The following is a 72,089-nucleotide window of genomic DNA, read 5'->3' as shown; positions in this document are numbered from 1 at the left end:
TAGTCTTCCCTCCACTTGGAAGTAAATTAGTAGAGTTCCCAGAGTCTGAACTAAAACTTAACTTGGTCTTTGTTTTTCCATTAAAAATGTGTGACTGAAAAAGTTGCTTAGTATTTCTGGGCTTCTGTTGTTCATGCACAACATGAAGGATGGAGATGGGAGAGCATCAGATTCCTTGCTAGCTCTGAGGCTCCAGATGTATTACCAACTGACTTGACTGCCTCCTAAGAACAGAAGGAAGACTTAAGACTCTTGAACAATGGAAAGCACTGAGGATGTTATAGACTCTATAAGGAGAAAGGTCTGAAATAATAGATGACAAACGTGAAAATGAGGTAGACTAAATACGTTTTGAAAGGTGTAATTGTTAGGCTTGAGTGAAAACCTGTAGTCTTTAGACAGAGAGGAAATACTTGCATATCAGTCAGGTCAGGACTATGGTTGGTTTTCCTTCTTATAAGCAATTCCCATGTTCTCCTTATCATTATACCCACCCTTAGGTTTCCCTGTCCTAGATTTTCCCTGTCCTAGCTCCTTGAGGAAGGTAACTATGTCTTATTCATTTTTGCTTCCCTAACCTTACACATCATCTGGCATATTGTAGGAATTCAGATAAATATTTGTTGGATTAAACTGATGAACTGTACTTTGATCTCTTAATATGTAAATGCAATGTACTAGGTGCTACAAATTATTAATTCCAATTCTTAAAAATGCTTAATATTCCTTCTGTTTCATTTTGGCATTCCTTTTAAAAATGTGCATGATTTAATAACAAGTATAAAACACCACTAGGTAATAAAAATGTACTAAAAAAGTAATGGAAAATAATAGAAAATGTATTAACCCTATGTTCCCTGTATAATGTAGACATAATATTCATGGCTTAGCATATGGTTTGTAGGTTTTGGAATGCCCATAATACAAACAATTAACATAGAAGTGTCTTCAAAACAAGTCAACTTATTAGTTGTTCCAAGAGTCATAATTCAAAATTCATGTCTGTTTTCAAGGACATCAATTTTACAAAGAGAGAGGGAGCAGAGAGTGCAAAAGTACTGAGTCCAAGACAGAAAGCCGATTTATCACTGTGGCTTCATTCTCTGTAGATTTTCTTCTCTCCTGTATGACAGTGTGAGCATTAAATTCAGAATGAATTCCTTAATCGATAGGGATCATCTTTAAGAGCGTCAATCTAGGTAGATAGAGCAGGGTTGCCCAGTGTAATCTCAGAAGCACTATACTGGAGGAATACCTGCTCACTTTTACTCTGACCTTTGGCCCTGAATTTCTTTGAGGTGGAAAGCATTCGTTCGCTGTCTTTCTCATGTCTCCAGCTCTTACTTATTGTGCGTGTAATCTGCTGTTTTGGTAAATATGTGAACCTTATTGGGATATACTTTTAGGAAGGCAAAATCTACTTAATTCAATGAGCCTTTTAAGTTCCTATATCCCAGCCTTACCATATAGTACACTCTGTATTAAAATAATAAATTATACTTTTTCTTCTGGTTTATAGTAAACATTACAATTTATCATTTATTAAAGTTTACAGTACTCTTCATCAGTCTCCGATACTTCTCCTTGCCAGGCATTCTTATTCTTCATTCCCCCACAGATGGCCCCATTGACACTACTTGACACCAGTTCTTTAACTTAAGGGATTGCCCTGTTGTATCTTCTGCGAACGAGGGATTCCAACTGTGGCTCCGACTCCCCATGCTGTCAGCTGGTCCCTCTGTTCAGCCCTATTTAGTTGCTGCCGCTGTATAATCAGGAGGGTCTTCCTGCCAGCCACGTGCACAGTGCTGGTTTTTAGCGTGACTCAGGGCAGTAATTTTCATCTAAACAGGGCTCTACGTAGCTTATTTTGGAGGAGTGAACCTGCTCCGTTCCTTAGCATGTTAGCTTCCGCGCCAGTGAAGGGATGGATACTTTTGGAGATTTAAATTCCCTGTATATAATAAATTTAAAAAGAAGACTGGTAGATAAAATACATTATATATCTACGTAGTATACATTTACATATATATGTTTTACATTTATATATATTTACATTTATATCTATATTTACATTTATATGTGTACATATTCTTGTTAATTTATGTTGAATTTGTGAACAGACTACTTTTTTTCTTAAGTCGTCATGAATAGCAGGAACACATAAATCAAGTTTACAGATATAATCAAACAGAGAACCTTTGTATGTTTTAAATATTTAAGTATACTTTTATTCTATGAGAGCTTCCATTGAAATGGGGTTTAGTGGATATTAATGAGGAAAATAATTCTAGTATTAGCATGAATTACAGATATAGGAAATCTATTGATATGAAAGGCAAAGCTAATTAAGATGAAGTTTGCATATGTAAAAATAATATTAATTAAGATTATTTATGTGATTAAATTTACCTGCACACATGTACATATATACACATTACATAATGTGTATGTAATGTGTATAATTGTACTAAACTCTCTGAAAGTATTTGTACCCACTTGTCATCTATGGAAATTGTAATTATAAAGGATTTTCACTGTCTACTATGCAGTCCTTCATTTTTAAATGTTTGGTAAAGAACATGCACAATTTTTAAAAATTAAGAGCAAAAGCTATGAATCTACCTATTTCACTAAGTAATCTTGGAACATTTATATCAAAGATCTAGAATGTGTTTTAAAATGTCAAAGAACTATTTCCTAGAAAATCAATTTAATTTGGCTTGTGATGACTAAAATATTCCTTAAAACTATACATTCAAACACACTATTCTTTCCTAGTCTTCATTCAATAGGTTGTCTAAACTGGACAGACGGAACTAAGGTCTATTAACATTTACTGTGACGATAGGGATAGAATATCAGTTTTATAATCTAATAAATATAAATCAACCTTAGACCTTAGAACTGAAACCCCAAAAGAGCTTCTTCCATCATAGCCCTTGAACTGGAGATAGTTGTTGGTACCTACCTGACTCACCCACTGAATCCCAAATTGAGAATATGCAGGAATATTCAAGAGACTAAAAGAAAAAAAAATAATACAACCTGTTTTGCATTTGAAACATTCAGTAGTTACATGGTCCAACTGGATTAGCCACTTTCACTTCAGTGGGAAACATTGGCTTAAAAAAAAAGAATATTTCTAGTATTTAGGTCCAAAAGTATCTTGAAGATGCATAATAATATATTTGCATATAGGCTGTGAAAAATCCTGCAGAGATAAACCAACCAAAAGGAAGTAGAACTCTATTCAAGTGTTCTCCTCACTTGTTTGCTTAGAGAAATCCTATTGTTTTGTATCTTTCATTAACTTTTGTACTGTAGAGATATTTAGTAAAATTAAGTTTAAAAAATATTTAAAACATCTTTAATGAATCCCCTACTCTGCAAAAAAACAGTATTCTTTATGAGGTGTATGATATCCATGGGGTTGAATATAAATTTTAGGGAGTCAATGTTATTGAAAAGAGTAAAAACATTTTAACTGTTTTCAAAATAAACTCCAAGAATTCCCTGCATTTTGGGGAAAGGGCTACTCTTTTTTTGCTCACCTATGAATGTCTCTTTAATTCCTTACACATTAAATTCTCATTACCCACAAATAAAAAAAGGAGAGGAACAACATCTTTGCTAAGGAGCTGTAGAGCCAAGGTGTGGACATATATATGCAGGCACACAAATACAATCCCTTCTGCCAACTGTGAATCTAAATAGCTACCGAACCTACTTAAGACTTTTGTCAAGAGAAGCTTGAGTCAGACCTTCTACATGTGAATTATTACTTAGAAAATAAAAATAACAAAACATGTTAAGTACTGGTCTATTTCCTCTATGGCTATGGTAATAATTTTAAAATAACTAAATTAATAATTTAATAATTAAAAGTGCTATTTCCATAAGCAAACAATAGCTGCATTGTTTAACAGTAAACTCTTGAACTTTTTCAGATTTTGTTTTGGTTAAAGTACCAGACAGAAACTATCCTATGCTTAGTTGAAACTGGTGATTTAAAAATACACTCCAAGGTCCCCTAAGTTCCCTCCCTGGCCTGCTATTATTTCCCTGTGTTTTGTTTGAGGCATTATCTCTAGAAAGCTGCTATTAAAATGTATAACCTCTAGTTGAGGTTATGCATTATATGTAATTAGGGCTTTTGTAAGTATGGAGAAATCTATACCTGTGGTTCTTGATCCTTACTGTACATTTGAATCATCCACGGAACTTAAAAAAATGCTGCATCCCGTGCAGGACCAACTGAATCTGAATCTTTGGGTTTGGATTTAGACGTCCCTTAAAAAAATATCTTCTCGTGATTTTGATTCATATTGAAGGTTGTGAGCCACTGAAATAAACAAATTCCATGTGTTTCTATAATATCAATATTACTCTTTATTCAGAGCCAGCTACATAATTTGTGGTACCTACTGCAGAATAAAAACACAGGGCCCCTCTTCAAAGAGTAGAAAAAAATGCCATTAAAGATACTAAAATATATAGCTTTTATTCTGTCTTTTGACTTGTCATATTGTTTTGTATTTGCTATTTAATGTTGTTCTAAGTAAAAATAAAAATTAATTATTGGCATGAATTTTGCCATTTATCTTAATATTTTGCAATGTCTCTTTTAAATGTAAATATAAGAGCATACAGAATCACCAAAATTGCACAATTTATATTTTGTATCTCATACATGCGTATGTTATTCTGTCTTACCAGACCTATAGAATCAATATACAAAACTAGCTCAAATAATTTTATTTCTCTTCTTGATATGCTTACACTATACCAATACAGTCTACTTTCATCTTCCCAGTGAGTAAGGGAGGAGTTTTCTTTCCTTCTATGTCCTTACCTTCAGTGTAAGTGGTTAGCTAATATAGAGAGGTAGCATAAGTAAGAAAAAATATGATAGGTTTTCTTGGTCATTCATGCTTCTTAGAGAGCCAATCATTGCCTTCTCTTTGTGTTCAAAACAAATTTTGATTTGAACAGCGAGCATGGCATCTCGGGGTTGTCTGTGCCCCTGCGTGTGCAGTCACAGATGTGACACTATTTGCTTTGAGTCTTGCCGTACTACCATTTATCATGGGTCCACTGTGCTCACGAGGCAGCATGAGTGCTATATGCAAATGTGTCAGCAAGAAATGGTAGTAGGTACACGTGCTGTGCATGTCATTTCTGCCTGTGCATGCACCACTGTCCTATCAGACTTTACTTCCAAAACAAGGATTCAAAGATAAAACTATAAAGTATTACAAGATGGCAACAGCAGAGCATTAAACCAAGGATGGGACCCTTTTGATCATGGGTCTTTGTATAACTGCATATGTCTAACATCCATTAAACCAACCCTGCCCTTACTGTCTGAAGTGGATTTCCTACAGATCAAAGGTCTGCTGTAGTAGAAGGTTTGAAGTAGCCTTGAGTTGCTGCTCTAACATTAACAAGTTTGTTTAAGTAAGAAATTCCCTGAGCCTTGGTTTTTAACAAAAGATGATAATATCATTCCACGAATCGGTGGAGAGGAATAAATCAATTTTGCTTTTTTTTTTTTTTTTGCTTACTTGCTCTTCCTAACTACCTGGGCTATCGAGACTGGCAGTCCCTTTGTTTAGACTGAATTTAAAGGCCCTAATAGCCTCAAGTTTTTGACCAAATGTCTTTTTCTGCCTTGATCCGTAGTGCCTGGATCTATGTCATTTCTCTCATCTCATACTACTAAGGGACAAAGCGAAGCTTCTGAGCAAAGGGCCACTCTGAAGACTCTATGCAAGCCTTTCTTTTCATTTAGAAACTTCCCCCATTATCAATACAAAGAATACACACACACAACACATATATATACACACACACACACATATATATGCACACATACAAATGCATATATATTCATTTATACTAACCATGTGCTTGTCTTCAGAATCATTTTTCACCCTTCCCCTGGTCTGTTCTAAATCACAGGGACTGACTTTTGCCAATTCTGTTCCCTAGGCTTCCTTGCTAGGTTCCGCCAATGGGAGAAGGCAGGATATTTTCCATGCTGTTTTTCTGCTTTGAGTAGTGTCATCAGCAGTAGTTGCACCTCCTCTGTAGTCAGTTTCGGCTCCCACCAGGCAGGCCCATGGAGCTTTCTGCTCCTGCCTGGTGGTCCTGGCTTCTAGGCTCCAATAACTCTGCTTGTGTCTTTTGTCCCTCTAGATCTGAGGGCAGAGATGACTGCCTAAAACCGATGTTGCCTTACTTTCTCCTTTTTTTTTTCAGTTATTCCAAATACATTTGTAACTAAGCCCCCAGAAAAAATGTCCTCAATTGAATTATCTAGTGTAGGTTTTGTTTTCCTGGCCAAAATAGGATATTTGTACACACACATATATATAACATACATAGACATAGACATAGACACATACACGTGTGTGTGTGTGTGAAACTATAGTGAACGAGCTATTTTGTATCCCCCAAATTACTGTGGCAAGTAAGTTCGGCAATTAAAATAGATTTATGAATATTAGTGTGTTACTCAGAGTTCCCCAGAAGAAGAGAATCAATAAAATCTATCTAGAGAAATTTATTATAAGGAATTATAATAAATGTATAACTTATAAATTTATATGTATACATGATGATAGAGACCAAAGAGTTCCAAGTTTCACCTCCTGAAGGCCTGAGAAACAGGAGAGCCCATGGTGTAAGTTCCAGTCAGAGTCTGAAAGGCAGGAAAGGACCGATGACCCAACTCGAAGACCCTCAGGCAGAGAGTGAAGTGTCTTTTGCTCAGCCTTTTTTTCTATTCAGGCCTTCAAGGGATTGAATGAGGCCCTCTCACACTGGGGAAGGCAATCTGCTTTGCTCAGTCTACCCATTCAACTGTTAATCTCTTCCACAAACACGGTCACAGACACACCCAGAATTATGTTTAACCAAATATACCTGTGCACCTGTAGCCCAGTCAAGTCGACTCATTAAATTAACCATCACAACTAGCACTGAGTTCAAGCACCCTCTGTCTCACCTAGTGGAAGCCAAAGGTGAAAAATGCCAAGGGAGGAACTGATTTGGCTGCCGAAAACAACTGTTGTTTGTAGTTCGTTATGAAAACATGAAACTTAGAATTCAATAGCAATCCTTTGTCACATCTGCGACAGCAACAAAGTGCAGCACCTTAAATAAAATATTTGTCTGTTCTTCTAGGCAGATTTTGAATTGTTTCAGTCTCTCTTTTCTTCCCCTACCACACCCTCCCTGACCCCAGCCAATCTAAATTTGGCTTTAGTGTTCCTTGGTTTGCTTAGCAAGTTTAAGAGAGAGAACAATCTTGGGATAGTCTTCATGCTCGAAACAATGCCAGGTATTTCAGCATCTTACTGAGACAAGTTGACCACTGAGATTGGTTTTCTCTTGTTCTAATAAATTGCTAATGACAAACCTATATCTTGCTGTCACTGCTTGTTCTTTGATTTTAGAAGCAGGGAATGATTCTAATTTTAATTCTTTGCTCTGTCTTTTGTACCATGTAGATTTAGGTGTCTTCAAATAAAACTAATCTCATACTAGAAATATATTTAATAACTAGACTGGATTTAATCAAATTTAGCAATTCAGTCTTATTAAGATTCTCAAATTTGAGGGCACTGTAAGAAATATGATTGTCTGATAATAACTTGAAACTCCCATTCATTTAAAATAAAATTTGCAAATTATCAGATTTAGAACATACTATCATTGTATACATACCTAATGAATTGTTATATAAAACTATAAAATAACACTATAGTAACAGCAATTTCTTAAGCCACCAAACCCTTTCCACACATGCATACACACAAACTAACAGAGAAGTCATGGCCTTATAGAGTATCACATTTTCCCCAACTTCATAATTTTTTTAACATTATGTCTACTCATTTTAGAAATCAACTATACAGTATCATAAATCAATCAGTAATGTCATTTGCCTTGACCCCAATACATTACTTAGTATCTATGTTCTTTTCTTATTAATCATAACAAGTTTAACTACGAATTCCCAAACAACGCTGTGCATATATGTAAATTAAGGGAATGAAGCACATGGTAGTATCTGATTTTAACATGTTCAACGGAAAATCCAGATTAACTCATATTACTTGGTAGGTCATCGCCTTAATAAAAATCCAAAATTCCCTTTATGGTGTTTTTCTAGTGTGGGTTTACTTTGACCTGCGGGGTATCCATTAATTTTCTATGACAAACTAGCTGCTGTAGTATTTGGAAAAATTTATGTTCTACCCGTATCATTACCAGGAGCTTTTGCATCCTCTCCCTGGTGGCACATTAATGACCAGTTACAAATAGGACTTCTTGGTTCTGGCTGTCTTTCCTGAGCAGGCCAATACTCAATTTTCTGAGGAAGGGAATATGCGTTGTTGTTATAGAAACCTGAAAAAAAACCTTTGTTTTTTGCTTTACATCTAAAACAGAATATTTGTCTCCTGAAAAGAAATAACAGAATAACATGAAAGACCAAGCAACTGAGCACTCATTTCTGACACATGCTGCTTCCTGGGATGAAGAATCAATTGGTTTCCCTACTGAAACTTCCCTGGCCACAGTTTCAAGGCAGAGACAAGACATTTTACATCAAAGGCATTAAGTGCCCCTAGCGGTGAACTGCAGCAATAGAGACCTAAAGAAATGCTGCCTTGGGGCATTGAATTCTATTTGTCCACCAGTTCTTAAGTGTGTCCTTGTACATAGGTCAAGGTCCTCACCCTGAATGTGAGGCTTTACGAGGAACACCATACTTCAGAGCATAAACCTTACTACTCTCCCAGTACCTAGGTTCTCAGCCTGGGGGCTACTCCTTCAAACACACCTGTCTGTTAACATGCTATCGTTCTTAAAACTGCGGTAAGCATTAAAATTCAGTATGATTTGGAGCACTGAATTTTAGCCCATGCAACTATGAACTACTTTCATTCTTTTAAGTTTCTTAAGTTTAATTTAAAACTTAAATTTTTCAATTGTAATTTCTTTAAATTCCTAAAGAATGGTAGCACAATTATTGAATAATTATCCACTATATGCCAGACATTGGGTTAATTGCTTTCCACAATGCATCTCACTGGTTTTCCTGACAGCCTTATTAGCTCATTGTATAGAAGAGAAAAATAGAGGATCAGAAAGGTCCTGACTTACAAGGAAGGTAAGCAGAGTACAGAATTCATGATTGCCAGTTTTACAATCAAAATGCTAAAATTCAAAATCAGCTCAGCAAATAAAGACCATGTGTATTTGGAAAAGTTTACAGTCTGTGGTAAAGTGATAAAGTGGTATGAAAATAATAATACCTACTTCACTGATTTGGAATTAAATGAGTAAACACGTGTGAAGGACTTAAGAGTTCCAGGCATTTATTAAACACTCAAGAAATGTTAGCCGTTATTATTACCTAAGATCACGTAGCTAGATGGTGACAGAGTAGGGAATTCAACCTCAGTCTTACTGAGAACAAGGAAGAGGGCAGGTGTCATGCTACCCAGGGATATGTAAATAGCACGTGTCTGCTCTAACTCCCCAATCAGCAGAAGGAAGTGTCAAAATATTGTAAATTGTAAAGTCCTATGAACATACAATATGATATTCTTAAATACATGTGTAAAAATGTGATACATCATCTTTATAATTAAATGTTGCTATTTAGTTATTTATTATTATCTTTAAACCTTCTCTAACTGCTTTTAATGGGCCTGTGATGGGATGTAAGCTGTCACCTGTTTTGACATGAATAATTCAACTGGTTTGTGTTTTCTTTTGCTCATTTTGTGAGTGAGAGACTTTCCCCAGCATGTAGTTCAAGTATCATCATCACTTTTGGGACACTGGGCTTCATAAGCTACTCTTTGGGGAATGTCTGGATTTCAGCCATGGTGGTTTGGACTCTGTCATGTTAAGTTCCATGTGGTACTTTGTGAAAGGGCCAAGAAGATTACTGGGAGGTGAAGAATGATAGGACTATCATGAGGAAGAATAAAGGAAGTACAGAAAAAAACCTGAGAAAACTGGGACGCAAAGAAGGCAGAGGGTAGCCCAGATGCCAGAAGCCCTCATACCTCATAGAACCAAATGCATTTTCATAAAATCTACTCTGTGTGGGAGGCTGTCTTCTCTCTGTCTCTTTCTCTTCCCTGGGAGAGCCCTTACCAGTTAAATACTTGAGGGAACAGGAGAAGCGATGGCCCATGGCTGAGTCCTCCCCTCCCATGTCCAGTTTCCATCAATGTACTCATCACCAGGCAACAAAGGGGACCCTGCAGGGAGGAATCCCACTCTTGCTCTTAGGAGTTAAACTGATTTAGAGAATAAGTCAACAAAATTATTCAATTTCAGGAAACTGACAAAAATGTGCATTTAATTGACTTTTTCTCATTTCTGATAAATTAATCTTAATTCTTCATCTGCAGAATCAGAAATTATATTAAGAACTAAAAAAAAAAAAGAAAAATCCTGTATTATGTTATTTATTGCCTTTAATTTATACACTCTTGTTCATTTTCTTCACCAGAACTAAAATCTAATACCAAACTTCTCTTTTAAGTTCTTATTTTCTTCATTATTAATAATGATTTACAATAGGGTCCTCTACTGAACATTTGTAAGGTTAGGTCATATACTGGGAGGGTTGTATATTTTATCTTTTTTGTTAGTTTTCTTTGCAAAGTTTATACTTATTTGCCCATTTTTAAAATAATGTCTTCCAATTCAGCATTCTCCTCGATCTAGGTCATCTTTGAAATGAATAGATTTTGAATGAGTATTTTTGTCTCTTTTCAAATTCTATGTAATTGTATGTACCTTCCCAAAAGGAATATTCTTTCTTTTCTACTTTGCTCATCATTAACTACATTTTTTCCTTTATGAAAGGATCTTGATATCATTTTTTTCTTACAAATATTTTATTTGTGTCTTTATGCTATTGAACATAGCTGTTTTGTGTGTATTATATACCATTATTCAGTGTATCATATTTATTGCTACACCCATAACTCTACACTTTTCTGCTGGTGGTTATTATTGTATAATGAGTTTGAACACAGAACAAGTATGTAATTTATCTTTATTTCCTTTCAAACTTTCAGTCTGCTTTTATTTTCCAAAATACTGGAAATTATTGACCTCTAAACCTCTTTCTTCATTGTGTTCATATGTTGCTCATATATCCCTTAATGCTTCATATTATTCTTCATGTTAGAAATCTCTCAGAAATTTTTCCCTTTCAGCAGTCTTTTTATAATATCATCCTTATAAATAGTCCCAGTTTGTTTATCCTGCCTTCCCCTTTTTTCAAGGAAACCTGGTTTTTAGTCAACTTTATTTTGTGTTGGCCTTCAGTCTCATTGTATTTATTTAAAATGCTGTTTATTTTGTCTTTCTGTCATAACTGTATTATATTATTAACATTTGTTTGTATATATACAGATATTTCTGAACTTACAGTAGGGTTACATCCCAATAAGCCCATTGTGAGTTGAAAATATCATAAGTCAAAAGTGCATTTAAAACACCTAACCCACCAATCATAACTTAGCCTCAGCTACCTTAAAGGTAGTCAGAACACTTACATTAGCCTACAGTTGGGCAAAATCATCTAACACAAAGCCTATTCTATAATACAGAATGGGGGTGTGGGTACAAAATGGTTTTAAGTGTGTCACTTCTTTGCCCTCATGATCGCATGGCTGACTAGGAGCTGTGGCTGTTACCACTGCCCAGCATCAGAGAGTAGCCTAAGACATTTCGCTAGGCTGGGAAAAAATCAAAATTAAAAATTCAAAGTATGGTTTCTACTGAATGCTGTCACTTTCACACCATCATAAAGTCAAAAAATCGTGAGTGGAACAATAGCAAATAGTAAGTCAGGATTGTAGTAGTACTTTCATTGATATAATGATATTTTAAATCTCGGCATTCAACTTTGTTAAATTTTGAAGTGTGTATGTGTATATATATATATATATATATATATATATATATATATATATATATATATATATATATAAATTGGAGATATGTGAATGTAAAATCATGCAAGATTTAAAGTCTAATTAGGATACACATACATATATTTATATTTATTTACATATATATGATTTCTATCTGGGAAACATCTCTTTGAAAAGATTCTTCTGTTTAGCTACCTTTGGGGACAGCCCGATACACTGCCATGAGCAGTCACTATTGTATCCAAATTTCACATATTAAAATAAATTCAGTGACAAATATTTATTACAGAAGACATCTGGCTAGCCATTTATCATGATAAAAGATGCATAAAACATATCCACTACTCATAAAGGATCTTTAAATACAGTTGAAATCTTCAGATATGTATGACGGATTAACTTACATCACCAATCATTGAACGGGGACCCCCAGGTGAGTGTTACTGTGATATCCATTCTTTCACAGTCACAGTCACAGAAAAGACAGAACTCTCTGCTCAGAAGGTAGTCAAGACAAATTTCCCTGAGACTCTGAAAAATTAAAAGATGTGGAAAGACTGGAGCAAAGTTCATAAGCTCAAAGACTTTTAGAAACCAGGAAGGTAATGTAAATGTATAGGACACACAAGGTATAATAAAACTGTTGAACTGTTTGCATTTGCACCTAGCCAAAAGCATGCCTTGCTGCCTTATTGTTCTTTCTTTCTTTTTTTTTTTTTTGTAAAATAAAACCCAGGTCCAGAAAACCAGAGACTGTAGTTTAAGGAAATGTTAATCACAACCATGTCAGTACATTCCAGAATCATCTTGTATCAATACATCTCCTAACACAGACATGGAATTGGTCATTTCTCAAAGAAGCCCTAGGTTTACCTTTCCTTCCTTCCTTCCTTCTTTCCTTCCTTCCTTCCTTCCTTCCTTCCTTCCTTCCTTCCTTCTTTCCTTCTTTCCTCCTAGTGGAAAATAGCACTTGAAGATGCCAATCTGAGAATAGAATACTAGGGAAACTCACTGCCATGGGATTAATCATTGTTTCTTGGCCTTTTTAATGATAGAGTTGGGGAATCTATAGTTTATTCTGATATTTTCAATTCAAATTCAAGACGAAAACTTTTTAATTAACCTCTTTTGTATTATATCTCTGTCTTCTCTGGCTTATATTAACAAACTCATATTAAATGGTCTCAACTAATAAGGATCACTAAAAACAGTTGATTTGGTTGTTTGAATATACTGTCTCCATTTTCCCCACTTTATATGTCTCCATACAAATATTATATACATACTCTTTCCCCTTGAACTCTCATTGAATGTTAAGTTCTACATGTACTATATATTCTTATTATCAGGGCTCATGTTGAATCTTTCTTGTTATTTTGTTGTCTGCAGCTCATTATTTAGTAGATTTTTCGACAGGGGCCCATAGGAAAAAAAAAAATTCTCTGAGATCTTGCATGTTTGTACCTTTTATGCTTAAAGGTCAATTTTGCTGGATATAAAATCATTATCATATTTTCTTTCTATTTTAAATATTTTACTCCATTTTATTTTCTGGCATAAACCATTTCTGTCGAAAAATCTGATGAGACTGTACTGTCCTCCTGCACACCTTTTAAGTCATGTGTTCTTTTTGTGAGGTAATCAAGGGATATTTTTCCTTCTTTCTTTAAAGTACAATAATTTTACTAGAATATGTCTTGGTCCTGGTCATTTGGGAATGATATTCTCAGATTTGTGTAGTGTTATTTTATTTAATACATAGTTTGAATATTAATTATAATTATTATTATTTAAAGAAAGTTTTCTTGAATTATAGACTTTATTATTTGTTCTAATCCCTTGTTTGGGTTTTCTATTTTAGGTATCCCTGTTATCTGTGTGTTGCATGTTCATTGCTTTGTCATTTGTCACTCTCTTTTGAATCTTCTTCCTTTAATCTGTCCTTATATTTTATTTTGAGTTTTAAAAATTCCCTTTGTCTCACTTTTTATTTATTTTGAGGCATTACCTATTATGACTAGTTAATCCTGGGTTCTAATTTCATCTTTATTTCTGAAATGATTTTTGCTTTTATTTCCAGTTCTTTCTTGAGTTCTGCCACCTCATTTCTGTGTTTTATTTTTAGAAAAACTTTTCAGGCTTTGATCATATCTTTCTTTCATGCTCTCTTTGTGTGTGGACATGTTGTTCTGCTTGGTTTTTTTTTTTTCTTATAATAACTTTTTAAGGGATTTGACTGTGGTAATTCTTTGTAACTTTTTACATGAATTTACATGAATCTAATTTTCTGGAATTTTTAGGAGGAAACCTCAACTAGCTTTTTTTTTTTTTAGTTTATAATCTTTCTTTTAAATTGAAGTACAGTTGATTTACAATATTATGTTAGTTACATTTGAAGAGTCTGTCAAGTCACTTTTCTAATTTTACAAAACTCCTTCTTATGTTATTTTACATAATACTTAAAATGTATTGTAACCCTCATTCTATTCTCTTTCCTCTTTTTTTTTCTTTATTGCCTGACAATTTAGTTCAAAAGTCTTTAAGTGAGGGCTTCCCTGGTGGCACCGTGGTTAGGAACCTACCTGCCAAAGCAGGGGACATGGGTTTGAGCCCTGGTCCAGGAAGATCCCACATGCCGTGGAGCAACTAAGCCTGTGCACCACAACTACTGAGCCTGCGCCCTAGAGCCCACATGCCACAACTACTGAAGCCCATGCACCTAGAGCCCGTGCTCCACAACAAGAGAAGCCACCACAATGAGAAGCCCATGCACCGCAACAAAGAGTAGCCCCTGCTCACCGCAACTAGAGAAAGCCCACACACAACAACGAAGACCAAACACAGCCAAAAATTAATTAATTAAATTTTTTAAAAAAAGTCTTTAGGTGAGGCCAATAATATTATGTGTCAGTGGGAAAGTTAGCCCTCCTCTCATATTTTACCCTCAACAGCTTAAAATATTTATACAGTTGTTCATAACTATACAACTCCCAGTTGCTTCTGGTTCGGTCATTGCTCTACAGTAGTTACATATTTATTTTAAATTCTGATAACTTTAGACTAAGAGGAACATTTGTTCTCACAGCTAGTATTCATTACAGTTAACTTTGTCCACAGCAAAATAATTTTTGCATTAAATTTTTTCTAGATTATGTACTTTGCATTATATTTTATAAGAGTATTCCTATATTAGTTATATAAAGAGAGATTGGAAATTGCATAAAAGTTGATGTATTTAAAAATGAGTAATTATAATGATAACTCACTGAACAACTTATGCATATCAATAGACCTGAGATTTTAGGATGTAATTCCATTTTCACTTCCTGCCTATCTCCTTTTTCTTTGTAGGCATCTATTAATTAGACACTAATAGAGCAAAATTTCATGAAGTCTCACATAAGGCTTTTAAAATATAGTAGATAATGAACTCAGTCATAATGTTTGAAAATTGCAGAGGAATTCTTCAAGTAAACACTGTCTTTATCAACTCTTAGGTTGTAACGCATAATATGAAATTGTAACTGGTGAACATGTTTCTGTGGGGAGATGATGTAGTATAGTTTAAGCACTTTTCATTTTATTTCTCCAACTTAATATGGGAAAATAAGATGGAGATCATAGGAGAATGAAATATTAATGTGTAACTCAGTCCCTCAGATACCAGATGTTTGAAGAAAACCTTGGCAAAAGCAACATCCATTAATAATAGAACTCATGTGTACTTTTGTTGCAGGTCTTTTACTTTAGTGTTTGGCTAAAGTGAAACCTCTACAACAGTTATTCTTTGTGATTCCAGGTACAGTCATCCTTCTGATGGAGTTATTTCCAGTCCTCAGTATCAGAAAAGTCAAGCTTGTATAATGTTTTTTAAAGTTAATTCAACTGCCTAATGAGTTATCCCCTTTATGTTAATCTAAAAGTTAGTAAAACTATATTTTTATGGTATTGGAAAAGATCCTCCCATTCCTAGCTTGCACTGTACCTAATATGTCTCAAATAATGGTGATAAAAGAAATACTATTACAATCACCATTATCACTGTAATTTTGCAGATCCTCTTTCCTTGTTATTTTGAAGTATGTGCTCTAACTTGAGATATCTACCATTTATATTAAATACAGTAAGCTGCTAGGTATGTGCCCATTTAGTAATTTAGTAGTCTATTTCATTACAACAAGCTAATGCAATGAGGATATAGAATACTTGTTGTAATTAGGTCTCTTTTGATTACTACACCTAGAGCATAAGTGTACACCATGGCTGTGATATCCCTGAAGTCAGCTATATACTAAAGTGCAGAAGAGAATCATAATGGAAGGTGATGACCTTCCCATAGAAAATTATTACAGAAGAATTGTCCTAATTAAATCTAAACGTCAGCTAATACAAGTCAGAATCATGCTAAAATCATTGGCATTATCAGATAATGGATGTTGGTAACTGCATCTACCTTCCAGTAACCTGATCACCGTCAAGTACTGACTATACATATTGACCATATATATCTTTGTATTGTAATTATAATATGTAATGTACTACAGGGTGCATAATATCTACAATCTTTCTACATTTTAGGTTAATATAATACAGACTGTTTAGTTTCCAATGAAATGGATACTTGGCAACTAATATACCCAATATAATAACCAAGACTGCTTTCATCTTAGGTACTTTATGCTTCTTGTTCCCTTTGCTGGGAATATCTTTCACCGCATATCCACATAGCTCTTTCCCTCATTTCCTTCACATCTCATTAAATTGTCACATTAACAAAGAAGTCTGTTCTGATTATCCTTTAGAAAATATCATGGCCCTCATCCCCAGTCATCCCTCAATTATCTTTTTCACAAAACTTATATAAGACATACATTTTTCTTTATTAATATCTTTCCCCATTAAATGTAACATCCTCTTTGCCCCAATTGCCTGGAACAGTCAACAAATATTTACTGAATGAATGAATAAATAGAAGTTTGAATGGATGACCTTTTCACTAATACATGTAAACCTCATCAATATCATTTAAATAAGTTTCTGATTACAAAAACTGGACATTTCCTACTTAATTTATAATGATAGACCAATATTAGTTTAAAATAGAGATTCTTTGTTTCTATTTCTATATTTTTATTACATAATATACACATACTTGATTCACAGAAAGATAGACAAGATGAAAAGGCAGAGGGCTATGTACCAGATGAAGGAACAAGATAAAATCCCAGAAAACCAACTAAATGAAGTGGAGATAGGCAACCTTCAGAAAAAGAATTCAGAATAATGATAGTGAAGATGATCCAGGACGTTGGAAAAAGAATGGAGGCAAAGATCGAGAAGATGCAAGAAATGTTTAACAAATACCTAGAGGAATTAAAGAACAAACAAACAGAGATGAACAATAAAATAACTGAAATGAAAAATACACTAGAAGGAATCAATAGCAGAATAACTGAGGCAGAAGAATGGAGAGGCGACCTGGAAGACAGAATGGTGGAATTCACTGCTGTGAAACAGAATAAAGAAAAAAGAATGAAAAGAAATGAACACAGCCTAAGAGACTTCTGGGACAACATTAAACACAACAACATTCGCATTATAGGGGTCCCAGAAGGAGAAGAGACAGAGAAAGGACCTGAGAAAATATTTGAAGAGATTCCAAGTCCAGGAAGTGCAGAGAGTCCCATACAGGATAAACCCAAGGAGAAACACACCAAGACACATAGTAATCAAACTGGCAAAAATTAAAGACAAAGAAGAATTATTGAAAGCAGCAAGGGAAAAACGACAAATAACATACAAGGGAACTCCCATAAGGTTGACAGCTGATTTCTCACCAGAAATTCTACAAGCCAGAAGGGAGTGGCATGATATACTGAAAGTGATGAAAGGGAAGACCCTACAACCAAGATTACTCTACCCAGCAAGAATCTCATTCAGATTCGATGGAGAAATCAAAAGCTTTACAGACAAGCAAAAGCTAAGAGAATTCAGCACCAACAAACCAACTCTACAACAAATGCTAAAGAAACTTCTCTAAGTGGGAAACACAAGAGAAGAAAATGACCTACAAAAACAAACCCAAAACAATTAAGAAGATAGTAATAGGAACATACATATCGATAATTACCTTAAATGTGAATGGATTAAATGCTGTAACCAAAAGACACAGGCTTGCTGAATGGCTACAAAAACAAGACCCATATATATGCTGTCTACAAGAGACCCACTTCAGACCTAGGGACACATACAGACTGAAAGTGAGGGGATGGAAAAAGATATTCCATGCAAATGGAAATCAAAAGAAAGCTGGAGTAGCAATATTCATATCAGATAAAATAGACTTTAAAATAAAGAATGTTACAAGAGACAAGGAAGGACACTACATAATGATCAAGGGATCAATCCAAGAGGAAGATATAACAATTATAAATATATATGCACCCAACATAGGATCACCTCAATAAATAAGGCAACTGCTAACATCTCTAAAAGAAGAAATCGACAGTAACACAATAATAGTGGGGGACTTTAACATCTCACTTACACCAATGGACAGATCATCCAAATGGAAAATTAATAAGGAAACACATGTTTTAAATGACACAATAGACCAGATAGATTTCATTCATATTTATAGGACATTCCATCCAAAAACAGCAGATTACACTTTCTTCTCAAGTGCGCATGGAACATTCTCCAGGATAGAACACATCTTGGGTCACAAATCAAGCCTCAGTAAATTTAAGAAAATTGACATCATATCAAGCATCTTTTCTGACCACAATGCTATGAGATTAGAAATCAATTACAGGGGAAAATATGTAAAAAACACAAACACATGGAGGCTAAACAATATGTTACTAAATAACCAAGAGATCACTGAAGAAATCAAAGAGGGTATACGACAAACCCACAGCAAACATCATTCTCAATGGTGAAAAACTGAAAGCATTTCCTCTAAGATCAGGAATGAGACAAGGATGTCCACTCTCACCACTATTATTCAACATAGTTTTGGAAGTCCTAGCCACAGCAATCAGAGAAGAAAAGGAAATAAAAAGAATACAAATTGGAAAAGAAGAAGTAAAACTGTCACTGTTTGCAGATGACATGATACTATACAAAGAGAATCATAACAATGCTACCAGAAAACTACTAGAGCTAATCAGTGAATTTAGTAAAGTTGTAGGATACAAAATTAATGCACAGAAATCTCTTGCATTCTTATACACTAATGATGAAAAATCTGAAAGAGAAATTAAGGAAACACTCCCATTTACCATTGCAACAAAAAGAATAAAATACCTAGAAATAAACCTACCTAGGGAGACAAAAGACCTGTATGCAGAAACCTTAAGACACTGTTGAAAGAAAGTAAAGATGATACCAAGAGATGGAAAGATACACCATGTTCTTGGATTGAAAGAATCAATATTGTGAAAATGAGTATACTACCCAAAGCAATCTACAGATTCAATGCCTATCAAATTACCAATGGCATTTTTTACAAAACTAGAACAAAAAAAGTCTTAAAATATGTATGGAGACACAAAAGACCCTGAATAGCCAAAGCAGTCTTGAGGGAAAAAAGTGGAGCTGGAGGAATCAGACTCCCTGACTTCAGACTATACTACAAAGCTACAGTAATCAAGACAATATGGTACTCACACAAAAACAGAAATATAGACCAATGGAACAAGATAGAAAGCCCAGAGATAAACCCACGCACCTATGGTCAACTAATCTATGACAAAGGAGGCAAGGATATACAATGGAGAAAAGACAGTCTCTTCAATAAGTGGTGCTGGGAAAACTGGACAGCTACATGTAAAAGAATGAAATTAGAACACTCCCTAATACCATACACAAAAATAAACTCAAAATGGATTAGAGACCTAAGTGTAAGATGGGACACTATAAAACTCTTTGAGGAAAACATAGGAAGAACACTCTTTGACATAAATCACAGCAAGATCTTTTTTGATACACCTCCTAGAGTAATGGAAATAAAAACAAAAGTAAACAAATGGGACCTAAGGAAACTTCAAAGCTTTTGCACAGCAAAGTAAACCATAAACAAGACTAAAAGACAACCCTCAGAATGGGAGAAAATATTTGCTAATGAATCAACAGACAAAGGATTAATCTCCAAAATATATAAACAGCTCATGTAGCTCAATATTAAAGAAACAAACACCCCAATCCAAAAATGGGCAGAAGACTTAAATAGACATTTCTCCAAAGAAGACATACAGATGGCCAAGAAGCACATGAAAAGCTGCTCAACATCACTAATTATTAGAGAAATGCAAATCAAAACTACAATGAGGTATCACCTCACACCAGTTAGAATGGGCATCATCAGACAATCTACAAACAACAAATGCTGGAGAGGGTGTGGAGAAAAGGGAACCCTCTTGCACTGTTGGTGGGAATGTAAATTGATACAGCCACTATGGAGAACAGTATGGAGGTTCCTTAAAAAACCAAAAATAGAATTACCATATGACCCAGCAATCCCACCACTGGGCATATACCCAGAGAAAACCATAGTTCAAAAAGACAAGTGCACCCCAGTGTTCATTGCAGCACTATTTACAATAACCAGGTTTTGGAAGCAACCTAAATGCCCATCGAAAGATGAATGGATAAAGAATTTGTGGTACATATATACAATGGAATATTACTCAGCTATAAAGAGGAACGAAATTGGGTCATTTGTAGAGACGTGGATGGATCTAGAGACTGTCATACAGACTGAAGTAAGTCAGAAAGAGAAAAACAAATATTGTCTATTAATGCATATATGTGGAACCTAGAAAAATGGTACAGGTGAACTGGTTTGCAGGGCAGAAATTGAGACACAGATGTAGAGAACAAATGTGTGGACACCAAGGGGGGAAGCGGCGGGGAGTGGGGTGGTAGTGTGATGAATTGGGAGATTGGGTTTGACATGTATACGCTGATGTGTATAAAATGGATAACTAATAAGAACCTGCTGTATAAAAAAAATAAATAAAATAAAATTCAAAAAAATATATACACATACTTGCCTATATACAAGATGGTTTTCAAAATTCAGTAAGAGAAGAATCTGAGAAGGTTTTGACCTGAAAAAGACTCTCTACCCTCTCCTTACTTTTCCTGCTCTTATCTTTCTGTCTCCCCTGAGTAAAACAGCCACTGAGGCTTATAGAGGCCTATTGGCAGGTAAGGTAAGTGCAGGTAAGTCTTTGGTGTCAGTTTGAGTCTTGGCAAAGGATACTAGTGCAGTTCTTTCTCCCTGTTGAGTTTTTGGGTGAGAAACATAAGGTGCCTGGTGATACGTAAATGTGTAAAACACATGTGTATGTGTATGTGTGTGATTTTATATAAGAATATTATATGTTTGTGCACATGGGGTCTGACAAAATAGTGTTTGATGTTTAGAACACTCTCTTTAAATCTAGGTGCTAGCTCTTAGAACCCAGCTCTACTGATTACTATCTGCAAGTTATCTACCAATTCAGTTCTTAGTTTCTGTAGTCATTTCCTATTGCTATTATAACAAATCACCACAGACTTAGTGGCCTCAAACAGCACAAAGTTGCCATGTTACAATTCTGAGGTCAGCTGTCCTAAAGCCAGGGTGTTGGAGGGCTGTGATTCTTCTGGAGGCTTTAAGGGAGAAACCATTTCCTTACGGTTTCCAGTTTCCTGTTTCAAGAGGCGACCTGCATTGCTGGCTTCCTCCATCTTCAAGGCCAGCTGCATAGCCTCTTCAAATCTCTCTCTGACCTCTGCTCCTGACTTCACATCCCTTCTCGGACTCTGACCCTCCTGCTTCCTTCTTTTAAGGATTCTTGAGATTACATAGGGCCGACCTGGATAATCCAAGATAATCTCCCCATATCAAGATCCTTAACTTAATCACATCCACAAAGTACCTTTTGCCACATTCATAGGGATGTCATGGTGATCTTCTGATAACAGTAATTTTGATGAGATTTTGCTTTTACAGGTTTGGGTGGATAACAAGTTATTTAAGGTATTTAAATTCAAGTGTGAAAGTATGTTACATGCCCCATTAATTATGGCATGTAATAGGAATAAGGTAAAATAATGCATCTCAAAAGGAGTTGAGGTTAAATTGTCCTTTTTGCAATCATTAAACTCTTTCATAATTAGGGTAGCAAAACTCTGGAAATACTGTTAACCTGGAACAGGTCACACCCCAGAGAAGAGATCTACTCCGTTTCTTAGAGTCAATTAGGCTGCAATGCAAGTTAACATTCAATAAATCCCTAAACAGTAAGGTTGTCAGTTTCCATATACTAAATAGCATCCCAGGTGTGATTCGTTTGGATTCTACTACTATTAACGTTATAAAAATTCAGGAAGCTTATGCTGAAATTTTTCATTGCTCTTGCCACAGAAATTCCACCTTTCTCTTGAGCAAACACATAAACATGGTGGCATATAGAGATGTTTAACCCACTAAAAGTAAAACAAAAACTGTGCAAACACCTTTCTAAAAGACCATTTTCTACAGAATTTTCTAAACCATACTTTATTAGCTTAGTTCACATTTCTGAGTGTATTTAAAAGAAAAAAGATTGATTTATATTGTTATTTAACTCATGCTTTTCATGTTTTCAGGCTGGTTTACCTCCAATAATCATAAGTTTATATTTATAAATTATCAGGGATCTCTGTGTTTAGTATAGCTGAAAAAATATTATGTTTAGGAAACCAGTTTAAAATATATAAAAATGCATTGTTTATCACAAAACATTTTTATGCAGAAATTATTTTCAAACTACAGTATTTTTGTTTGTCACTTCTGAAATAATTTTTATATTTTATTTAGTAATAACATTTTGCTTAGTTTCCTCTCAGAATTCTTTAAAAAAATAACCATTCAATTAGAATATTTTGGTCGATGATACAAGAAAGCTTTTTGACTGTTATATATGAAATGGTTACCTTAAAAAAGAAACCTTTAACTAGTGTATCACCCAGGTTAGATTTTATTTTTAATTATCTGCCCTTCTGAGTCTCAGTTTTCTTCATGGTACTGAGAGACAGGTTTGTTTTAAGGATCAAAAGAGATAGTGTGTGTGAAAACTCTCCATGCAAGTGATTATAGAAGCAGTCTAATGTTTCATGTTCTGTACGAATTTTGTGATTAGTAGACGTTGCCTAACAGTAACGAAGCTAAATTAAGGAAAGAAATTGATTTAATGCTGGAGGTCTTTTAAAACCACATGTTGAAAATTCTACCAAATTGTTCTGGAATGCAGGATTTTTGCCTGGTGATTGCTTTGTCATGACAACTGCAATCAAGGGCAACTAGATCACTGGTACAACAAACACTGCAGTAACAGTAGAGCTGATTCAAAATTCAAGGTATGACGATTCTAGATCTGAATGACCAACTCAAGAAGGAAACCAAGTTTTAATTATGATGGAATGGTCCTCACATGTTGAGAGAGATGAAGGTGCCCTCCAGCCTCCATAGTCAAGCTTAACGGTGTTCTATTATTTTCCCTTAAATTCTTATGATTAAGTGTGTTGAATTCCCCAAAATACCAACAATGTGGTAATAAGACAAAAGAATAGTTATTCCTACTCATTGCGGTGAAACAGAATACTAGTTTTAGAGAGTGCCACAATGTCTTCAAAGAGGGAGATCAGGAGTGGGCTAGTGGGACTTTGGCATCTGGGTTATTAATGGATATATTAAACTTAAATTGTTGTTCAGTTGTTTGGATTATAGATACCTAATTTTGGAGGTTTAAAAATACAGGTATGGTTGAATTCAACTTGTATATAATTTGATTTTTTCATGTTTTCTTTGTCCATTAGAATTTTTAATTCTAACTTTTAAATTTACCTCCCCATCTTAAATTGCTTATTTAATTGAATTTTACACATATTATCATAGAATTCTATATTCTAATTCCTAATGTAAGATTTATAAAAGCTTATTTGTGTCTAGACCCCTTTGAAATTTTATTAATTTTTATTAAAGCTAAGAATTCTCTCCCCAGGCAAATGCATATACATGCAAAATATTACAAATAATTCCAGGGGTTCAAGGAGCTCTTAAAGTCCATTCATGAACTTTTGGGGGAGGATTTTAATTAAGGATTAAACACTAGAAAAAGAATTATCAAAAATAGGGAATAAGAGAAGAATGTCACCTAACACTACTATATACTTTTTTCAAAAGTTTCCAACAGTAAGAAATTAAACAAATACAAAAGATATAATAATTGGAGAGAGACAAAATTATTATTTTTCCAGACATCATGATTATGTACTCAATCCCAAGAGAAACTTAAATTCTGAAAATAAATATTACAATTAATGAGTTCAGTTAAGCATCTAGATCCAAGAAATATAGAAAATATTAATAGACTATTATATCCTAGCAGTAACCAGGTTGAAGATATAATAAAAAAAGAGAGAGTATTCCATTCAAAATATTAATGAAAAATGTGAATGCCCAGGAGTATGCAACAAGAAATGTGCAGGAACTATATATAAGGAAAACTACAAAGTTTACGGTGAGATGTAAAAGTAGATTTTAATAAATGGAGTGGCATAGTATACTCCTGTAAAGGAAAACAAAATATAAAGATAACAATTCTTCAAAGTTTAATTAAAGCTTAATACAATTTCAATTAAAATTCTGATGACATCTTGCTGGAACTCAAAAACATGTTTCTTAAATTAATATGAAATTAAAAATAAACTGGAAAAGCTCTGAACAAATTTAAAATATCATATTAATGATTACAGACATCCTGTCTGAGATAATACAATATTTTATGCAACTGTAACAATTAAAACAGAGTGAACAGAGTGGTACTGACAAAAGAATCCATAGAGAGATCAATGAAACTGAATACTTAGCTCTGAAATAAAACCTCATACAACATGACCAACTATATTCTTTGAGATTTTATTGAGCAGGCTTTTTTATATTTTGGAGGGGGTTTTGGAGTAGGAAAAAAGTCTAAATCCAAGTGATTTTGGAAAACTCTGGATAAGCATAATTTAAACACTTTCCTATATGTAGAACAATAGAAATATATGATGTAAATCTTCAACAGAGGAATACAGTTAACAATGTTTAGCAAATGGAGATACTATGTATAAGGAATCTTTCACAACTGGGAACATACTACAGAATACCCTGTCTTGGAATATATGTACATGTAATAAAATACTATAACCCAACTAGTTTAGAGCCAGATCATGATTTTAGAAATACTGGCAAATTATTTATATGAGAAAGGCTGAAAGTAGATGTTTAACAGATTTGAAGCTGGATAAGAAATTTCTAAAGATAATAATAATAATGGAACACATGACTAAGGGAAAATGCCCATTTTAACACTTAAAAGTAATAAACTTCTGGACACCCATACAAACCATGAACAGCATTAAAAAATACTAAAGGATAAAATCATAATAAATATGAAAAACAAAGAGTTAACATCTATAATCTAAAAGTCTAACTTTAATAATAATGGCAATAAATGCCATTCTTATTATGTTACTTATTTTAATTAAGACAGTAATCCCAAATGGGAAATTTTTTAGCTTTATTTAACCATTTATAAACCAGATTAAAAATAATTCAGCAGTAATTTAGAGATTGCTCTAACTATAATCATTGTTGCTCCTGTTATTAAAATATTATCATTTCAGTCAAAATAGGTTACAGAAAGAGGTAATGTTTGGATTTTTCTTCTTAAGTTTCAACATGTAATCAGGATTTCTTTGTTGTCAACATTATTATCTTTATCATCAACATTGCTGTCTTCATCATTATCAACATGATTTCTGCATATTGGCTTTCCAAATAAGACAGATAATTCCTAAGCATATTGCATATTTTTATTAAACTTCTTATTAAATTTTATAATGTTTAGAGGTGACTTTCACAACAGATACATTCAGGGTTATTTTTTTAAATAATGGCATAGATTTTACTTGTACGATGCCAAGTTTGTCTTATTTCAATGGGGGCTCTTTGTATAATGGAGTTTAGTCTTCCTGTACTAGTAATTTTACAGTGATTACCTAGAAGGGGAACAAAAAGAATCTATCAAATGGATAGTACGTTTTAGTCTATGTTTGTATCTTAATTTTATTTGGGCTGAATATCATGATGTTTAGGAAAAGCTGGTGAGGTGTCATCATGATCATAAGGATACAAAAAAAGTGAGTAGTAATGCATCTCTATAGCTAGGATACCTGAATTTGACTCAAATGCTGAAGAAACAATATGTAATTTCAGATGAGCAAATAAGCAATTAGATCTCAAATTTAGAGGATAGAAGATAATCTTATGAACCAAAATATTTTGAAAATTGATTTTTTAGTAGGCTCAGTCTATCAGACTGATCGATAATGATTTGTACCACAAAGTTACCGCAGTGTTTTCAGTGAATTGAACATACTGCCCCAATGGTTTCTGATAATTTTTTGAGCATCACTTAGTGCTAAGAACTGTGGTAGGCGTTTGTAGTACAATAATGAGTAAATATTACTTCTTTTCTAACAACGACACTTTTCCCTGGAGAACAAAACCATTCCACAAGAATAATACTATGAATAGTAAGGGTAAAAGTAAATAGAATCATAACTAACATTCTTTAGTGCTTTGTGACAGCATTTTCCCACATGCTTTGCTTATACACTGTATAACCCAGTTTATCCTCACAATATCTTATGAAACAGGTATTCTTATTTCTTCATTTTGTGTATAAGAAACCTGAGTAAACAAAGTGGTTAAATAAAATATCGCCAAAGTAAGTGGCAGAAGTAATATTCAGATCTGAGCACTATAGTTCCAGGGCCTTCCCTGAAACTACTATACTGCATCTCAGTTGAAATCATAGTGTTTTATACAGTTTATATTGAGGAACATTTAAGAGCTGAGGAGAACTGATCTCAGGTATATTTCACAGGAGAAATACAAGTTAAAACGTACCTTACCACATGTGTTTGACAGGTAGATACAAGGCAGATAAGAGTATTGTATAAAACAACATTATGGGGAAAAGCATCAACCTAGGAAAATGTACTACCTCAAAGCTCCATGAAGACAGAGATCATGTCTGATTGATGCATTGCTAGATCTCCAGTGCCTAGAATAGATGCTGGGTTGTTGCTAAATAGCATTAGGGGCAAAAAGCACTAAATTTTATATTCTACACCATAAACAAAACTGTTGGTAGTCCTGTATGCACATTAAAATTCTCACTGCAAGGATAGTAAGCTGAATGATTTTAATATTATATTCTGTCTTCATTAAGAACTATTTGAAAATATTTTTTTCAAAGCCCTCTCTCCCCACCCATAAACAACAATAAAATTTTTTTTTTTAATTAATGGAAATATCAACCACATGTAAACATGGCCTTTATGATGTTAAAGTTCTCACTATGCTTTTATAGTCTTCATAGTGCATGTTCTTGTGCAATTTACTGGAGTTTTTGAGGTTCTGTCTCACACATTCTCCCTATTTTTTAGTATCTGGGAAAAATCTCCTTTGGAAAGCTAATAAAATTTTGGAGGTAATAGCTCAAAGGCAAAGTTAAAATGTAAATAACCTAAGTCATCAAACTTTTAGTGACAATTAAGGAAAGTAAACAATCTTGTTAAGAATTAACCTGAGTACAGCAACTGAACTTGTGTAAATATACAAATGGATCCCAGATAAATGTCGCAAAACTATTATCAAGATTAAGTGGCATGGCAATGGTAATTTTTTTAAGAGCCCACATTTTTATTGAACTATAATCACCGTGATTAAAAATAAAGTAATTGTCAGACCAAAAAAAGCCCAGGTAATTGAACAGAAAACTGATCATCATGAATTGGTGGGGTCCTGTGTGCTAGTGTCATGGTATTATGGGGCCAAATGTTACTACTGGAAATGCCACACTAACATCTAGCTTTGGTACATGTCCTTCCCAACGAAGAGTTATAGTTTCTTGGAGTTCTGAATTTTCAGAGCACTGAGAATACCTAACATGTACGTAACTTTTGGAAAGTCAGTCTTAAAGCTCTCCTTGCCAAACAGTTGCCATAGTGGGGAGTTGCCTTTTCATTCCTCTCTGAGAAGGGCTTTTCAGCCCTACACATATTGTTCTTTATGGATGCTCTCAGCTGTTGATTTGTGTAGAAAAATGTCAGTGCTTCAATGATTTCATAACGATTAATGAAAATAAAACTAGGAATAGATGGAACATGAGATGAATTTTATATTCCAAGTCATTAGTAGCCATATAGGGGGTTCTGAAAGACCCAGTAAAATTGATTATTATAACAAGGCAAATTAATGGTTTCTTCAGAGTTTAGAAAATAAACTTGATGAGTTATATGAGAAATTCATTACCAAAAATCGTTTTTCATATCTGAATAATGAATTACAGTCTATATACAACTAATTTAGATCCATTTTTGTGATGACATATTTGACCTGCCTTTGTTTATGGGATAAATGCAGCTGCTAAATGTGATTATATAATAACTAATTAATGTTTGATGGTCCATCAACTTGATCTATGAACTCTATTGTAAAGAAAGCAAAAAAGAACTATCAAATTGCATGCCATGCCCTGAAGTAGTCAAGATTCTTCTGGGGAAAATACTTTGAAGGAATTTTTTAGAAAGATATATTTTATTATCCTACACAATAATATCCAAATTAGATGCATCACTTCAGAAGGGCTGGTTTTCCCCCAAGTAAATTGATTACAAACAGAGTCCTTACTCATCTTTGTATTTAAAAGTAACACACGTTAATTTCAAAACATCACTTTAAAAATAATGTATTTTGATATGAATAACTTTTAGTGGGCAAGTTAATGGGGTAAACTTTACTTTTTATAATAGAAAATTGTATACATATATTGGATTTACACATGTTGACATTTTTTCTATTTAAAATAAAAATATAAAAATTAACTTTAAATTTTCTATTTAAATCATGGCTGGAGAGCAAGCATTTGTCTTCTCTCCCTTTTGAAACCCCATTGTCATTCGGTGAAAACTATAAAAAGGAATAATCCTGTAACCCAAACAAAAACATACGATGTGGTTATCAGCAGATGAGAAATCTCAATAAATTTCTAGAAAACGGAATATGCAAAGTAACTTGATGGGTGAAGTGAGAAAAGTAAGCCACTGTCCAGGATATATACAGCTTAGGTGAAAATGCTTTGAGACCCCGGGTCCAAGAAATGGGCAGGGGACGGGAGGTTAGAAAAGGAGTATTAACGCTGTGTTTAACTACAAAACACCTAGACAGTTCAACCATCCTACACAGCTTCCTTAATACGACAGCAAGCAACCAATTTTTTACTCCCTAGTCAAAAAATAAAGGGATTTTCTCCAAAGAAATTTAGTGAACATTTTGGTTCTTAATATTGGAGTTAAGCACCTGAGTTGAGTACTCTTCACTCTGGCATTACCTACATAAAGGGAGAAAAACCGACAATAACTTAGTAGGAAACACATCAACTGGGTCCTTCATTTTTGCTATGAACATCCAATCAATTAAAACCAGCAGCATGAGAGAGGAAAAAAAAAAAAAAAAACGAAAGGAAAATGTTAATGCCACAATGGTGGGAGAAATATAATTTGAGGTACAGACCAATATCAACAAAAGAAAATAAATCTTAAAAGGAAAAATTAGCAAAATCTAATTACAATTAAAATGTAATAGGAAACTAGAAGACAATCATTTTTAGGAAGTTACTTCTTCAAAGCAAATGAGTAAAATCAAAAAGGAAAATAACCTGGGATCCAGGAAACAGTGAATTGGAGACAAGAATATGATGAAATGAAATTTTAGAATGACAGCTGTGCTGTCTCAGATCTCAGTAAAGCAGGAGTTTGAAAAGTCTAGGAGGGACTGTCTTGGGGAAATGGATGGAAGAGTACGTAAAATTCTAGATCGGGTAGATATATAGTGGATATGGGAAGGTTCATTTTTCTTTTGTTAATAGAAAATAAAGGCAATTAAAAGACTCAGGAAACAAAATATGTAGAAAAACATCATTATCTACATGTAAAACACATATTAAAAGTGATTTAAATTTAAGCAAATGGCAGAGAATAAGAAAAAAATAGATTTTGCTGTGATGCTAGAAACATTTTCTTTAAGTGGAACAGGAGTTGTGATGAGTCTAGAGAGAAGGAAAGTAATTCTAACATACTAATAAGCTCTGCTGTTAAAAAATTCATGTAATTTTTATATGCATATAATTTTATATGTATAATTTATAAGTATATTATTAATATAATCTATATTTGTAAAATTTTAACATAATTTATAGTATATATAATATATATGATATCTATCTTTTTTAGAATTTGGAAATAAACTTTAGAGAAAGCCAGAAGACTTACATGTCACCATGGAACAGAATGCAAACAAAGGTATCAAGCAAAGGTACAGTAAAAAACTGTTGCAAGTATAAATGGTGAAAAGAGTTTATAGGAAAAGGTAGGTGCTCTAAAATTTTCATCTTAAATAGTAGAACATTTAAAGAAAATGTCTAAGGTAGGTGGAGGTAAGAACAGAGGTTTAAATACATTACTTTATATTAAGTGGTATCTAACCATACAAATAAATAATGCACTGCACAATCATGACCACTAGTATTGAATAATATTCCATTGTCCGGATGTACCACAGTGTATCCATTTATCCATTTACTGAAAGACATCTTGGTTTCTTCCATGGTTTGGAATAAAGCTGTTATAAGCATCCATGTGCAGGCTTTTTGTGTGGACATAAATTTTTAACTTATTTGGGTAAATACCAGTAAGTGAAATTTCTGAATCCTCTGGTAAGCTTATGTTTTGTTTTGTAAGAAACTGCCCAACAGTCTTCTGAAGTGGCTGTACCATTTTACATTCCCATCAGCAATGAATGAAAGTTCCTGTTGTTCCACATCCTTGTCAGCATTTGATGTTGTCAGTGTTTTGGATTTTAGCCATTTTAATAGTTGGTAGTGGTATTTCATTGTTGTTTTAATTTGCATTTCCCTGATGACATATGACCTTGAGCATCTTTTCATATATTTATTTGCCATCTGTATGTATACTTGCCCATTTTTGAATCGGTGTTTTTAAGAGTTCTTTGTATACCTTGAATAATGGTCCTCTATCAGATATGTGTCTTTCAAATGTTGTTTCTCCGTTTGTGGTTTGTCTTTCATTTTCTTGACATTGTCCTTCATGGAGCATGCGTTTTTAATTTTAATGAAGTCCAGTTTATTAACTATTTCTTTTCTTTTCTTTTTTTAATTAAAGGCAGAGCTGAGAGCAGCTGTGCAAAATTAGTACCAGTATCCTTCTACCCTCCATTTTATTTATTTATTTTTTATTATTTTTTTAAACATCTTTATTGGAGTATAATTTCTTTACAATGGTGTGTTAGCTTCTGCTTTATAACAAAGTGAATCAGCTATACATATACATATATCCCCATATCTCCTCCCTCTTGTGTCTCCCTCCCACCCTCCCTATCCCACCCCTCTAGGTGGTGACAAAGCACCGAGCTGATCTCCCTGTGCTATGTGGCTGCTTCCCACTAGCTATCTATTTTATATTTGGTAGTGTATATATGTCCATGCCACTCTCTCACTTCGTCCCAGCTTACCCTTCCCTCTCCCTTTGTCCTCAAGTCCATTCTCTACGTCTGTGTCTTTATTCCTGTCCTGCCCCTAGGTTCTTCAGAACCTTTTTTTTTTTTTTAGATTCCATATATATGTGTTAGCATAAACTATTTCTTTCATGGATTGTATCTTTGGTGTTGTATTTTAAAAGTCACCACCAAAGCCAAGGTCATACAGATTTTGTTATTTATTATGTTATTTTCTGGGAGTTTTACAATTTTGCATATTATATTTAGTTCTATAATCCATTTTGAGTTATTTTTTTGTGATAGATGTAAGGTCTGGTCTAGATTTTTTTTTTTTGCACATGAATATTGTTTCAGCATCATTTTATGAAAAGACTATCTTTGCTCCATTGTATTTTCTTTGCTCCTTTGTTAAAGATCAGTAGTCTATATTTGCATGGGTCTATTGTGTGACATTTTAAAAGCTGGCATAACATGCATAACAATTTTCACTATATCCCTTTGGAGATATTTCTGATTTAGTAACTAGGACAGACTCAAAAGAAAAGAAGGGAAACTTAGGAAAGAAGGAAAGTTTAAAAAAATGTCTAATTTATTAAAACAGATTTACATGTAAGAATTGCACACATATTAAATTAATAGCCAAAATTTACATCATACACATTATTTTCTGTTACAAGAGATTATTCCCTGGAGTAAGTGTTAGTTAGAACTGTGCTTCCAGATTCTTTTCAATGTGTAAATTATGTATGTAAAAAAGTATACATAAAGTTCCCCTCTACTCCATTTTCTTCCAGTTGACACTGATGTAAAACAGTATTTTCCCTTTCATAAACCTCAAATTCCCTTTTTCTATTTTGGAACAAAAAGAAAAGACATGTATGACAGAGTGGAGCTATTGATTCTTAATCTGGTTCCTAAAGTATAAAAGGAGTGAGATTCATGTACACACACATTGTTAAATGAACTTTTCCAGTTGTGTTTTTTTAATTTCATTGAGACTAATTAGTATGATCTATCATAGACTGCAGCATACCTTACACTTCCATTAAGGATAAAATACCTGTGTGCCACATGTGATTAAGAGAATCAGTAGGTAAGTGCCTCATTATGAATGTGATTATTAGGTGGTTCTGCCCCATTAAGGTCCAATAAGTATTCTATATTTACTAGAGGTCCAGCAAATGTTCAATTATAGGAGCACAATTTATATTCTCAACCTAGGTTGATATGCACACATACAGATCATAAACCTGATTGTACTGTGATAAAAATGAGGCTAGATTGAGTGATTTGCCTTTCCCATGTTTGGCAAAGTGGACACAATTGCTTTTTCCATATTACGTGAAATGCCTTTTCTCAAGAGCTTATGTCATCTACACATCCACTGTGCTCAGCACAACGCCTGCTCTAAGGTCATAGCAGGAGGGGATCAGAATGGACATGTAGAGGATACATTTGTTTCCCAACCTAACCTCCTACCATAACTTTATGATAACTTTAAGAAGTCTAGGAACTATGATAGAACATAAAATATGACATGCATCAGATAATGTGCACTAAATGGGAAATATATCTTGATACTCTGTTTTTTGGGGGATGTGTAAATATTGCAAAGTTTCATTAAATCAAATTTAAAAAGTGTTAAATTATGAAGGTCAACCCATAGAAACATATATCACTTTTTATCAGGTTATTTCGTCACCTGATATATCCCCCAAAATGTTGGTCACACCTCATTGGTAATAGTAAGCATCCCCTAGACATCCCCAAAATGGGGGAAATAAAATATTTGCCCCATCAACATGCAGTACCAGTTCACTCTCAATATGAGAAAATAGACAAGGTTTCACAAAGCACTGATCATTAAATATCCCATTAGTATCAGTAAGTAAGTACACTAGGGATATTTTCCAAGGCCTAATTTATCCAGTGATGTTACTAACATGTGCTTCTGTGTTCTCTGTGTTCTGATGCCATGTCTGCATGGCATCAATTTCTCTGGCACTGTTTTATGAATCTCTTGGGCTCACTTTACCCTATGTAAAGTAGATCTATTATTCTTTTAGCAAGCAGGTATTAAACACCCATTATGAATTAGGCACTGTGCTAAGATAGTGCATCTCTCATGACAGAAACTGCAGGAGATCAAATTATTCATGTTTTAGGTATCCTCTATGATTCAATAGGATCAAAGTACTGAATATGATGGAATGGGATTTTTTTCTTATTTGAAAATATTTGAAGACTATCTGCCACTTGTAGATTCTACTAATTTTCTACAATGTGAAAAATATTTACCAAATTGAGAAAACTGACACTTTCTCTATGGCTATAAGACAATATTTATACCTCTAAAATCCCTCTCAGAATAAAAAAAAAAAAAAAAAAAAAAAAACTACTAAGAAAGTAAAGTTTCTTTTTTTAGAAATATGTTACTAAGGATAATTTCAAATGTTTGTGTACAATAAACTCCAAAATGAATATAATTTTTATAATGCTTGTTTTCTGAATTTACTGTATATCTACCATTAAAACAGGAAACGAAGATATTTTACCTGAAGGTTTCCTTATGTGTGTGTGTGTATGAATGTGTATAGAGAGACAAAGAAAGGGATAGGGGAGGGAGAGAGATGGAGAAGGAGTGAAAGTTTAGAAGCATAGATTTTTATATTACCGCATATTTCCTGTATGGTTACTTATTCGATGAGGAGTTTTTACATATTTGTTTTTGCACTAAGGTCTTGGAAAATTCAGCAGTGTAACATCCTGAATCATTTACTTGAGGACAAAAGTTAATTCTTTGATTACTCTTAGATATAGAAAGAGCTAAAAAAAGAAAATGCCAGATCCTTCAAACTGAGGTCATTTTTTAAATTAGTCACATGGGTATTTTAAGAAGAAATGAAGCTCAGGGAAAAAAAGGAAAGAAAAACGGGGGTGTTTTTCTATAAGAGAAACTTCATAAAAATATTACTTTGGTCTAGTATAATATTTTGCATCAGATATTTATGTAAAACTCACTTTCATATTATTTCTTTTATTAAAAAATGAAATGTTGGTGGGACTGTAAATTGGTACAGCCACTATGGAAAACAGTATAGAGGTTTATAAAAAAAATCAAAAACAAAGCTACCACATGATCCAGCTGTTCCACTTCTAAGCATTTATACAAAGGAAATGAAAACACCAACTTGAACAAATATATGCAGCCCCATGTTCATTGCAGAATTATTTACAATAGCCAAGATAGGAAAACAACCTAAGTGTTCATCAATGATGAATAGATAAAGAAATTATGAAACATACATACATACATATATTATTCACCCATAAAAACAATGAATTCTGGCCATTTGCAACAACATGGATAGGTATTGACAGCATTATGCTAACTAAATAAATCAGACAGAGAAAGACAAATATGATCTCTCTGTGGAGTCTAAGAAAAAAAACAACAACAAAAAAACAAACAAAAACCCCAAAACAGGTTCATAGGTACAGAGAACAGACTGGTGGTTGCTAGAGGCAGGGGTTAAGAGAAATGGGTGAAGGGGATGAAAAGGGAAACAAAGAAAGAGAGAGAGAGAGAGGAGGAAAGAAGGGAGGGAGGGAGGGAGGATAGAAGGATGGAAGGGAGAAGGGAGGGAAGGAGGAAGGAAGGGGAGGAAGGGAGGATGGAAGGGAAGGAGGGAAGGATGGAGGGAGGAAGGAAGGAAGGGAAGAAGGGGGGGAGGGAGGGAGGGAGGATGGAAGGAAGGGAGTGAGGGAGGGAGGGAAGTAAGGATTCTTCAATATATGCAAATCAATCAATGTGATACACCTTATTAACAAATTGAAGAATAAAAACCATATGATCATCTCAATAGATGCAGAAAACACTTTTGACAAAATTCAATACCCATTTATGATAAAAATTCTCCAGAAAGTGGGCATAGAGGGAAACTACCTCAATGTAATAAAGGCCATATATGACAAACCCACAGCAAACATCATTCTCAATGGTTAAAAAGTGAAAGCATTTCCTCTAAGATCAGGAACAAGACAAGGATGTCCACTCTTGCCACTATTATTCAATGTAGTTTTGGAAGTCCTAGCCATGGCAATCAGAGAAGAAAATAAATAAAAGGAATACAATTTGGAAAAGAAGAAGTAAAACTGTCACTGTTTGCAGATGACATGATACTATACATAGAGAATCCTAAAGATGCCACCAGAAAACAGAAAACTACTAGAGCTAATCAATGAATTTGGTAAAGTTGCAGGATACAAAATTAATGCACAGAAATCTCTGGCATTCCTATACACTAACAACCAAAGATCAGAAAGAGAAATTAAGGAAACAATCCCTTTCACCCTTGCAACAAAAAGAATAAAATACCTAGGAATAAACCTACCTAAGGAGGTAAAAGACCTGTACTCAGAAAACTGTAAGACACTGATGAAAGAAATAAAAGATGACACAAATAGATGGAGAGATATACCATGTTCTTGGATTGGAAGAATTAATGTTGTGAAAATAACTATACTACCCAAAGCAATCTACAGATTCAATGCAATCCCTATCAAATTACCAGTGGCATTTTTTTTTTAATAAATTTATTTATTTTTGGCTGCTTTGGGTCTTTGTTGCTGCCTGCGGGCTTTCTCTAGTTGCAGTGAGCGGGGGCTACTCTTCATTGCAGTGCATGGGCTTCTCACTGCAGTGGCTTCTCTTGTTGCGGAGCACAGGCTCTAGGCACGCGGGCTTCAGTATTTGTGGCTCGTGGGCTCTAGAGCTCAGGCTCAGTAGCTGTGGCGCATGGGCTTAGTTGCTCCGCGGCATGTGGGATCTTCCTGGACCAGGGCTCGAACCCGTGTCCCCTGGATTGGCAGGCGGATTCTCAACCACTGCGCCATGAGGGAAGCCCACCAGTGGCATTTTTTACGGAACTAGAACAAAAAATCTTGAAATATGTATAGAGACACAAAAGACCCTGAATAGCCAAAGCAGTCTTGAGGGAAAAAAACAGAGCTGGAGGAATCAGACTCCCTGACTTCAGACTATACTACAAAGCTAGAGTAATTAAGACAATATGGTACTCGCACAAAAACAGAAATAGAGATCAATGGAACAGGATAGAAAGCCCAGAGATAAACCCACACACCTATGGTCAACTAATCTATGACAAAGGAGGCAAGGGGTATACAATGGAGAAAAGACAGTCTCTTCAATAAGTGGTGCTGGGAAAACTGGACAGCTACATGTAAAATAATGAAATTAGAACACTCCGTAACACCATACACAAAAATAAACTCAAAATGGATTAGAGACCTAGATGTAAGACCGGACACTATAAAACTCTTAGAGGAAAACATAGGAAGAACACCCTTTGACGTACATCACAGCAAGATCTTGTTTGATCCACCTCCTAGAGTAATGGAAATAAAAACAAAAATAAACAAATGGGACCTAATGAAACTTAAATGCTTTTGCACAGCAAAGGAAACCATAAACAAGACGAAAAGACAACCCTCAGAATGGGAGAAACTATTTGCAAACGAATCAACGGACAAAGGATTAATCCCCAAAATATATAAACAGCTCATGCACCTCGATATTAAAAAAAACAAACAACCCAATCCAAAAATGGGCAGAAGACCTAAATAGACGTTTCTCCAAAGAAGACATACAGATGGCCAAGAAGCACATGAAAAGCTGCTCAACATCACTAATTATTAGAGAAATGCAAGTCAAAACTACAATGAGGTATCACCTCACACCAGTTAGAATGGGCATCATCAGAAAATCTACAAACAACAAATGCTGGAGAGGGTGTGGAGAAAAGGGAACTCTCCTGTACTGTTGGTGGGAATGTAAATTGATACAGCCACTATGGAGAACAGTATGGAGGTTCCTTAAAAAACTAAAAATAGAATTACCATATGACCCAGCAATCCCACTCCTGGGCATATACCCAGAGAAAACCATAATTCAAAAAGACACATGCACCGCAGTGTTCACTGCAGCACTATTTACAATAGCCAGGTCATGGAAGCAACCTAAATGCCCATCGACAGATGAATGGATAAAGAAGTGTGGCACATATATACAATGGAATATTACTCAGCCATAAAAAGGAACGAAATTGGGTCATTTGTAGAGACGTGGATGAATCTAGAGACTGTCATACAGAGTAAAGTAAGTCAGAAAGAGAAAAACAAATATAGTATATTAACGCATGTATGTGGAACCTAGAAAAATGGTACAGATGAACCGGTTTTCAGGGCAGAAATAGAGACACAGATGTAGAGAACAAATGTATGGACACCAAGGGGGGAAAGTGGCGGCAGGGGTAGTGGTGGGATGAATTGGGAGATTGGGATTGACATGTATACAGCAGTATGTATAAAATAGGTAACTAATAAAAACTTGCTGTATAAAAAAGTAAATAAAATAAAATTTAAAACTTTTAAGTAATTTATATTTTATATGCTCTAAGACATAACAAGCGGAAGTCTTCAGTTAATGAGGAAACAAAATCCAAATATATGTTTTATTTTATAATTCAGCTTCTGTCTGTTTTGCCTGAGTGTTATGTAACAATGACTGAGCAAGTTTTTACCAGTTTTTCAGCATTTGTGTGGGACAGCCTCCCTCAAAATATAGTCAAAATGATGTATTTACTATTCTTCTGGGGCCTTTAGGAGCACTTCAGGAGGCAGGCTGCTATCCTCCACAGTGACAGAAGCTGGCATATAACGAGAAGCCCACCTAATGCTGGTCAGCGGAAATTCCCTGTGAGTTCTGACACTGTGAAGAGTGGTTTCAGACTGAACTCTAAAGTCAAAAAGGTAGACACAGAATTACAAGTATTAATTGCCTATAGGGATGCTTCTCTTTTGAGCAATGCTGCTCCAGGAGAAGCAGCCTGAGAGCTTTATTTGTTTATTGAAGGATGATGGTTCTCAGAGTACTTTCAAATAGGCCAGAATATATTTCGAATATATGGAAGCATATGGCTTCAGCATATTAACAGTGTCATGATCAGTGCATCATGAACATCCATTCTTCTCACATTTCTAGGCTCCTAGCCTAAGCAATTTTGTTTGAGGATCAGAAGGATTTTAAAACCTAAACTTAGAGATTTATAAGCAGATTGCTGCCACTGAATTTCTAATCAACCATCTGAAGTACTAGCACCTACCTCCACGGCCCCTACAAATTCACAGTTCTTAGTGCTTTGGTCAGTTAATCAACTAGGTGAATTTATATTCATGTTTATTATGAGATTTTTGTTAATATGTTGAGAATTCTGATTCCTAAAATATTGTTGATAATACTTTTAAAGGATTTCAATTGTGGAGATAAAAATCAGTTCTTAAATTTGAACTGTTTACTTCCTCTTTGCCAATATATTATTGACATATTTTTATTTAAATCCTTTAAAAAATTTGAAAGAACATTTTAGTTACTTCCCTTGTGTAGCAGTGGTTAAGAATCTGCCTGCCAATGCAGGGGACACAGGTTCGAGCCCTGGTCTGGGAAGATCCCACATACCATGGAGCAACTAAGCCCGTGCGCCACAATTACTGAGACTGTGCACCTAGAACCCGCAAACCACAACTACTGAGCCCGTGTGTACAACTACTGAATCCCACACACCTAGAGCCTGTGCTCTGCAACGAGAGAAACCACCACAATAAGAAGCCTGCACACTGCACGAAGAGTAACTCCCACTCACCACAACTAGAGAAAGCCCACGCGCAGCAATGAAGACCCAACAGATCCAAAAATAAATAAATAAAATAAATAAATTTTTTAAAAAGAAAAGAAAGAGCATTTTAACATTTTAAATGATAAATAACCCATAATTTCTAAAGTTCAATTTTCAAAAAATATTCTAAACAATTTCTAGAAATTTAGTACTCTTTATTCATAGATGGATAAAAATTTAAGTAAAAATTTTTAAGGATCTCTGTGTTTAGTCTATCCTATATTAGAAACAATTGTATCATGGGAAATTGAAAGAATGAACCCTTTATTTTCATGTCAACAATTGGTGAACAAAACATCTTTGGAAAGTATAGTCTTAGTTTATGGTAATGAAGTTTAAATATATTATTGAAAATTGAAACTGTGATATATATCATTCTGGATATAACTGAAAATTGCTCATAAACAATACATGAAAATTTTAACAGTGCCAGTTAATGTCTAGAAAGATATCATTTTTCAAATATATGTTTCTCAGGAATGGAAAACTTCCAACTTTTATAACAGCCTACAGAAAAGAAAATTTAGATATATGGAGTGTAACTTTAGAGTATAGATTTAGACCCACATAATTAGACAAATTATATGCCAGAATTTTGTTATAGGCTTTAGTAATAATTATTACATGTCAACAAAATTAAATGGATTATTTCTGAGAAAAGCTAGAAAATTATCTGTATCCAAGACAGATGATTTTCTAGCTTTTCACAGAAAAATCCATCTCATTTTACATATTCCTTCATTAGGTGGGGATTGGAAACATATGACTCTTATGGTCCTTTCTGACCTCTAAGATGCTGTGATTTTTCACCCCTCCCCATTTACACAAACATATTATAAAAGTGTAACTTCTCTAGTTGTGGGTTTGGAAAGTAAAAGCGTCCTATTGGGTTTATGCTGTGGACTTTCTCTATGTACCAAGAAGAATTTTTCTTGATACTGAGTCACAATATTCTCATGTGTATAGTCTGAAATAGCTCAGTTACATTTTGTTTCTCTGCTTAAGATTTATTTGGCAAACTTTCTTAGGGTTTTCAAGACTCCATTCAAGACCAATTCTCTGCAACCTTTCCTGACACCATTCCATTTCAACCAAGTAGAATCAGCCTTTTTTTTTTGGTTTATATTCTCACTGCATCTTGAACAACTTTTTGTTTTAGTCATAGGTCACTATAATGCCTGTGATTCTTTACAAATCTCTTTTCCCTTGGTAAACATAAGCTATCCAAGAACAAAATCATATTCATCTTTTTTGTCTCCAGTGTCTAGCATGATATCTGATACCTAGTAGGTGTCCAATAATTATTTTGAAAAATAAATAAATTAATGTATAAATAAGTGTCTCACAGGTGACTCCTATAAGCTTGCTTTGTTTACCAGACTCTTTAAATTCTGTGAGATTAAAATGATAAAATATGGGTTTTTTTCTAAAGATTGATCTCCACCATAAAATAACTTGATAGTATACTCTTTGGATAGTGTACAATTAATATGAAATGTCACAAGGAAAACTTATTTGTAACTAAGAATTTTAATTATTTCATTATGTCATAAAATATCAATTATCTCTAAAAACTGATATCTAATAATCTAAACAAAATCCATTTCAAATTTAAAATAACCTAGTAAAAGAAGAGCAAACGAAATTACTCACCAGGAGTTAGGTGATAATAATATTAACAGGAATGTGAGCTTAATATCTGCTTTTCACTTACTATCAAACCAAAGACGTTTCTTCTCATCTGATAGTTCACTTCTGAGAGTCTGGAAATAAAGCTTATTTTAGCCTGCTTTTTTCCAATCTGTTTTCGCTAAAGTATATTGTAAGAAACACACAGGATAGTCTTTAAAATCCAAGTAAAATGTTTTGATGTCCACTATCAATAATAATATGAAATATAAATCACATATCAGTTTACATATTTTTGGTAGTGATTATGTATACCACTCATTTTGATGTCTAAAAATGGTCATTTTTAAAATTCTGTGTGTGGAGCCCATCTATTCCATCTGACTATATTCTATCAAAACTACTCCAATCTTACTGATAGTTGGATAAACAGATTCTCAATATTTCCTTATTGCCCTTTCAGAATCCCTTGCAGTCAGTTCTTACTCTGCAAAACGCAGTGCCCAGAAATACTCTCTTCTTGGTCAATTCAGCCCTTTTATTTTCCAGCTGGCCCCCTTCCCCTCAATTCTAGATCCATCCTGCCCTGCCCTTGTGCTTGAGCCAGCAAGACTCATGTCACATTGCTGCACCTTGTGTGCACAACGGCCAGTCCTGTTTGCTATGGACCCTCACAGTGCTTCGGAAACATCTCCATCACACACAGATCGTGCAGCATGCCCCACTGGTGAGCAGAAAGCAGAGAAAATCTGTTGCAAGACACCGAGATGCCTGTCCTGTGACATCTTTATGACTGTCTGCCAATATAAAGATTTTTATTTTCTGAATGGCAAGGCTGTCCTAAATTTATATTGCATTCATCTCAGTACCAAGAAAATGTTATGTACTGAGTAAATATTTAAATACATAGATATAGTTACCAGAGTTTCTTTTTTCATTTGGCACAAGCATAACTTAAATGATCCTGGGAAAGTTTTATCTTGCAATAATGATTTCTAACTTGGTAAATCCAGTGAAAAAGAAAAAAAAAAAATCTTCTAATGAGAAAAATCATTACAAATACACAAACTAGATTTTAAAATAATTCACCATGAGTTTTAAGGATGTCAGTGTGAATTTGCATTCTCATAATCTGTATGTGATAGCCAATAGGCACATGAAAAGATTCTCAACATCACTAATTATTAGAGAAATACAAATCAAAATGATAATAAGGGGCTTCCGTGGTGGCGCAGTGGTTGAGAATCTGCCTGCCAATGCAGGGGACACAGGTTCGAGCCCTGGTCTGGGAAGATCCCACATGCCACGGAGCAGCTGGGCCCGTGAGCCACAATTACTGAGCCTGTGCGTCTGGAGCCTGTGCTCCACAACAAGAGAGGCCACGACAGTGAGAGGACCGCGCACCGCGATGAAGAGTGGCCCCTGCTTGCCGCAACTAGAGAAAGCCCTCGCACAGAAACGAAGACCCAACACAGCCATAAATAAATAAATAAATAAAGTCTTGGTACAATAAGATCCCCCCAAAATGAAACCTTTCTCAAAAAGTCTCTGTTATAAAAAAAAAAAAAAATGATAATGAGCTACCTACCACCTCACACCAATCAGAATGGCCATCATTAAAAAATCTACAAATAACAAATGTTGGAAAGGGTGTGGAGGAAAGGGAACCCACCTACATTGTTGGTGGGAATGTAAATTGGTGCAGCCACTATGGAAAACAGTATGGAGTTTCCTTAAAAATTTTTAAATGGAGTTGCCATATGATCCAGCCATCCTACTCCTGGGCATATATCCAAACAAAACTATAATTTAAAAAGATACATGCACCGCTATAGCAGCACTATTCACAGTAGCCAAGACATGGAAGCAACCTAAATGTCTATCAACAGATGAATGGATAAAGAAGATGTGGTACATTTATACAATGGAATACTAGTCAGCCATAAAAAAGAATGAAATAATACCATTTGCAGCAACATTCATGCAACTAGAGATTGTCATACTAAGGGAAGGAAATCAGAGAAAGACAAATACCATATGACATTACTTATATGTGGAATCTAAAATATGACACAACTTATCTATGAAACAGAAACAGACCCGCAGACATACAGAAAAGACTTGTGATTGCCAAGGAGGAGGCGGGGTGGTGAGGGAGGTATGGATTGGGAGTTTGGGATTAGCAGATGCAAAGTATTTTATATAGAATGGATAAACAAGAAGGTCCTACTGTATAGCACAGGGAACTATATTCAATATCCTGTGATAAACCATAATGGAAAAGAATATGAAAAAGAATGTATATATATATATATATGTATAACTAAATAACTTTGCCATACAGCAGATATTAACATAACATTGTAAATCAACTATACTTAAATAAAATAAATTTTTAAAAGTCTATATGCAACTGGATTAGTATTAATCAAATATTATTAAAGATCAATGATTGCAAGAAAATAATCACAAACCATCTGATTAAAAACACTTTCATAAAGTGGTTCCAATTTATCATTAAAATATATTAACATATTGAGGGCAGAGAAAGTATGTTTTATGTTTCTTTTATATCAAACTATTTCTTCTAATTGTATGTTTTGGTTTTGTCTGATGATCAAACAATATTTTTTGAATAAATGAAGAACATTTTGTGGTATTAAAAATAGAGCAACATGAAAATAAATTATTGAAACAGTCATTTCTATAAGGGACAACCTAAACACAATAATTGATAAGAAACTTGTTAAGTGGCTTTTATATTTTTCTAGAACCTGGTCCAGAAAGATTATTCAAAAATGGCAAATATCTCCACTAACTTTCCACTTATTAATACTTCTTGAGAAAATCTTGTCTGTTTTATAATTTTGCAAATAAAAGGGCATGGAATTTTTTGTATACAATACCTATGAAGTGTCAACATGTAGAAAAAACTTTTAAATCCTCAACACTCTGAATAGTGGAAAGGTATTATATATTATTTTACCTCTCACTTTTCCTCATGTCTCTAACCATTTCAGAGTAACTTCAACTTTCTTATCATTGTCCTTCCATCTGATAAGCAGAACATAAAAATAGATGACATAAAAATCTGCTACCATTTCAGAGAATTTGTTAAGAGCCAAGAAAACAGGAAGTGACAGCACGTCAGTAACTTGTTTAAATGTGAACTGGAGCAAAAGGGTGTAAATCATTTGAATTCCACTTACTTCCACACTTTTTCAGATATGTTACTAGCAGGCAAAAATGCAAGGTTTTATAAACATTTAATTCCTTTAAGTCCTTATCTTTTAGCTCCTCACCATGAGAATTCTTTAGCTAGAAAAGTGTGTGTATAATAGTCAGTGGGCTATTTAATATAAAAATTTTAGTTTCTTAGATTTTAGGGGAATCAAAAAACAATTAGTAAAAATAATGGTAAGTAAAAAGTTTTGTTTCAAAAAAAACTGTTTACCTTCAGCTTTAAAATGTAAAAGGAAGGAGGCAAAAGAGGCTTCTAACAGCTTTCAGCTAGATATTTTTAAGATATTCTGGAAAAATTAATATCAGCTTTATGTATGTATAGCTGACCCTTGAACAACATGGATTTCAACTGTTCAGGTCCATTTACATGCAGATTTTTTTCACTAAATATGTATTACTACTACGGTATTACATGATCCTAGGTTGCTTGAATCCAGGGACGCGGAACTGCAGAAACAGAGGACCAACTATAAATTTATACAGGGATTTTCAACTGCACGAAGGGTTGGTGCCCCCAGCCCATGTGTTGTTTAAGGGTCCCCTGGATATGTCTTCTGATTACAAAAGTAATGCATATTTACAATAAAAATAAGTGATAATATAAAGAAGAAAATAGTAGAATTTTATTTTTTTAATTTCAGGAATCCACTCACTTATATTCGCCAAAATTCTGGGATATGTTTTTAAAATATCTATTTCATGTGTTACTACATTGCCTTAAATAATTAGGTTTTTTTATTCCTCTCATTGTAATTTTTCAAACATTTTCTCTTTTCCTCTCCTTTTTTATTTAAACATATATCTAAGTTATGTATTAAATTCATATAAATCATTTATAACATATGTAGAATTATTTTAAAAAAGAAACAAATACTCATATGCCCAAATTTTGGTTTAAGAAATAATATTTTGCTGTGGGATATTTCACATTAAACTGTCCCATAAGCACTTAAGAATGTGGATGTATCATCAGAGATTATGTAAACTATCAACTTATAAAGGTAATCACATAAAAATATAGAACAAATATTAGATTACTGAGGAATACAAGAAGTCTGAAGGGGAGCACAAATTTATTAATTGTATAAGCTATCTGAAATTTATTTTTACCTTTGGTATGCCGTATTTATAACAACTTGTTCCTTAATCATTTATATTTTAATAGTCTGTTTCCTTAGTCATGCCACTTTAAAATATGACATATTCCTATAAAATGCTCTGGTCTCTTTCACGGAACTTTTCAGATCTATTGGTATATTTGTTTCTTAGAGTATAATAGCACACTTTTAAAAAATTGATGGATATCTGGCCTGGCAGGTTACATCTATTTTTCATATTATGTTTTAAGATTTTTTATAGTTATTCTAGCAGCTTTAAAGTTCCATATGCATTTTAGAATCATTTTGCCAAATCACCTCTCCATTGCTTTTTTTTTTTTAATTTTTTTTATTAAAGTTTAGTTGATTTACAATGTTGTGTTAGTTTCTGGTGTATAACAAAGTGATTTCCATTATGGCTTATTGAATATTGAGTATAACTCCCTGTGCTATACAGTACAGGGATATTGAATACAATTCCCTGTGTTATACAGTAGGACCTTATTGTTTATCTCTTTTATGTATAGTTGTTGGTATCTAGTACCCCAAACTCCTAATTTATCCCTCCTTCACCCCCTTTTCCCTTTGGTAACCATAAATTTGTTTTCTATTTTTGTGAGTCTGCTTCTGTTTTGTAAATAAAGTCTTAAATATTAGATATGACACCATGATACAAATGAGTATCATATTTTAGATTCCACATATAAGTGCTATCATATGATATTTGTCTTTCTCTGTCTGACTTACTTCGCTCAGTGTGATAATCTCTAGGTCCATCCATGTTGCTGCAAATGGCATTGTTTCATTCTTTTTTTATGTTTGAGTAGTATTCCATTATATCACATCTTTTTTATCTGTTCATCTATCGATGGACATTTAGGCAGCTTCCATGTCTTGCCCATTGTAAACAGTGCTGCAATGAACATTGGGGTGCATGTATCTTTTAGAATTATAGTTTTGTCCAGATATATGCCCAGAAGTGGGATTGCTAGCCCATATGGTAGTTCTATTTTTAGCTTTTTAAGGAACCTTCATACTGTTCTCTATAGCTGTTGCACCAATTTACATTCCCACCAGCAATGTAGGTGGGTTCCCTTTTCTCCACTAAATTCTCTGATTTCTTACCCAGTCCAGTGGTATGAAAGTTATCAGAAGCTTACATTTGTCAAAAAGTCCTTTCTGTGAATATTCTTGAAGATGAAGCATTTTTTGCAAAAGCATCAGAGTAAAACAATAAGTATCTATAGATGATGAAGACTTAAAATGGCATGGTTAAATATATAATTATGATGCAATTGATGAAAAAGTTGGTTATTTCTTTGACAGATAAGATTTTAAGATAGTAACTAGAATTATGACTGGTAAAATACCCAGACATATTCAAATTTTAGTAATATCATATCGTGTCTAGAACATTTAAATTAATAACATTCATCCTGTAGGAGAACAGAATTTGTTACCCCAAAATATGTCTCTTTGGCATATTAATTATTTTAAACTGGTTATTTTCTAAGAAAAAGAAGATATAGGAAAAATTCTGAAAACCAAGTAGGAGTTACCGTTTTTGTAAGAAACATACACATTTGTAAGAAAAATCTTCATTTGTAAGGGTGTCTCCCTCACTGTACCAGAAACAGGAGGATGACCAAATTGCTAGAAACTCTTATCAATGGAGAAGACAATGATTTAAATCTGCATAACAAGCTTACCCTAGTTTACTGTGTTTTTCCTGATAATGTCCCAAAATTGACTCTCCCCACCCTCAGCATCCTCTTTTGGCTTTAGCTGAGGATGGCATTTAAGGTGAGGGTTTTGGCCATTTTGACAAGTTACTCAATTTTCCTGGTTCTCTCCAATATATACATGTTATTAAACTTTTGTTTGATTTTCTCCTGTTAATCTCTCTCATGTCAGTATAATTCTTAGACCAGCCAGAAGAACCTAGAAGGGTACAGGAAAATATCTTCCTCCCTGATAATCCAAACAATATAACCCAAGAAGGTTTATCATCACTTATTTGACATTACTTCCCATGAAAGCTAACGTGCCAAAGAAGGATAATTAATTTAATACCTCTCTTTGACATGTTTAAGAGGCCCTCTGAAAATCCTAAAGTTAGCTTGAGGTCAAAAAAACTTTATTTAGAATTTGATTTGGGAAAGTTTGTCAGAGACTTCAAAAGGTTTTTAAACTCTGGTCAAATAGGATCATAGGTCACTGTGAAACAGTTCCTAGTTATCCCTTTAATCAAAGTGACAAAGACTTCTAAGGCAAATACAGAAAGTTAAATAGTTGTTAAAAAAAACTTAGCTCTTGTAATATTGAAAAGATTCAGTTTAAGTAATCAAAGACCTGATAAAAACAACAAAGGAAATTATTTTGATAAAACATAAAATCCTGGGGGTGGTGGTATGATAAATTGGGAGATTGGGATTGACATATATATACACTAATATGTATAAAATGGATAACTAATAAGAACCTGCTGTATAAAGAAATAAATAAAATAAAATAAAAAAACATAAAATCCCTGCTTTTTAGGCAGACTACTAGAAAGTAAAGAAAAACCTTTTATAATTTCATTATCCAGCAATCCCACTACTGGGCATATACCCTAAGAAAACCATAATTCAAAAAGAATCATGTACCACAATGTTCACTGCAGCTCTGTTTACAATAGCCAGGACATGGAAGCAACCTAAGCGTCCATCGACAGACGAATGGATAAATAAGATGTGGCACACATATACAATGGAATATTACTCAGCCATAAGAAGAAATGAAATTGAGTTATTTGTAGTGAGGTGGATGGACCTAGAGACTGTCATACAGAGTGAAGTAAGTCAGAAAGAGAAAAAGAAATACCATATGCTAACATATATATGGAATCTAAAAAAAAAAAAAAAAAATTGGTTCTGAAGAAGCTAGGGGCAGGACAGGAATAAAGACGCAGACATAGAGAATGGACTTGAGGACACAGGGAGGGGGAAGGGTAAGCTGAGATGAAGTGAGAGAGTGGCATGGACATATACACACTACCAAATGTAAAATAGATAGGTAGTGGGAAGCAGCTGCATAGTACAGGGAGATCAGCTCAGTGCTTTGTGTCCACCTAGAGGGGTGGGATAGGGAAGGTGGGAGGGAGACGCAAGAGGGAGGAGATATGGGGACATATGTATATGCATAGCTGATTCACTTCATTATAAAGCAGAAACTAACACACAATTGTAAAGTAATTATACTTCAATAAAGATGTAAAAAAAAAAAAAAGCAGACTTTCGTCTTCTTAACAGAGAGAGAAAATCGAATTCTAATTTTGCACCAGCTTACTTTGATATTAAAACTCATCTATTTAATTAAATTCATTTCAGTCTTAGCCAGCTAACCATGCATAAAATTCTTTTCTCAGGGTTTCTTTTTCTATAACTTCCTTTTTCACATTCATATTTTGTCCTATGTTTTCTCTGTCTCTCTCTCTCTTTTTTCATCCCTTCCTTCCTTCCTTCCTCCCTCTCTCCATCCCTCTCTCCCTTACTTCTTTTCTTCCTTCCTTTCTTCCTGTCACAGTTAAGTCTAGAAAAGCCTCTCAATCAGTGCTTCCTCCAACTAGGTTAAAATGTCTACAAGGTAGGCAAAGTGTGGAAAAGTGGACAATCTTTCTGGATACACAGACCTAGATATTCATCCATGTTATTTGAAGTAATTTACTCAACTTCTCTGATTTTCTGTTTCCTTAACTATTACCTATCATGTATAATTTATTTTGAATATTTAACAAAATAACATGTAGACCATCACATTTGCATACTCAATAATTTTCACTATTTTTAAAACTGTTATTAGTCTTCACCATTTGACAGTATTTGACAACATCTAATTAATTCTAAATAATTTAAATAAGGTAAGTCCCTTTTGAAAGATAAATGCTTATATTTTGCTCAGAAGATACAGATGGGTGGTTAGTTTTCATGCAAGGTGGCTTTTTAGACTTGAAGTGCTTTCTCCCTTTCCCTAAAGCCTGTCTTCTGCAGTCTAATAACATCTCTACTCTTTCTCCTGAGTACAGAGGGTTTTGCGTATTGAGAATCTCTATCCTCGAATTTCCAGGCTCAAAGAATTTCTTGTCTAAATGTTCAATCAGTGTGCCAATGGGAGAGGGATCATATGGATATGTGCTTTGTTAAGTGCAACAGTTCTCAATTCCGGCTGACTTGTAAATCCCCTGGGGGGAATTTTACTTTATTTTATTTTATTTTTAAAATTTTTTGGCCATACCGTGCAGCATGTGGGGATATTAGTTCCCTGACCAGGGATCGAACCTGCGCCCCATGCATTGGAAGCACAGAGTCTTAATCACTGGACCACCAGGCAAGTCCCCCTGGGGGGATTTTAAAAAACACCCATGGCCATTTAGTACCCCCAGAGATTTTAATTTAATTGGTCTGGGGTGAGGCCTGGGCATAGGTATTTTTAAGAGTTCTTCAGGTAATTCTAATGAGTACCTAGAGTTAGAAACCATGTCAGTGACGCCAATGGTTGGCCTTTGAGAGTCAGTCAATCACTGGACAGGCCAATGGGTGGAATATGAAAGAAGGCAAGCCAAGGTTTTTAATAGTGCAGCTCTAGTCCAAGCCAATATCGACATGGAAAATAATGAGTTGTGCTTACAATGAACTGGTTAGTTTTATTTCCAAAGTATTTTGGCTTTGTCTACATACTTATAAACTCTATCTCAGGCTTCTAAACTCACATATAATTTTAAAAACTTTGAGAAACTAAACCATGGATTAAATGTAATTTTCCTTTTCTGCCCCAAAGCAAACACCACGTTGAAATTTGGGGATGTAGAGAGATAAGTCACTCTGTCCCTGAACATTCCACAGAAACTGAACCCTGAGGTCATTATCTTCCTCTGGGGATATATGTGTGCTTCCACCTCCCCTTCTTACCCTTATGTGGACTCATATACTGGAGGACTCATGAGAGGCTGCCTGAAAACTCAGCAACTTTTATGTGCAGAATACTTGAGCTTTTAATTTTTTTGAAAATGAAAAATAAAAGTGAAATTTGATTGTTTAACATCTTTCATGCAATGTATTCCTGAAGACATATCTTTACTGAATTTTTTAAAATAATAAATACATTTACAAAAGTAACTAATGTCACATAGAGAAAGAATGAAGAAAGATGAGATGGAGTAGGATACTTTCACTGAAAAGGAGGGTAAAAAAAATGGAGTATGAAAAGATGAATCAAGTAAAGGACCTATTTGGGAGTGCCCTGATAGGGATGGTTCTTTGACAAGCAGCAGAAAGATTATTCAGAGGGAGGAATGGCAGGAGAAGTATATTGAAGAAGCAAAATAGATTGAGAAAGAAACAAGCACATTTGAGGCAGAAGGTTTAGAGAGCAGAGCAAATTCATGAAGTGTATTAAAATTAGGAAGTGCCATTTGAAGCTTCCACCTGAAATGAGTGGATTAACGAATATGATCTGTTATCCCACCTGGAGACAGCCTATAAAATTCCTTAGCCAGGGAAAATATAGTTTTAATCAGTCACACAAAACAACTTTCCTCATGTATCCAGTAATAAAAAGCTTTATCAAGGTGATGGATGGTAATAATACAGTGTGTGTAACACTTTAGAATACTGGAAAATTTTTACGTACCATTTACTACCTGACATTTTTTTTTTTTAGGTTTCCCATAGAAATGGAAATGTTTATGCTAAATTTCTAGGTGAGAAGGATGCTACCTGCTCCCAAAAGAGAGTTTTAGGATGTGATAGATGTACCCTAGACATAGCATTGTGTCTTAACTTTGCTGGAAGATATATCTAGGAAGTTTTTCATGCTAAGCAAATTCCTAAGACCTTGAGGTCCCCATCACTTATGTTTGATGTTGAGGGTCTGCTCTGTGGTCTCCTACTCTTTAAGGTGGGAAGGGACAGCAGAGGAGGAGACAGAAGAGAGCTTTTGCAAAAGAATATCAAATGAACTTACTACTGTCTTTTAATGTTTTCCAGTTTTACCCACCACTCTCCTTCTAGGGTACGAATGTTAAAGGTAAAACCGAACTAACAGAATGCTTGCTTTATCTGAAAGAAATTTCTATTTTGTTAGCCAGTCTTTGAGAAACTTTTCTTCCACCTGGAAATTTTGTGTGCACAGCTGCTTTGTGGTATTTAGAGGAAATAATTTTTAACAGGCAAATATCAACAATCAACTATTTTGAAAGAAACCTGAAATTGAGGTTATTTTTCTGGACTAGTGCCAACCTCATTTAATTCTATAGCCAGATGAAATTAGCTTTTAAGAAAATACATGTGTTTAGGTGCCAAACCAAGCTGACAGCTACTTATTCATTGATGTGACCAGCAAGCCTATATTCTAGTCTTCTTTTAATATCCACAGATAAGTCTTGTGGTCTGGTCTTCATTTATGAGTTGAATGAGCTTATTTTTCTAGTATTTAAATTTTTAAAAAATAATTTCTAATCACTGGTTCAAAATTAATCTTTAAGAGAAAACTTCCTTAATGGAGCAGAAAATAATGAGCTTGAGACTGGGAATCAACCACACCAAGGTATGAATTGCTTTACCATAGTTAGCCAAATGGCCTTGTGCAGACTATTTAACCTCTCTGAGCCTAGGTCTCCTCATCTGTAGAGTGGGATGGTGATAATAGTGTTTACTTGTTATGATTGTTATAATAATTAAATTAGATAATGCACAACAATGTTAACCAGAGTGCCTGGCCTATAGTGACTATCATACTTGTTAGTTATATATCACTGTTATTATTATTACATTGTTGTTGTTTCTTGACTAATCAAGTACGTATTCAGTACCTTTAGTATTACTGCATTTTTGTTTGTAGAGTGGACCATTCCGTTATTGGAAGTAAAATAAACCATTTGCCTGCTCCTGACCCTTTCTCCCTCTAAATCAAGGTAGGACAAACCACTAGGACAGTTTGAGGAATTAGCCTCATTTAGATTTTATCATTTCTGGTAAGAATGGTTTGGTGTGCTTTATTGCTCATCAGGCTACCCAAGGAACTGGCACCATCAATTGTCATAATGACAAGTGCCTATGACAGTAGAGATGCAGTAGAGATGCTGTACTAGGGGGAGAGGTGAGGGAAGCACACAGTGCATCCCTAAAGGTGTGGGCTTTGGCATCAGAGACCACAAGTCTATGTCCTGATATTGCCCCTCACAGAGGTTTAATGACTCTCAGGCAAGTCATTAAGCCTCTTTGATTTCAGTTTCAACATCTCAGTAGTGGAGATAATAGTAGAACCTACCCCATAAGGATTTTTTTTTTGTGAGGGTTTAAAGAGATAGTGCGCATAAGGCACTTAGTTGAATGCCTGGCATCTGGTAAGTGCTTGATGCATGTTGCCTCAAGCAAAGCAATCACAACAGCAGCAACAATGGTAATGGCTCAGAGGAGGGAGAGGTGACATCAGTGGAGCTGAGATGTGGATTAGGCCTACAAGAATGAGTAGGATTGGAATGGTGTGGAAGACTAGAAAGCATGCAATTGGCATGGTGGAGACTACAGCCAGAATTTATAAGGTGAAAGGAAGGCAAGAGTAGAAGTTTCCAATAGAAAGTAATGTAATATCTTTATATTTAAGAGGACTTTGCATGCCAGGCTTAGGAGGTAAACTTTAATCTTTCTGTTCAGTTTAAACTTTAACCACAAGGATCATCATTTCTGAACCATACATCCTGGTTTTCTGAATCAGTAAATCTGAGATTGCATACAGGGATCGACATTTATAACAAGGCATCCAGAAGGTTCTGTTGCAGATGCTTTACAGATCACAATTTGAGGACACTGCATTGAAAAAAAATGGTGAATCACTGTAGGTAATCAAGAGGGGAGTGATTAGCTTTATAATGTTAACTCTGCCTCATAGGTGCTCTTAAAACTGTACCCTTGGCCTAGGGGACATATTAAAGAATAGATATGGTACTTAATTACAAGAAATCCAAATGAGGACTATCCTGGAAAAACATATATTTGCAGAAATAAGTACCAGCAAATAAAGTTTACCTAAGGGAGGAATTTGAATGTCAGGATTAAAGGTTCTACTTAAATGTTTTTACAAAAATACAGTGATGACTAATATGCATCATCGAATGATACCCTCAAATGATTTGAAACCTGGTGGGTTGCTTAAGGATATGAATGTAAGGAACAATATCTAGATCTCAGATCAGAGGCTCAGGCTTGAATTCTAGTTCAACCACTCACAAGATCTAAACTGGGATAGCTGACCTAATCCTCCATTTGCCTCAGCTTCCTCAGGTGTCTGATGAAGATAAGAATCCCTGCTTTGTACAGGGGCCTCACAGAGAAGTTGTGAAGAATGAGTGATGATATACTAAAATGTGATTGTCCAGCTCTGCATACATTTAAAATAATGAAAGTTCTCTAAGTGCTGTGAAAAAGGAAAGAAAGACGGGGTAAGGGCTTAAATAAAGAGAAAACCAGGGACTTCCCTGGCAGTCCAGTGGTTAAGACTCCATGCTTCCCCTCCTGAGGTCACGGGTTCGATCCTGGCGGTGGAACCTAAGATCCCACCTGCTGCATGGTGCGGCTACAATAAATAAATAAATAAATAAATAAATAAATAAATAATAAATAAATAAGTATTTTTTTTAAATGACGAGAAAACCAAATCCAGAAGTGGAGGCAGGGAATCAGGAATGACTTCATAGAGGTGGCAGCATTCGAGTGAGTCTTGGAAGATGGATTCCGTTTGATGGAGGTTGATGGGAGGTGTGTGGTGGGGGAAATAGCATGAACAAATGGTTGAAGCTCCAGAATATAGGGGGTTGGAGTGTTATTAGGAGTGAAGGTAGTTTACTAGGTAGAAGTAGTTAGAGAATATGGGGGAAATAGATAAGGTGCCAAGATTCTGATTTTGATGATTAATAAGGGACCATACTGCTTTTATAACATACTTTATATACTTTCTCTCCACTTGCACTGTATTTTGGCATGTAAAATTTCTTCTTTCAACTGCATATCATTCAAGATAGGGCAATTAACTTATTTTAGCATAGATATTTCCTTAATACTATGAAAAATAACTACACCTTAACAGTGTACACTGTCACACCTAGGGTAAACAACTGTCCAAGTTTGCTTGGGTCTAAAGCATTTCCCAGGACATGGAACTTTCAGTGCTAAAACTGATACAGTCAGTTTCAGGCAAACTGGAATGGTTGGTTACCCTAACACCCACTTATAGCACCTTCCCAAAAGCTCTATATTGGGTCCAGCCAGGGACTTGCTGTTAGAAAGTTAGTTCTGATTAGAGGTAAGGTGGAGTTTAATTTTGGAAGGCTTTGAATTTCAAGTCAAGGATATTTTACATAATTCCCTAGGAACCGTGGTACCATCAATGTTTCTGAACTTGGGAGTGACATTGTTACAGCTATGCACTAGAACACTGACTTGGCTGCAGTGTAAATGGTGGAATTGTGGTAAGAAAGAGACCTCTTAGCACTTGGTATGGGCCTTGTGGACAAGCCCAGATGAAATAATTACTATACTACTGATAGGTTCTGAGTCTGGTAGAGTCATCTTTTTGGAGATGCCAAGAAAATGACTTTATATGCTCTCGTCCAATGTCAAATTCGGGTATTTTGTGCAAAAAGGGTTACACGGTGAAGAAGTAAAATGACTAATCTGGTAGAGCATTTTGGGGAAGAAAATATAGGAAGAGATACATTTTACCTTTATGCTGGTAATGGGAATCAATCTTGCTTGTTATTAACTGTCTTTGCTACAAAATGATTGTTACTTGGCAAAAATCCTGGTCACAAATTAAAATAATTTTCTAGTATCTTAGGTTGATTTTTCCCCTCAGCAAACCTTGAGGTGAGGATGTGAATGCAAGAACTATTTGGGATGTGATTCTGGGAGAGAGTAAGTGAGACAAGGAAGAGAAAGAAGCACAGAAGGGTAACATCAGAGAGGTTATTGCTGTGGGCATGTGGAGCTCTGAATCCTAAACATCATTACAGCATATGCCTTAGGGTTAATCCCACGTGATGGCAAGAAAAGTCATGTAATTATTCTCCAATTCCCCTTGGTTATTGGCTGGTAGATGTTTTCAGAAGCATTATTTCCACCTAGTGCTCATGATGCCTCACTATTTCATTACTCACTGGCCATAATTCCAATTGCTACAATTTGCATCAGTTTGGCTGAGGTCCTCCTCTGCACATGTGACTTGCTAGAAGTCCCAGGGAATTAGATATTTTGCTCCTACCACAAACAGCCCAACTCTTGGCCCCTCTGTGGGATACCTCTAAGGCATGTGTTCTACCCCCATTTCCCAGAGCGTTCCAGCAGAATTAGGTTCAAGTTACCCAATGTGGTGGTTTGTTTGATAATGTACCTTCATAGGCTCCCTTCCGTTCTCTGTCTCACTCCTCCAGTCTTCTACCTGTGCTTGGTAGGACCACATCCAATATTAACTACCTGCACCGGAACCTTTGTTCCAAGATCTATTCCTGGAGAATCCCAGGCAGAGAAATATACAACATTACTTTTCATTTTTTAATATAAATAAAATATTAGTTTCTGACACTACACTGGTTATAGGAAGATGATATTTTATCCATTTTTACGGGCAATTGTTAAGGAGGGAGCCATCAATCGTTTGCTAAGGATTGTTTTGGGTATAGTCAGACCGGTGGAAGTTGGAAAGCACTGGACAACCTCACATAGCTTTGCTAAGCCCCGCCTCTACTATTTCATTTTAATAATGAGCAGATTCCAACTGGGGGGACAGGAAGAAGGAAACACACAACATTCAAATGTTAAAATGCCTTCACAATTTATAACAGGTAATTAATAGCAAGGCATCCTAATTCATTCTTATTTCATACAAAAAGTGTGGACCTTAAAACCAGAAGATGAAGAAATTATACTCTAAAGAGAAATATGAAGCTCTGGGGGTTGTATAACTGCCTCATCACTCACTTGCTTAATGACTATAGTTATGATTTCAAAAAGGAAATAGATATCCAATTATTTTACTGAGTGTTAGAGAACATAGCAGACTACACAAGAGCTCATTTTTAGTGGAAAAATGTCAATGCGCCGTGGAAAATAACAGATTGTAATCACCAGGCCCTCACTCTATGTTTTAATATTAATATGTTGCCATGTTTTCAGGACGCATTGTTTCAGAAAATTAGTCTCAGGTTTCCATATTTTATGAGAAGATGATTTCATTAGCCATGGAATGTCTATCTTTGTTACTGCTAAGGGGAGCCCGAGAACTTCAAATCATAATTGAAATATTCCATTGATGTGGTTGCTTAGCAACAAACTTTTATATAAGCGGACTAATCATTTTGCTTAAAATTTTGTGACTTTAAACTTTTTAATTTGTTGTCGGCAGGTCACCTTGCTATAAAATGTGTATTTTCCTCCATAGCTTTAAATGCATATTTGTGTATGAGATGTATGTCTCATAGAACCTGGCCAAAATTTGGTTTCCTTTGAACTGTCTCCATGGACCAGGTTGACATGGCATCACTAGAATTAATGGAAATTTTGTGACTTGCAAGACTTATTTTTTTAACTAGTAAAACAACTCAAATTATGCTCGGATTGTTAAGAGCAGCAATCAACTTTGTTGTCAGTTCAAAACAACAGGCCCTGAAAAAAAAAAAAAAAGAGTGAATTCCATGGGGCTCCAATTGTTAGGACTCCACACTTCCACTGTAGGGGGCCTGGGTTCGATCCCTGGTCAGGGAACTAATCCTGCAAGCCATGTGGCATGGCAAAAAAAAAAAAAAAAAAAAAACACGACAGGCCCTGGGTCTCATGTGTGGTTCCTCTCCCAACCTCCTCCTCACTGTTTGAGCCTTTCCACTCCCATTCACTGTCTCTGTCAGGAGACTATAACCCTCAAATACCCAACATAATAACAACTGTTTCTTTGGTAAGTTGCTAACATTATAGTAGCAAAGATTTTCGTTCCTTTCCTTATCAGTGTGTAACTGTTTTCCATGTAGGCTCACAAGGAGCTGTGGGTTTAGTGGACAGTATATAAGCTCTGGAGTTACAGGGACTTTGGTTGAAGTCCTTGCTGCACTGTTTACACTTTGGAAAACCTTACCTAAATTAGTTTCTGCCTCTGAGCCAGAGGCAGATGGCCATAGAAATATGTCTTATAAGGCTGTTGTGAGAATGAGAGACGATGCACACAGAGTGCTGTCTCTAGAAGCAGGTGCTCAAGAAAAGGCAAAAGTGAAAATGTGGCAAAAAGGTGTTTCAGAGATCATCTAGTTTAAGCTCAGGATTGACCGTTGCACTATGGACCAAACATGACATGTAGATAAATCCACTGTTGTTGTGCCTGCATTTGCTGGTCAATGCATCTTTCCCATCAAAATATATCCTGAGCTGTTGCTCTCTGTTGGTCACTATGGTATGTTTAGGAGGTTGCAATTTAGTGTAAAACAACGCTCTCCGCTCTAAAGTCAGTGTCTAGTTGGAGTAGAGAGAGAGATTAAGGAATAAAGTTAGCCAAAGAAAGGGTGTTGCATAGAATGTGGAAAAAAGAGAGATGATGAACATTCCTTGAAATATTCACTCTCCTTGATCCAGACAGCATAATTTTAAATTTATTTAATATATAGCATTTGGATACATGTAGTTATACCCCTGGGGAGGTTTTTGTTTATACCAGACTATCACAGATTATACTCATTTAACTCAATCCATATCATTCGTCTCTTACACTGCTCCCTTCTGTGCCATGGAAGGAAAATAGCATGATCATGAGGTAATTCCATTGAAGGCTCTCGTCAAACATGCCCACTGTTCACTGCTGTGGTGGGAAAAACTTGGTAGCAGATAATCTTGGTTTGATTCTCCTTTAACTGCTATTTGTGCAGGCTCAAGCAAGCTAGTTACTAACCCCCTTGGACCTGATTTCCTTTTTGACCAAATGGGAATGAGAACACCTACAGTGCTGAGAGAAGAGCCAATGAGATAATGCAAAGAAAATGCTTAGCACAGTGCTAGGCACAGAGAGAGCGATCAATTACATCCTCCATTATATATTCACCAGATAACAGACTTCTATGAGACCTTAATACAGGCATACCTCATTTTATTGTGCTTTGCTTTATTGTGCATCACAGATACTGCATTTTTTACAAATTGAAGGTTTGTGGCAACCCTGAGTTGAGCAAGCCTGTTGGTGCCCTTTTTCCAATACCATTTGTTTACTTCATGTCTCTGTATCATATTTTGTTAATTCATGCAAAATTTCAAACTTTTTCATTATCATATTTATTAGAGTGATTTGTGATGTCTTTGATGTTACTATTGTAATTGTTTTGGCAATTTTTAGCAATAAAGTAGTTTTTAATTAAGGTATATACATTGTGTTCTTAGACATAATGTTATTGCACACTTAATAAACTATAGTATAGTGTAAATTTATCTTTTATATGCACTGGAAAACCAAAAAATTCATGTTCTCGTTTTATGGTGGTATTCACTTTATTGAGGGTTGTCTGGAAATGAATCGGCAATATCTCTGAGGTATGCCTGTATACACCAGGCATCATTCTGGCTGCAGAAATGATAAGGGGAGCATACACTGGGTCCTTGATAAGCCTATAGCTTAATAAAGGAAGAACATCATGTAAAAAGATAAATCATAATAAAAAAATAAGCATTATTTTATTTGCAGAATCCCATGGGGGCAGCAAGAAGAGAGCCACATACTCCGTGGCACAGTTCAGAAAGGGCTGAAGAAGGGGAAGACCTTGGGACTGGATGTTAGAGAGAAACAAGAGCTTGACATGTAAATAAAGAGCTTGGCGTGTAAATAAATGGGAAAGATTTGAATGGTTTAACTCCAGAAAGAAATACTAGTATTTCATACTCCATATTTCACTTTTTGAATGAAAACCTGTGCATTATATTTTCCATAGATGTCCTCATGAAATGACAAATGAGAGATTTAGGGTCAGCTTATTAGCCCTGAAATCACACTCTTTCAGGCATAGAATTCTACCCCAAGCACGTGTGGGAATGAGGCATTTGATGCCATTGTGTCCAGAGCATCACATTTATTGTCTCCAGGAACTTACAATGTCAGAGCTATAGACTTAATGCAGCTAATTTCTCCAGAAGGTAAGAAATAATCAGTGAAAGCATGAATTAGGCACTTATTTTTATCTTTCAATAATAATTTGTTTCAAGTCAGATACTCTGCCTTGTTTAAAGGCATTAGTGGGTGGTGATCAAGATGGTGGAATAGAAGGACATGGAGCTCACCTCTTCCCACAAATACATCAAAAATGCATCCACATGTGGAACATAAAGATCGCTGAATATACACTGAATGCTGCCAGAAGATCTCATACAACCAAAGCTGCAAGCAAGATCACTACATAACCGGCTAGGACAAAAGGAAAAACAAAAAGGAACCTGGATAGAACCTGTGTCCCTGGGAGGGAGCTGTAAAAGGGGAAAGGTTCCCTCACACTGGGAACCCCCTTCACCAACTGGAATGTCAGCCTGGACAGATAGGGAGCTTCAGAGACTCAGAGGAGAGTGCAGCAGCTGGCTTGCAGCAGGCAGAATAGAGAGAGACCAGCACAGATGGTCTGTGCCACCTCGCTGCATTTCCCAGCACTAGACACGCGTCTGCTGGTGTGTGCAGTGGCTGGGTGCTGAAACTCGGGCTTCAGAGAACAGACCCAGGGAGAAGACTCAGGCTGTGCAGAGATAGCCTGAAGGGACTGGAGTGTGGTCCAGGCTGCAGCTGGGGGTGTGTGCAGGATTGAGCCCAAGTCTTCCATAGAAGCCCCATTGTTAAAGTACACAAGAAGGGAGGGGCAGGGCCCCACAGTAGAGGAAGCCCTGCCCAACTTCCAGTGCAGGTTCTGGTCACCATAAAACCAATCACACTACCCATAAAGGGGATAACAGCACACCCTGAGGAAAGACGTGGCAGGCATCCATACCAAAAACAACCCCCGCACCAAAAATATTGGACTCGTGCAAGCTATACAGGGACACTCTCACATAAAAACAGCCCTTCAGGACCATAGTAGATAACTGTTTCCACTAAATCCATAGACTCAGAGAAATATAGGGAAAAAAAAGGAGAGGAACCCTTCCCAATTAAAAGAAAAAGAGAAATTCCCTGAAAGAACAATGAAACAGACCTCTTGAGTCTACTAGACCCTGATTTCAAAAAGGAGGTAATAAAAATGCTGAAGGAATTAAGAAAGGTTAGCTATAGAAATGTGGATCACTGTAAAAAGGAAATGGAAACTATAAAGAGGAGCCAATCAGAACTAGACAACTCAATTTCCAAGATGAAAACTGAGCTAAAGACAATAAACAGCAAATTAAATAATGCAGAAGAATGAATAAGTGATGAATAAGTGATCTGGAAGATAGAGTAATGGAAATCACCCAATCAGAACAGCAGACAGAAAAACAAATGAAAAAAAAAACCCAAAAGCAACATATGAGACCTATGGGATAATACAAATCATGCCAAATTATGCATAATAGGGATCCCAGAAGAAGAAAGAGAAAAGGGGATTGAAAATGTATTTGAAGAAATTTTGGCTGAAAACTTCCCAAACCTAAAGATATCCAGGTGTAGGAAGCACAGAGGGTCTCAAACAAGATGAACCCAAACAGAGCTACTCCAAGACATATCATAATTCAAATGGCAAAAGTTAAAAATAAAGAGAGGATTCTAAAGGCAACAAGAGAAAAACAAAGAGTTAGTTACAAGGAAACCCATATGAGGCTATCAGCTGATTTCTCTACAGAAACTTTGCAGGCCAGAAAGGAGAGGCAAGACATATTCAAGTCCTGAAAGGGAAAAACCTGCAACCTAGGATACTCTACCCAGCAAGATTATCATTTAGAATAGAAAGAGAGAGAAAGAATTTCTCAGACAAGCAAAAACTAAAAGAATACAGCAATACCAAACCTATCCTAAAAGAAATATTGAAAGGTCTTCTCTAAATAGAAAAGAAGCAAGAAGCTATAGGAAAGAGAAAATCACAATAGGATAAGCAAACACATAAAAGGATTGGAGATCAAAAAATAAGCCAGTACATAGATTTTAAAAATCAAAAAATGTTTGTGAAAGTGATTTTAACCACAAGGAAAAGCAAAAGACTAAACATGAAGATATGAAATAAGACAACAAAATCATAAAATGTGGAGAAGGAGAGAAAGAAAATGTAGATTCTTTTGTTAGAATGCATTTAAGCTTATATAACTACCAGTCTAAAGCAAGTAGATATAATAAGGAGTGAACACACTTGAAAACCAGTGTAACCATGAATCAAAGACATACAATAGATGCAGAAAAACCAAAAAGAAGAGAACTCAGGCATAGTACAAAAGAAAACCATCAAACTGCAAAAGGAAAAACAAGAAGAAAAAGAAATAAAGAAATGCAAAATCAATTAGAAAACAAGGTTTAAAATGACAATAAATACATACCTATCAATAGTTACTTCAAATATAAATGGACTAAATGCTCCAATCAAAAGACAAAGACTGGGGGGGGGGGAGAAGATGGCGGAAGAGTAAGACGCGGAGATCACCTTCCTTCCCACAGATACAGTAGAAATACATCTACACGTGGAACTGCTCCTACAGAACACCCACTGAACGCTGGCAGAAAACGTCAGACCTCCCAAAAGGCAAGAAACTCCCCCCATACTTGGGTAGGGCAAAAGAAAAAAGAAATAACAGACACTAAAGAATAGGGACGGCACCTGCACCAGTGGGAGGGAGCTGTGAAGGAGGAAAGATTTCCACGCACTAGGAAGGACCTTCGCGGGCAGAGACTGCGGGTGGCAGAGGGGGGAAGCTTCAGAGCCACGGAGGAGAGCGCAGCAACAGGGGTGCGGAGGGCAAAGCGGAGAGATTCCTGCACGGAGGCTCAGCGCCAAGCAGCACTCACCAGCCCGAGAGGCTCGTCTGCTCACCGGCCGGGGCGGGCGGGGCTGGGAGCTGAGGCTCGGGCTTCGGTCGGATCCCAGGGAGAGGGCTGGGGTTGGCGGCGTGAACACAGCCTGAAAGGGTTAGTGCACCACAGCTAGCCGGGAGGGAGTCCGGGAAAAAGTCTGCAGCTGCCGAAGAGGCAAGAGACTTTTTCTTCCCTCTTTGTTTCCTGGTGCGCGAGGAGAGGGGATTCAGAGCGCCACCTAAACGAACTCCAGAGACGGGCGCGAGCCGCGGCTATCAGCGCGGACCCCACAGCAACAGGGGTGCAGAGGAAAAAGCGGAGAAACTCCCGCACAGAGGATCGGCGCCGAACAGCACTCACCAGCCCGAGAGGCTTGTCTGCTCACCCTCCAGGGCGGGCGGGGCTGGGAGCTGAGGCTCGGGCTTCGGTCGGATCGCAGGGAGAGGACTGGGGTTGGTGGCGTGAACACAGCCTGAAGGGGTTAGCGCACCACAGCTGGCTGGGAGGGAGACCAGGAAAAAGTCTGCAGCTGCCGAAGAGGCAAGAGACTTTTTCTTGCTTCTTTGTTTCGCGGCGCACAAGGAGAGGGTATTCAGAGCGCCGCCTAAATGAACTCCAGAGACTGGCGTGAGCCACGGCTATCAGCGTGGACCCCAGAGGCGGGCGTGAGACGCTGGGGCTGCTGCTGCCGCCTCCAAAAATCCTGTGTGCGAGCACAGGTCACTCTCCACACCGCCCCTCCCGGGAGCCCGTGCAGCCCGCCACTGCCAGGGTCCTGTGATCCAGGGACAACTTCCCCGGGAGAACACACTGCGCGCCTCAGGCTGCTGCAACGTCACGCCGGCCTCTGACGCCGCAGGCTCGCCCCGCCTCCTCTATACGCCTCCCTCCCCGCGGCCTGGGTGAGCCAGAGCCCCCGAAGCAGCTGCTCCTTTAACCCCGTCCTGTCTGGGCGGGGAACAGACACCCTCAGGCGACCTACATGCAGAGGCGGGTCCAAATCCAAAGCTGAACCCCGGGAGCTGTGCGAACAGAGAAGAGAAGGGGAAATCTCTCCCAGTAGCATCAGAAGCAGTGGATTAAAACTCCACAAACAACTTGATGTGCCTGCATCTGTTGAATACCTGAATAGACAACGAATCATCCCAAATTCAGGAGGTGGACTTTGGGAGCAGGATATATTAATTTTTCCCCTTTTCCTTTTTTTGTGAGTATATATGTATATGCTTCTGGGTGAGATTTTGTCTGTATAGCTTTGCTTTATAATAGCTTTATTTTACTTCACTATATTATAGCCTCTTTCTTTCTTTCTTTCTTTCTATTTTTTCTCCCTTTTACTCTGAGCCGTGTGGACGAAAGGCTCTTGGTGCTCCAGCCAGGCATCAGGGCCGTACCTCTGAGGTGGGAGAGCCAACTTCAGGACACTGGTCCACAAGAGACCTCCCAGCTCCACGTAATACCAAATGGCAAAAATCTCTCAGAGATCTCCATCTCAACATCAAGACCCAGCATCACTCAATGACCAGCAAGCTACAGTGCTGAACACCCTGTGCCAAACAACTAGCAAGACAGGAACACAGCCCCATCCATTAGCAGAGAGGCTGCCTAAAATCATAATAAGGCCACAGACACCCCAAAATACACCACCAGATGTGGACGTGCCCACCAGAAAGACAAGATCCAGCCTCATCCACCAGAACTCAGGCACTAGTTCCCTCCACCAGGAAGCCTTCACAACCCACTGAACCAACCTTAGCCACTGGGGACAAATACCAAAAACAACGGGAACTACGAACCTGCAGCCTGTGAAAAGGAGACCCCAAACACAGTAAGATAAGCAAAATGAGATGACAGAAAAACATACAGCAGATGAAGGAACAGGGTCAAAACACACCAGACTTAACAAATGAAGAGGAAATAGGTAGTCTACCTGAAAAAGAATTCAGAATAATGATAGTAAAGATGATCCAAAATCTGGGAAATAGAATAGACAAAATGCAAGAAACATTTAACAAGGACGTAGAAGAACTAAAGAGGAACCAAGCAACGATGAAAAACACAATAAATGAAATTAAAAATACTCTAGATGGGATCAATAGCAGAATAACTGAGGCAGAAGAAAGGATAAGTGACCTGGAAGATAAAATGGTGGAAATAACTACTGCAGAGCAGGATAAAGAAAAAAGAATGAAAAGAACTGAGGACAGTCTCAGAGACCTCTGGGACAACATTAAACGCACCAACATTCGAATTATAGGGGTCCCAGAAGAAGAAGAGAAAAAGAAAGGGACTGAGAAAATATTTGAAGAGATTATAGTTGAAAACTTCCCTAATATGGGAAAGGAAATAGTTAACCAAGTCCTGGAAGCACAGAGAGTCCCATACAGGATAAACCCAAGGAGAAACACGCCAAGACACATATTAATCAAACTGTCAAAAATTAAATATAAGGAAAACATATTAAAAGCAGCAAGGGAAAAACAACAAATAACACACAAGGGAATCCCCATAAGGTTAACATCTGATCTTTTCAGCAGAAACTCTGCAAGCCAGAAGGGAGTGGCAGGATATACTTAAAGTGATGAAGGAGAAAAACCTACAACCAAGATTACTCTACCCAGCAAGGATCTCATTCAGATTCGATGGAGAAATTAAAACCTTTACAGACAAGCAAAAGCTGAGAGGGTTCAGCACTACCAAACCAAGCTTTACAACAAATGCTAAAGGAACTTCTCTAGGCAAGAAACACAAGAGAAGGAAAACACCTACAATAACAAACCCAAAACATTTAAGAAAATGGGAATAGGAACATACATATCGATAATTACCTTGAATGTAAATGGATTAAATGCTCCCACCAAAAGACACAGGCTGGCTGAATGGATACAAAAACAAGACCCATATATATGCTGTCTACAAGAGACCCACTTCAGACCTAGAGACACATACAGACTGAAAGTGAGCGGATGGAAAAAGATATTCCATGCAAATGGAAATCAGAAGAAAGCTGGAGTAGCAATTCTCATATCAGACAAAATAGACTTTAAAATAAAGACTATTACAAGAGACAAAGAAGGACACTATATAATGATCAAGGGATCGATCCAAGAGGAAGGTATTACAATTGTAAATATTTATGCACCCAACATAGGAGCACCTCAATACATAAGGCAAATACTAACAGCCATAAAAGGGGAAATCGACAGCAACACAATCATAGTAGGGGACTTTAACACCCCACTTTCACCAATGGACAGATCATCCAAAATGAAAATAAATAAGGAAACACAAGCTTTAAATGATACATTAAACAAGATGGACTTAATTGTTATTTATAGGACATTCAACCCAAAAACAACAGAATACACATTTTTCTCAAGTGCTCATGGAACATTCTCCAGGATAGATCATATCTTGGGTCACAAATCAAGCCTTGGTAAATTTAAGAAAATTGAAATCGTATCAAGTATCTTTTGCGACCACAATGCTATGAGACTAGATATCAATTACAGGAAAAGATCTGTAAAAAATACAAACACATGGAGGCTACACAATACACTACTTAATAACGAAGTGATCACTGAAGAAATCAAAGGGGAAATCAAAAAATACCTAGAAACAAATGACAATGGAGATACAACGACCCAAAACCTATGGGACGCAGCAAAAGCAGTGCTAAGAGGGAAGTTTATAGCAATAGAAGCCTACCTCAAGAAACAGGAAACATCTCGAATAAACAACCTAACCTTGCACCTAAAGCAATTAGAGAAAGAAGAACAAAAAACCCCCAAAGCCAGCAGAAGGAAAGAAATTATAAAGATCAGGTCAGAAATAAATGAAAAAGAAATGAAGGAAACAATAGCAAAAATCAATGAAACTAAAAGCTGGTTCTTTGAGAAGATAAACAAAATTGATAAACCATTAGCCAGACTCATCAAGAGAAAAAGGGAGAAGACTCAAATCAATAGAATTAGAAATGAAAAAGGAGAAGTAACCACTGACACTGCAGAAATACAAACGATCATGAGAGATTACTACAAGCAACTCTATGCCAATAAAATGGACAACCTGGAAGAAATGGACAGATTCTTAGAAATGCACAAACTGCCGAGACTGAACCAGGAAGAAATAGAAAATATGAACAGACCAATCACAAGCACTGAAATTGAAACTGTGATTAAAAATCTTCCAACAAACAAAAGCCCAGGACCAGATGGCTTCACAGGTGAATTCTATCAAACATTTAGAGAAGAGCTAACACCTATCCTTCTCAAACTCTTCCAAAATATTGCAGAGGGAGGAACACTCCCAAACTCATTCTACGAGGCCACCATCACCCTGATACCAAAACCAGACAAAGATGTCACAAAGAAAGAAAACTACAGGCCAATATCACTGATGAACATAGATGCAAAAATCCTCAACAAAATACTCGCAAACAGAATCCAACAGCACATTAAAAGGATCATACACCATGATCAAGTGGGGTTTATCCCAGGAATGCAAGGATTCTTCAACATACGCAAATCAATCAATGTGATACACCATATTAACAAATTGAAGGAGAAAAACCATATGATCATCTCAATAGATGCAGAGAAAGCTTTCGACAAAATTCAACACCCATTTATGATAAAAGCCCTGCAGAAAGTAGGCATAGAGGGAACTTTCCTCAACATAATAAAGGCCATATTATGACAAACCCACAGCCAACATTGTCCTCAATGGTGAAAAACTGAAACCATTTCCACTAAGATCAGGAACAAGACAAGGTTGCTCACTCTCACCACTATTATTCAACATAGTTTTGGAAGTGTTAGCCACAGCAATCAGAGAAGAAAAAGAAATAAAAGGAATCCAAATCGGAAAAGAAGAAGTAAAGCTGTCACTATTTGCAGATGACATGATACTATACATAGAGAATCCTAAAGATGCTACCAGAAAACTCCTAGAGCTAATCAATGCATTTGGTAAAGTAGCAGGATACAAAATTAATGCACAGAAATCTCTTGCATTTCTATACACTAATGACGAAAAATCTGAAAGTGAAATTAAGAAAACACTCCCGTTTACCATTGCAACAAAAAGAATAAAATATCTAGGAATAAACCTACGTAAGGAGACAAAAGACCTGTATGCAGAAAATTATAAGACACTGATGAAAGAAATTAAAGATGATACAAATAGATGGAGAGATATACCATGTTCCTGGATTGGAAGAATCAACATTGTGAAAATGACTCTACTACCCAAAGCAATCTACAGATTCAATGCAATCCCTATCAAACTACCACTGGCATTTTTCACAGAACTAGAACAAAAAATTTCACAATTTGTATGGAAACACAAAAGACCCCGAATAGCCAAAGCAATCTTGAGAACGAAAAATGGAGCTGGGGGAATCAGGCTCCCTGACTTCAGACTATATTACAAAGCTTCAGTAATCAAGACAGTTTGGTCCTGGCACAAGAACAGAAATATAGATCAATGGAACAGGATAGAAAGCCCAGAGATAAACCCACACACATATGGTCACCTTATCTTTGATAAAGGAGGCAAGCATATACAGTGGAGAAAAGACAGCCTCTTCAATAAGTGGTGCTGGGAAAATTGGACAGGTACATGTAAAAGAATGAAATTAGAACACTCCCTGACACCATGCACAAAAATAAACTCAAAATGGATTAAAGACCTAAGTGTAAGGGCAGACACTATCAAACTCTTAGAGGAAAACATAGTCAGAACACTCTATGACATACATCACAGCAAGATTCTTTTTGACCCAGCTCCCAGAGAAATGGAAATAAGAACACAAATAAACAAATGGGACCTAATGAAACTTAAAAGCTTTTGCACAGCAAAGGAAACCATAAACAAGACCAAAAGACAACCATCAGAATGGGAGAAAATATTTGCAAATGAAGCAACTGACAAAGGATTAATCTCCAAGATTTACAAGCAGCTCATGCAGCTCAATAACAAAAAAACGAACAACCCAATCCAAAAATGGGCAGAAGACCTAAATAGACATTTCTCCAAAGAAGATATACAGATGGCCTACAGACACATGAAAGAATGCTCAACATCATTAATCATTAGAGAAATGCAAATCAAAACTACAATGAGATATCATCTCACACCGGTCAGAATGGCCATCATCAAAAAATCTAGAAACAATAAATGCTGGAGAGGGTGTGGAGGAAAGGGAACCCTCTTGCACTGTTGGTGGGAATGTAAATTGATACAGCCACTATGGAGAACAGTATGGAGGTTCCTTAAAAAACTACAAATAGAACTACCATACGACCCAGCAATCCCACTACTGGGCATATACCCTGAGAAAACCATAGGTCAAAAAGAGTCATGTACCAAAATGTTCATTGCAGCTCTATTTACAATAGCCAGGACATGGAAGCAACCTAAATGTCCATCGACAGATGAATGGATAAAGAAGATGTGGCACATATATACAATGGAATATTACTCAGCCATAAAAAGAAATGAAATGGAGGTATTTGTAATGAGGTGGATGGAGTTAGAGTCTGTCATACAGAGTGAAGTAAGTAAGAAAGAGAAAAACAAATACAGTATGCTAACACATATATACGGAATCTAAGGAAAAAAAAAAAAAAAAAGGCCATGAAGAACCTAGTGGCAAGACGGGAATAAAGACACAGACCTACCAGAGAATGGACTTGAGGATATGGGGAGGGGGTGGGGTGAGATGTGACAGGGTAAGAGAGTGTCATGGACATATATACACTACCAAATGTAAAATAGATAGCTAGTGGGAAGCAGCCGCATAGCACAGGGAGATCAGCTTGGTGCTTTGTGACCACCTAGAGGGGTGGGATGGGGAGGGTGGGAGGGAGGGAGATGCAAGAGGGAAGAGAAATGGGAACATATTGTATATGTATACCTGATTCACTTTGTTATAAAGCAGAAGCTAACACACCATTGTAAGGCAATTATACTTCAATAAAGATGTTTAAAAAAACAAAAAAAAGACAAAGAGTGGCAGACTGGATACTAAAACAAGAGCGTACAATATGCTGCCTATAAGAGACCCACTTTATGGCAAAGGACACATATAGATTGAAAATGAGGGTATTGAAAAAGATATTTCATGCAAATCTGAAAATCTGAATCATTTTGCTGTACACTTGAAACTAACACGACATTGTAAATTAACTATGCTGCAATAAAAAAAAAAAATTTTTATGTATTTTCTCAACCTGACTGTGAAGGATGAAAGTTATGAAATAAATGCACCTACATTTTCATACAGTTTTATACATGTATAAAATTAAATTCCCACTGCCCACTAATGACTTAAGTTAATTCAGAATAGTTGAAACAAAGAAGTCCAAGCCACGCAGATCCAAGTGTGATGGTTTGTAATCATTCCTACAAAACAGAGCTCTTAAGGCTGATTTGTCTTTAATTGTATGCAAGAGGATACTGCTGGAAAATTCAGTCCTATGACTCTGATCAAATTCAGAGTGAGAAAAGTCAGTCCACGGGAAAAAAAAATACAGTTTTTATTGGACATAGAACTTCTATATTGCAGGTGCTCATTTGCCTGGGGGAGTCCCAATTTTCTAGTTCTAATATATTCATTGTATGTCTTCAATTAACTTATTCTATGCATCTCACTGCTGACAATTCTCTTATCAGAACTTAGCTAGGTAGGTGGGGTAGGATTCAAAATGAGTACTTCTGTCTTGATTTTTAGTCAGGCTACTTCTGACACAAAGCTTAACAATTTAACAGGTTAATGTCTACAGTTATCTGTGGCTCTACCACAGTCTTAAGAATTTTGAAGGCAACTGTTTTCTGGTACTCACGACTGATTACTGTTCTTGGTGCTTTTCTTGTATATGGAAGGAGCTGATCATGACAAACTATACCAGTTTGATTATTGCTGTTGTGTTTAAGATGTTAATTTACCTTCTTAGTTGATGGTATCCTGATCCCTCTGTCTGAACTAATGTATTTCTTACTTTTAGCACCAATGTATTTACATCAAAATACTACTCACATGATAGTTTTCATTTGGGAAGCTTTTGTTTAAGGTATAAATTTATCTTGTCCTAATATAGTTGTTATGTAATGCAAATGTTTAAGATAGTTTTAAGTCTCGTGCATGGGTGACGTTTGTGTCAAAGATGTTGCTACAGTATTATGAGTTGGTTTGTTGCCTAGGTAGAACTGGAAGGGAGTAACACATTTCACTTTGTTTAAGGACATCCCCAGCTCTTGTGACAATGAACTATGCAGAAGAGCCCATTGATTCTCTACTTGCCAGCAGTTCTAAGCCAATATTTTGGAAAGCAGCTTCTTGGATGGAAATCATCGACACATATTACACTATACAGCTTTATGGTGCATAACTTCCCACAATGACCCAATTTGCTGGAGTCCCACAGTCCCACTAGATCACTTTGGCACTGTGCTCTGATGTGTGCAGTAGTTCCAGAAATCCTCTGATTTGAGACTCTTTCCCAGCTCTTTGCTAGCTGGTCCACTGGTGTCTTTTTTTTTTTTTTTTTTGAAGTGGTTCTGTTCCTATGTTATCTGGAGAACCTAAATTTCTTCCTAAAATCACCCTTAGTGTTTGCAAAGGAAGTCTCTTTTTAGGGTTCTACCACTGTCTACTCTTCTTAACATCTTCACCATTCCAAAAAAGTGAGGAAAATAATTCCCATTCCTTTCTAGTCATTCATTTTTCTCAATCTCAAATCATGGTCACCTTCACCTACCCCTGGCTACACCGCTACTGCTAGTGAAATTACTACTTTCTTTAGCTATTCCGGAGGGTATACGCTGGTATAAGACCTGTAACAAGATTTTAAAAGGTAATAACTAATGTCAGGATAATAAATTATAAGTATTTCCCCCAATTCTTTAACATAGTTATTACTTCTATTAAAAGAAAAAAGACCAAACTTATATCCCTTGCGATACAGTAGCGTTGTTAAAGGTAGGGGATTTGAAGTCTGGCTCAAGATAGAATCCCAAATCTGCCCACTTAGTCCTGTGACCTTGGAAATGTTACCCACTATAGTCCTCAATTTTATCATTTTCACAGGGGAGATGGGAGGATCAAATAAAATTAACATGATGACTGGCACAAATTAAATCTACAAATAGTAGATATTTTTAACATCATAGTCCATAATCCTTTATCTGCAATCTTAAAATCCCAAAAGCTCTGAATACCGAAATATTTGCATACATTTCGTGCTAAAACTTATTTGGGAAAAAACCATTGACCTGAACAGGTTTGAGACGACTTACACTTTATTTCATGTTAAATATTCATTCAATTTTATGTGGAAATGTTACTATTGTTGATTTTAGGGTGCTGCAATATACCCAGATTACCTTTCTAAAATCCAAGAAGCTCTGAATTCTTAAATACATATGATCTCAAGAATTTCTTAAGAAAGCCCAAAATATGGCATCACCATTTCTTTTATTTCACTCAGAATTTGCTTGTTATTCATAATGATACCCAGGATGTCACAAAAATCTGTGCTGTGATTTGCTGAAGGTCAGTGCTTATTCACTGGCACATTCCCCTTTTCCAAAGATCGAATATTTGAAATAAGGATGAGATCTCTTCTGTACTTCTGCTGGCATTCATGTCATAAGGTTTTTATACAAATCATTTCATAGAACAAAAAAGAATTGTCATAAGTATGAAAAC

General features: G+C 35.8%; 1 long non-coding RNA gene across 1 annotated transcript; it reads left to right on the top strand.

The window, feature by feature from the left end:
- Positions 1 to 27,957: 27,957 nt before the first annotated feature.
- Positions 27,958 to 69,024, top strand: LOC309636267. The gene is made up of 2 exons (XR_014249345.1): positions 27,958 to 31,432; positions 67,192 to 69,024. It is a non-coding gene; the product is annotated as an uncharacterized lncRNA (long non-coding RNA).
- Positions 69,025 to 72,089: the final 3,065 nt, after the last annotated feature.

This window comes from Balaenoptera borealis, assembly GCF_965194805.1.
Source record: "Balaenoptera borealis genome assembly, chromosome: 10".
In the NCBI taxonomy this organism is placed as follows: domain Eukaryota; kingdom Metazoa; phylum Chordata; class Mammalia; order Artiodactyla; family Balaenopteridae; genus Balaenoptera; species Balaenoptera borealis.
The sequence above is the reverse complement of the archived record's forward strand: the minus strand, read 5'-3'. Positions and strand labels throughout refer to the sequence as shown.